This window comes from Rhinoderma darwinii, chromosome 3 (assembly GCF_050947455.1).
Source record: "Rhinoderma darwinii isolate aRhiDar2 chromosome 3, aRhiDar2.hap1, whole genome shotgun sequence".
Taxonomy (NCBI): Eukaryota; Metazoa; Chordata; class Amphibia; order Anura; family Rhinodermatidae; genus Rhinoderma; species Rhinoderma darwinii.
This window is the reverse complement of record NC_134689.1, coordinates 367,659,552-367,731,640: the sequence shown is the minus strand read 5'-3', so window position 1 is coordinate 367,731,640 and position 72,089 is coordinate 367,659,552. Positions and strand designations below refer to the sequence as shown.

Below are 72,089 nucleotides of genomic sequence, written 5' to 3'. Positions count from 1 at the left end.
CTGTACTCCTGAATATAATAGTACTATACACTGTACCCCTGAATATAATAGTACTATACACTGTGCTCCTGAATATAATAGTACTATACACTGTGCTCCTGAATATAATAGTACTATACACTGTACTCCTGAATATAATAGTACTATACACTGTACTCCTGAATATAATAGTACTATACACCTGAATATAATAGTACTATACACTGCACCCCTGAATATAATAGTACTATACACTGCGCCGCTGAATATAATAGTACTATACACTGTACTCCTGAATATAATAGTACTATACACTGTACTCCTGAATATAATAGTATCATACACTGTGCTTCTGAGACTGCAAGGACATTTACCAACTTAAAACCAACCTGCCATGTGCCTATTACCCCCTTTTATATTTCCTGTAAATAAAACCAAAGACACCTTGTATGGTAAAGTGGTAGTGGCCACAGATTTATTATTTAACACATAATTTAAAACTTGCTTGAAGGCTTATCCGTTTTCTCTTTTTCCAGACCTGATATGCAAAGAACCGCTGTTACCATGGGCATGTAGGTTGTTGTTTTGCCTTCATAGCCTTAAACCCCGCCAAGGAGGGTGACTGATATACCTAATCGGTCCCGCGACCACCCCCACTCAACAGCGCCAAACCATGCTCGGCCCCGCCGAGCAAATCCAGCAAGAAAATTCCATCCCTATATCGTTGAGATGGATGCTGTCAGGCGCCAATAAGTCCGCCGTCTCCCTCTCCAAGAAATGATGGCGCCCGATCCCCCCCATAGTTCGCACGAAGCACGATATCCTGATATTAATCAATCTGAGCACTCGTTCCAACGCAGACATGTCCATGGCTCCGCGCCAAGTCGTTCTGGCTACAATTTCCGACCATACCAATACGCATCTTGTGAACAACTGTCTGCAACGATCTATATCAGTCCTCATCAGCGACAGCAAGTCGGCCAATTTTACCTGGCCGATATCATTCCCTCCCGCATTAATTATAAGGACCACAGGGGCCGTAGTGTCCCGACTCAGTGACACAAGTTTTGGCAGTAATTGTACCCACCGTAGGCCCCTGAACCCATGCCAACGCACATCAGCTTGCGTCAGCCCCAAGTTGTTGCCCAACGGCCAATGTGCCGTACGAATGGCTGCTCAGTGCACGTACGAGTGGCCCACTTGAGGCCTGCATTTACCTGCCGAAAAAAGTACAATAACACCAATAAATGACGCTCCCCGAGAACCAAATAAAATCAGGAATGTAACTATACAGACATTAACAGGTATTGACGACCAAATCAGGATGAACGTAAGACTTAAAACTACCCGAACGCCATCTACCCAAGCGCATAATTGCGTTATCATCTAAGCCTAGCGCATTCGCCTCCGTCGCTGCCCCAATTCTAAAAGAGTGCATCCCAAATTCCGCGGTCGGCAAAGCTAACTTCCACAAACAGGACTTAAAAACAGCATTAAACTGAAAACGTGTAAGAGGTGCTGTTTTCGCATGCAACAAGAGTTGTGGCCCGCAACTCAACAAATTCAGCCACTAAGGACACTGGGAATTGTTGCACCCCTATCTTCCCAATATTCAACCAAGAACCCTTCCCCAATTGATCCGTCTTGTATTTACGCACACACACTCTCAATCCGTCCACACTTACAAATATATCAGAGATTAAAGGACCACCTGATCTGTTAGCGCTAGGCACCACTAACTCCCCAATGCGTAATGCTGCAAAAAAAGCTAAAGAAAAAGCAGCGCGAAAAAGAGCAACAACATACGCATCACGGCAAACACTCTCCACCATCGATAAAATTCTTCTCAACAACGCGAACGTCACCGGCCGTCTCATGTCCCTCGTGACCTTCTCTTTTTTCCAAATCTTGAGTGCCTGCCTAAACACAAAACTCTTCGCCACATCCGCAACCCCCATAACTTTACCATAAATGTGACTCCCGATAAATATCTACATACTGTCGCTGAACTGCTACCAATTTGTCGCAAATGCACCATGAAATCCAGCGTGACATCCAAATGCCAGCTGTCATCCACTGGGAATCTGTTGTTACTTGTTTTTAACCATAAAAGCCACGCCTTGCAGTCACTCTTCCACGTAGCAGGAACAACCGAACACATCAACAGACTTACAAGCAGGCTTCTACTACCTCCCATAAGTGATGGGGGAAGATGCAAGGCGTGGATGCAAGTCCCGAAACACCGCCATCTGTAAACGAGACAAAGCATCAGCCATCTTATTACAGACCCCTGGAACATGTTTAGCATGAAACCAGATATTAAAATGGAGACACTTCAAAACCAAATAACGCAACAACGCCAATACCGGCAATGAACTGGACGACAAGCCGTTCACTACGTGTACCACCGACATATTATCTGTCCAAAAACTAATTCTCCTATTGGCCATCTTGGGACCCCACAGGTCAACCGCAACGACTATCGGAAAAGGTTCCAACAAAGTAAAATTTTTGGTCAAACCCAGAGCAAACCAAAGAGACCTGCACCAGCTGCGACCCCAGATTGCACCAAAACCGTCACTACCAGCCGCATCTGTGCATAACTGCAACTCCCCATTGGAAACTTCCATCTCTTGACAAACCGCCCTGCCATTAAAAAATGACAAAAAAGACTGCCACACCAACAAATCCTTCCGCATGCTGGCTGTTACTCGAATAAAATGATCAGGCCGCTGTACTCCCCTGGTTGCCAGGGACAACTGCCTAGAAAAAGACACGCCCAGTGGGGATTACACGACAGGCAAATATCAACAATCCAAGTAATGATTGCAACTGATGCAATGTCACCTTCTTTGACCCAAGCACCTGGTCAATCAGCGATCTCAAGCACGCCAATTTTCCATCAGGCAGATGAAAAATCATGAGATTCGTATCAATTTCTATACCCAGAAATGACAAACCGTGACCGGGCCTTCCGTCTTCTCCTCCAATATCGGCACACCGAACCGCGCCATCATGCAACAAAAGACTTAACAAATAACTACATATTTCAGTATCTTTAGGACCCACAAAAAGAAAATCATCTAAATAATGAATCACGGAAGAATACCCAGACTCAAAACGTACAACCCATTCTAAAAAGGAACTGAACATCTCAAAATAACTACATGAAATCGAACAACCAATAGGCAAACACATGTCCACGTAAAAATTACCCTCCAGACAACAACCCAACAAGTGACAGTCAGGATCAACAGGGAAAAAGCGAAAAGCAGCCCCAATATCTGATTTTGCAAGCAACACACCCTGGCCTGCAACACGCACTAATTAAACTGCCACGTCAAAAGATGTGTAGGAAACCATCGCATCCTGCCTGGGGATCCCATCGTTGACTGATGCCCCTTGAGGAAAAGATAAATGATAAATGAGACGAAAGCTGCCTCGTTCTTTTTTGGGCACCAAGCCAAGGGGAGAGACCCTCAGGTTGCTATACGGGGGTTCCGCAAACGAACCTGCCATTCGTCCTAAATCAATCTCTTTTTGTATCTTTTGACGTGCCACGTCCATATTCTCCCTGACCGACTTCAAATTGTCGGACAACAACAATATGGATGAGAATTCAAAAGGTATGAGAAAACCAAAACCGTTAATGATTAACCCTGCTTCTTGTCTCCTGGGGTACTGCTCTAGCCACGGCCCCATCTCGAGGTCACTCACCGGCGTTCTCTGCTGGGCCGGAAGGAGGTGCCTTGAAGGGCTGCATACGAAAACATCTAAACGCCGAGTGAGCGCCCCCGCAAACGGAGCATTCATGCCTGAACTTGCAATTGGCCAAGAACCGGCAGTGACCTTCGTTATAGAGCCAACAGGATCCTGTAGACCGTGCGGCCGCGGCTCCGGGAGCAACTCCCGAAGACACGGCCGCTGGTGAAAGGGTGGGCGTGCAGGCTTCCCTGTCTGCGCAAGAACAAGCTGCAACCACACATCTGTTGCCTTTGACGCCCAACTGATGTCAGGCGTCAAGGCCAACCGCCGACTAAATTCTTCATCATAGTGCCACCGGGCCGCACCTCCGTGCAGCCTGTGGGCGCTAAATATAGTATCAAAATATACAAATAACTCCGCTCCTTTCTCCAGGAAGCGTTGACAAATAACGTGCGCCATGGTAGAATAACCCTGAAGCCAGTTATTAAAGGTTTTCGCTACTCTCACCTTTTTATCAGATCTGCTCTCAAAAATGCGCTCCTTATCGACCGTCACATGTTAACAGAAATCAAGGACCAAATCTCAACGAAATCATTCTTCCAAATCTTTTCCTTGATTTCTGATGCCAAGTGAGTCCCGAGAGGGGCAACGCCACAAAACAATGAATCTCTAAATTTTAAACTAGACATATCCGTCTCCCTCTCAGACGGAGGCTTGGCCCCACTGGCGGAACAGAGGCAGCAGACGCTCCCTCATTCGCGTTCAAAACAGCCACTACGGCTTTCAAAACAGTTACAAAATCTTTACTCTATATAACAGTATTGGTAAGCCATGCATTGTCGCATGTAGACTCACCCGGAGCAGAGGTAATCGTGTCTATAGAAGGTATTCCTTCCACTGAAGCTGTCGCTGGAACCGAAGACCGGCTCGCTCCCGTGGCGCAAGCTGTGGATGCAGTCTGGGACAGCGGAACTTGTTCAATAGGCAAGTCATGTGCCTCTCGACGACGACCGTGTCTCCACCTCCTTGACGCTTCTCCAGGCGACTCCCACGGGGACCACGAAGACGATGATGTAGAAGATGAGGGTACATCGCTAGCAGACGATGAAGGAGATACTCGACATCTGTGACGACCATGACGACGGTGCTTCCTCGAGCGACGTTTCCTCCCTCTTATTGCAGACTCCTCCGCTTGACCTGTGGAAGAAAAAATGGACAGAGCAGAGGAGATGCCACCAACAGAATAATCATCCCTGGGACTGACCACTCTCGCACTAGTCCTGTATAAACTCAAACCTCGGGAAAGCGTGCAGGGAGGCAAATCCCCTCGCAGGTCATCCCTGCGGGCACGTGGGCGAGCCCCCACCATAACTGCTAGCTGCTCCGACACCCCAGTTTTTTCAGCCTGCTCACCTTCCCCACGTGATGCACCGCCACTCCTGAACCAATGTCTGTTTCTCCTCATGTCGCCAGCCGCTCCTGTCTCCCTAACGGCTACAGCAGCGCTGGTCTCTGCAGTGGGAGTTGTCGACCACGCCGTCCCTGACCTCCCCAGCTCTTGTGTACAGATCGCATGGTAAGCGACCATTGCCGCCATGTCAGCGGCGGGAACAAGGGCATTTTTACGACCGGGGCCACTCTTTGAGCACTCCTCGGCCTCCTGTGCGGCTGTACGGCCGGGGAACATGCAGGGCGGGGAGGGAGGTACCACATCCCCCGCTGACATGTCCTCGGACGGACATCGCCGGCCTGCCTGCCTACTGGCATCGGCTGAGGGTGCAGCCTCCGCAGCACCAACACCATAGGGAGCAGTAGGGGCAGCTATACGGGCAGGGCGACAAGAAGTGGGACTAGGACTTGGGCTCAGGCGAGAAGGGGGACGCGTAATGCATTGCAGCCTACCTCTATTAGTCGCTTGACGCTGTTCCTGGGTCGGTGCAGTCACTCCCCTGTCTTGTTCTGCCAATAGTGTCTCAAGCCAGGCAGTCCAATGCGAGGCCACCCGCTGAACTACCATCTGCAGCAAGTCATCAGCCATCTCCCCAGCAGCGAAATTAAGAAGGATGAAGAAGAAAATGTCGCCTCAAGATCTTCACACTGGAACAGAAGGATGTTCCTCTCGCTGCCGGAGAAGGTAAGAGGGCGATCTGCCCATGAACCCTTCCTTTTATTAATCAAACCACTCCCCTCTTAACTCCCTGTAACCAATCTTTGCACATGGCATTTTATAATATTATTTTAACCTTTTCTCCTCCATTCCCTTGCAGTCCCTGGCACTTTCCTTATTCAGTTTAGTGCCTACAAATATAATAGTACTATACACTGTACTCCTGAATATAATAGTATCATACACCGTACTCCTGAATATAATAGTATTATACACTGTGCTCCTGAATATAATGGTACTATACACTGTGCTCCTGAATATAATAGTACTATACACTGTACTCCTGAATATAATAGTACTATACACTGTATTCCTGAATATAATAGTACTATACACTGTACTCCTGAATATAATAGTATCATACACTGTGCTCCTGAATATAATAGTACTATACACTGTGCTCCTGAATATAATAGTACTATACACTGTACCCCTGAATATAATAGTACTATACACTGCACCCCTGAATATAATAGTACTATACACTGTGCTCCTGAATATAATGGTACTATACACTGTGCTCCTGAATATAATAGTATCATACACTGTACTCCTGAATATAATACTACTATACACTGTACTCCTGAATATAATAGTACTATACACTGTACTCCTGAATATAATAGTACTATACACTGTACTCCTGAATATAATAGTACTATACACTGTGCTCCTGAATATAATGGTACTATACACTGTGCTCCTGAATATAATAGTACTATACACTGTACTCCTGAATATAATAGTACTATACACTGTACTGAATATAATAGTACTATACACTGTACTCCTGAATATAATAGTACTATATACTGCACCCCTGAATATAATAGTACTATACACTGTGCTCCTGAATATAATGGTACTATACACTGTACTCCTGAATATAATAGTATCATACACTGTACTCCTGAATATAATAGTACTATACACTGCACCCCTGAATATAATAGTACTATACATTGTGCTCCTGAATATAATGGTACTATACACTGTATTCCTGACTATAATAGTACTATACACTGTGCTCCTGAATATAATAGTACTATATGCTGTGCTCCTGAATATAATAGTACTATACACTGTGCTCCTGAATATAATAGTACTATACGCTGTGCTCCTGAATATAATAGTATTATACACTGTGCTCCTGAAATATAATAATAAAATAATATAATCCCTTCAAGATGTGCTGCTGACAACGATAATAGTTCACTTTTTTAAGACGATACGACCAGCAGATGATCGAGCATTTGCTCATTCATCTGCTGATTGCTGCCCTGTTTACACAGGGCAATTATCGGCAACAAGCGTTCTAAGAAAGCTGATCTGCCCGATAATCGCCCAGTGTAAAACCCCCTATAGTGTCTCTCATAGAGCCCCCTGTAGATAGTACTCCCTATAGTGTCCTCTGTAGATAGTAGCACTCTCTATAGTTAGTGCCCCTATATAGTCCTCCCCTGTAGTTATTGTCCCTATATAGTCCTCCCCTGTAGTTATTGTCCCCTGTATAGTCCTCCCCTGTAGTTATTGTCCCTATACATTCCTCCCCTGTAGTTATTGTCCCTATACAGTCCTCCCCTGTAGTTAGTCCCCTATATAGTCATCCCCTGTATTTATTGTCCCTATACAGTCCTCCCCTGTAGTTATTGTCTCCTATACAGTCCTCCCCTGTAGTTATTGTCCCCTATATAGTCCCCCCTATAGTTATTGTCCCCTATATAGTCCACCCCTGTAGTTATCATACTTATACAGTCCTCCCCTGTAGTTATTGTCCCCTATATAGTCCTCCCCTGTAGTTATTGTCCCATATATAGTCCTCCCATGTAGTTATTGTCACCTATAGTTAAGGCCCACAGCACTGCCCACAATAAAAGGAAAAAATATATAATATTCTTACCTGACCTGTTGTCGCTCCATCCTCCAGCCTGCCAGTTCTCCTCCAGCGGATGTCATCGCGCCGGCTGCATCATCACTAAAGCGCCGAATGGTGAGGCATCATGTGCTTCGCCAGGGCAGCGCTAGTGAAGTCAATTGTATCCGTGACCTAAGGATGCAAATACCATTGAGTGCAGGGGACCGGCTCCGGCTTCCCGCTTCACCGGATTCTGCGAACCGGCTGTAATTTTAACAACTGGTTCGGGGGAACCTGGGCGAACCGGTCGGATCCCACCCCTGAGTGCACTGATGTATGGGTGAATAAACCTTTTTTCACTGAATTAGAGTCTTGTGTAGTGCTGCCTATTCGTTTTGAAATAGATAGATAGATAGATAGATAGATAGATAGATAGATAGATAGATAGATAGATAGATAGATAGATAGATAGATAGATAGATAGATAGATAGATAGATAGATAGATAGATAAAGTCCAAATACAATGTCAGCCGCACAGCCTTGTAAATCGTAGGTGGGTGCCGACCTGCCCAGATCAGGGCTAACAGACCTGCTGTAGTAGAATCCAAAAATCAGGCAGCACTCCAAGGTATAAGCAAGGTAGAAAAAGGTGCTTTATTGGTCCATATACACGACAACGTTTCAGCTCAACACAGGAGCCTTGACAAAGGGCTCCTGTGTTGAGCTGAAACGTCGTGTGTATATGGACCAATAAAGCACCTTTTTCTACCTTGCTTATACCTTGGAGTGCTGGCTGATTTTTGGATTCTAGATAGATAGATAGATAGATAGATAGATAGATAGATAGATAGATAGATAGATAGATAGATAGATAGATAGATAGATAGATAGATAGATAGATAGATAGATAGATAGATAGATAGATAGATAGATAGATAGATAGATAGATAGTAGGATAGATAGATAGATAGATAGATAGATAGATAGATAGATAGATAGATAGATAGATAGATAGATAGATAGATAGATAGATAGATAGATAGATAGATAGATAGATAGATAGATAGATAGACAGATAGATAGATAGATAGATAGATAGATAGATAGATAGATAGATAGATAGATAGATAGATAGATAGATAGATAGCTTGAGAAAGGCTCAGGTTGTGTAAGCCGAAACGTCGTACTTTTGGGGTCAATAAAGAACCCTCTTTTTTCACTATAAGCTTTTGTGTTTGCTGCCCATTTACTGCTTTTTGTCTAGAGGGACAGCGGTCAGTTCCTTAAAGAGGCTCTGTCACCAGATTTTGCAACCCCTATCTGCTATTGCAGCAGATAGGCGCTGCAATGTAGATTACAGTAACGTTTTTATTTTTAAAAGACGAGCATTTTTGGCCAAGTTATGACCATTTTTGTAGTTATGCAAATGAGGCTTGCAAAAGTCCAAGTGGGTGTGTTTAAAAGTAAAAGTCCAAGTGGGCGTGTATTATGTGCGTACATCGGGGCGTTTTTAATACTTTCACTAGCTGGGCGCTCTGAAGAGAAGTTACATCCTCTTCTCTTCAGAACGCCCAGCTTCTGACAGTGCAGATCTGTGACGTCACTCACAGGTCCTGCATCGTGACGGCCACATCGGCACCAGAGGCTACAGTTGATTCTGCAGCAGCATCAGCGTTTGCAGGTAAGATCGACTTACCTGCAAACGCTGATGCTGCTGCAGAATCAACTGTAGCCTCTGGTGCCGATGTGGCCGTCACGATGCAGGACCTGTGAGTGACGTCACAGATCTGCACTGTCAGAAGCTGGGCGTTCTGAAGAGAAGAGGATGTAACTTCTCTTCAGAGCGCCCAGCTAGTGAAAGTATTAAAAACGCCCCGATGTACGCACATAATACACGCCCACTTGGACTTTTACTTTTAAACACACCCACTTGGACTTTTGCAAGCCTCATTTGCATAACTACAAAAATGGTCATAACTTGGCCAAAAATGCTCGTTTTTTAAAAATAAAAACGTTACTGTAATCTACATTGCAGCGCCTATCTGCTGCAATAGCAGATAGGGGTTGCAAAATCTGGTGACAGAGCCTCTTTAAGGCTTGCACCCCCTTTTCTTGTAAGCCTGTGCTGCTGGATTCTATTTTTGTATCTAGATATGAGATAGATAGATATGAGAGAGATAGATAGATAGATAGATAGATAGATAGATAGATAGATAGATAGATAGATAGATAGATAGATAGATAGATAGATAGATAGATAGATAGATAGATAGATAGATAGATAGATAGATAGATGGACTTGTTGTTCTTGCACTCGTCCCATTCTGCCCTGGGTGATTTTAATCAGTTCAATGCTGGATCCTACCATCCCCAGGTATATATGTAGGCTTAGTCCCAGTTCTGGGTGTATGTGCAGCGTAGGTTCCCACCTTACAGAGGTCGCCTTGTCGTGGCAGGTGGGCTAACACTTTTTGATCAAAATGTGCACTAAGAACCTCCCTATTTGTAAGTAGATTTAGCTTTAGTGCATATTTATTTATATTTAGTGGTTTAGGTGGCATTAGTGTCGCAGGGTGCTGTCACCATTCTATGTTTGCTGTATATCTGCAGTCATGGGTGTTCTTGCACCTGCATACATTTTGTATCATTTAGTTGGAATGTGCTGTTCAAATTTTCGTTGTGCTTATGGTATCCATATATGTGGGGTTAGTGACTGCCTCCACTTGTTGTTCTTGCACTCCTCCCATTCTGCCCTGGGTGATTTTAATCAGTTCAATGCTGGATCCTACCATCCCCAGGAATATATGTAGGCTTAGTCCCAGTTCTGGGTGTATGTGCAGCGTAGGTTCCCACCTTACAGAGGTCGCCTTGTCGTGGCAGGTGGGCTAACACTTTTTGATCAAAATGTGCACTAAGAACCTCCCTATTTGTAAGTAGATTTAGCTTTAGTGCATATTTATTTATATTTAGTGGTTTAGGTGGCATTAGTGTCGCAGGGTGCTGTCGCCATTCTATGTTTGCTGGATAAATAGATAGATAGATATGAGAGAGAGAGATAGACATATATGAGAGTGTCACGATCTGTGGGTTTGTGGACCCACTGGGCCGTACCGTCGCAGCGGGATAGCAGCTGGCCAAAGAGGGTACCACAACAAAGTCTATAGTCCGAGCACAAGGGTACCTGTGGTAGTTCAGACAGTAGTAACGGCTAGGCTCAGATGGGACCATGGCAGCAGACAACAGGTGTAACACAGCAGGTGTGGACGCAAGCAGCACACGACTCCAACTCTTCAAGGACACAAAACCAGGTGTAACATGGGATACAAGATACAAGTAGCAGGGCACAGGACCACTGGGAACAGGAAAACACTAAGGGACCATTTGCAAGACTAACACGGGTAAACACAACAATGCTCAGGCAATGAAAGAAAGGGCAGAACCCTTTTTATAGTGCAGGGGAATTATGGGTTAATTACAGATTTCTGACATGTGCGTGTACTGGCCCTTTAAGGCTGGGCGCGAGCGTGCGCGAGCGTGTGCGCGCACCCTATGGGAGCCAGTACAGTGAAGTGAAAGGAGGGAGATGCCGCTGAGCAGTCACTCGTCCATGGCTGCGGCCGTCGGGGGGTAAGTTAGAATGATGGTCCGCGGCTGGGGACGTTACAGTATCCCACTTCTTACGCCCCCTCTTCTTGGGGCCAGAGCGAGAGAGAAACTTCTTAATGAGGGTAGGAGCATTGAGATTATCTTTTGGCTCCCAGGACCTCTCTTCTGGACAAAACCCCTTCCTATCCACCAAATAAAAGACTTATCCTCTTGAAGTCCAAGATCTCCTTGACCTCGAATACCTCTGATGAACCACTGGGGGCAAATGCAGGACTAGGAGTCTTGGTCTAGCGGTTCAGGACCACAGGCTTCAGGAGGGAAACATGAATGGAGTTGGGGATCCTGAGGGTGGTGGGCAGCCGAAGCTTGTAGGAGACAGGGTTGATCTGTTGTAGGATCTCAAAGGAACCTGGGAGCAAACTTGTATGACGGCACCCTCAGCCGGATATTCCTAGAGGATAGCCAAACCTTGGTACCCGGAAGAAACTGAGGCGGCTCTCTTCTCCTTGTGTCTGCCTTTCACTTAATGCGGTCGACCGTCTGAAGAATAGAGGATCGTGTTTGTTGCCAGATCTGCAGGAAGTCCCTGAATGCAGAGTTAGCTGCGGGCACATGGGACGTAGCTGACACCGGAAGAGGAGTTAGTGGATGGTGGCCGTAAGCAATGAAGAATGGTGTGGCAGCAGTGGACTGATTTGTGTGGTTGTTATAAGAGAATTCGGCCCAAGGACGAAGCTGCACCCAGTCATCATGCTGCATGGAGATGAAGTGTCGTAGATAGTTCTCCATGATTTGGTTGATCCTCTCGACTTGACCATTGGACTGAGGATGGTAGGCTGAGGAAAAGTCCAACTTTACATCAAGGAGATTACAGAGGGCTCTCCAGAACTTTGAGGTAAACTGAACCCCCCGATCCGACACGATATGCAGGGGAAAGCCATGCAGGCGAAAGATGTGTTGGATGAAGAGTTTGGCCAGTCGAGAAGCAGAAGGTAGGCCGGTCAGAGGAAAAAAAATAGCCATTTTCGAGGATCGGTCCACCCCCACCCAGACCATACTGCATCCAACATAGGGAGGCAGGTCTGTGACAAAGTCCATTGCTATATGCTGCCAGGGAGCATTGGGCACAGGCAGTGGTTGGAGCAGACCAGCAGGCTTGGAGTGAGCAGCTTTGTTAGCAGTGCACACCGTGCAGGACGAGACAAAGTCCACGATGTCTTTGGGCAGCGTAGGCCACCAGAAATAATGGGCAATCAGATCTCGGGTTTTACGGGCACGTGCCCCACCAGTTTGGAGCTGTGTTCCCAGCGAAGAACTCTCCTTCTGTCTGCCAGGCGCACAAAAGTCCTCCCCGGAGGAATGTCTCTAACTTGCAGTGGATTTATAGAAATAATGCAGGATGAATCAATGATATTTTGCGGAGACTCCATGGTATCCTCTGTCTCGAACGACCTGGAGAGGGCATCAGTCCTCACATTTTTGTCGGCAGGGCAGTAGTGGAGCTCAAACTGGAACCGGACAAAGAACAGCGACCACCTGGCTTGACGGGGGTTCAGCCATTGGACCGACTGGAGATAGATGAGGTTCTTGTGGTTGGTAAATATCAGGATGGGGTGAGCTGTGCCCTCTAGTAGATGTCGCCACTCCTCCAGAGCCAATTTGATGGCCAGTAACTCTTGATCCCCAATCGAGTAATTGCGTTCTGCCGAAGAAAAACTATTAGAATAATAGCCACATACCACTGCCCTCCCTTTGGGACCTCTCTGGAACAGAAGTGCACCTGCACTAGCAGAGGAGGCATCCACCTCCAACGAAAACTGTAGAGATACATCAGGATGGTGAAGGGTTGAGGCTGACGTGAAGGCACTTTTAAGGCTATTAAATGCAGATTGTGCCTCTGGAGTCCGCACCTTGGCGTTCATGCCTTTTTTTAGTGAGGGTAGAGATGGGAGCTGTCAGTGAAGAGAAGTTTGGGATGAACTGCCGGTAGAAGTTGGCGAATCCCAAAAAACGCTGTATCGACCTTAAACCTTGAGGACGTGGCCACTTCTGGATGGGCTTCACCTTCTCAAGATCCATCTTGAGGCCTTGATCTGAGACGATGTAGCCCAGGAAGGGTAGAGCATTTTTCTCAAACACGCACTTCTCCAGCATGGCATACAGGCGATTCTTCCTTAATTGCAGCAGACATGTCCCTGATGAGTCATCAGATCTGGAGAAAAAATCAAGATGTCATCGAGATAGACCACGACGCAGACATAGAGGAGATCTTGGAAGATGTCAATGACGAACTCTTGGAAGACCGCGGGAGCGTTACACAAGCCGAAGGGCATTACCAGGTATTCATAGTGCCCGTCTCGGGTGTTGAATGCCGTCTTCCATTTGACATCCCGGCGGATCCGGATTAAGTTGTAAGCCCCACGCAGGTCTAGCTTGGAAAAAATCTTGGCTCCTCGTATGCGGTCAAACAGTTTGGAAATTAGCGGCAACGGATATCTGTTCTTGACCGTGATTTGATTGAGGCCCCGGTAGTCTATGCAAGGTCGAAGACATCCGTCTCTCTTTTTGACAAAGAAGAACCCAGCCGGGGAGGAGGATTTTTGTATGAAACCCCTCTCCAAATTCTTGCTGATGTAAGCAGACATACACTGAGTCTCTGGCAAGGTGTGGGGGCAGCGTCTCAGCCTCCTTCTTGCTGAAGACATCCGCAAAATATGAGTAGTGAGGAGGCAATCCTGCCAACGACTGAGGTAGAGGAGGCTGGGCCGGATGGATCTGCCAAGACAACGATTGACACACTTGGGGCCCCACTGGAGAACCTCACTGGAATTCCAGTCCAGAATTGGGGCATGTAGTGGAAGCCATGGCAGGTCCAGCAGCACAGCGTTGAGGGCTTTTGGCAGGACGAGGAAAGAAATTAGCTCCGAATGAAGGGCTCCAACCTGGAGCTTCAGCGGTGGACACCGATACGTCTGGATCGGGCAGAGGCAGTCCATTTACTGAGGCAACAGCCAAAGACGTCTCCAGGGGTATTGTGGGCAACTGGAGAAGATTCACTAGGTCTTTTTGGATAAAATTAGCTGCGGATCCAGAGTCCAGATAGGCAAAGACCCGGTGCGTCTTCTCGCCGGACACTATGGTGAGGAGGATGGATAGTTATGAGGAGAGTTTTATATCCAGTGCTGTATCGCCAGGGTTGTCTCCCCAACCAATTCTAGGCATCTGAGTTTTTTTGGCTTTTGAGGGCGCAAGCGCACAACATGGCCTCCGAGGCCGCAATATAGACATAGACACATTTCCTGGTTTGACAATTTGAGCCGGTCCACTTGCATAGGCTCCTCTGGTTGAACCACAGGGATTGCTGGAAAGTAGGAGCCAGTCTATGGAATCTTCTCTCCTGTCAAACCTCTTGGGATTGCTCCCGGATCCTCACGTCAATCCGGGTGGCTAAAATAATGAGGTCATCCAGGGTTGATTGCAGATCTCGAGCGGCAAGTTCGTCTTTGATCTCGGAAGACAGTCCCTGCCAGAATGTAGCCACCAGGGCCTCGTTGTTCCAAGACAGCTCTCCTGCCAGTGTGTGGAACTGAATGGTGTATTCACCCACGCAGGTGTCTCTCTGGTGAAGGGCCAACAAGGAGGCAGCTGCTGACAAGACTCGTCCAAGCTCCTCAAATACTGTGCGAAATGTCAGTAGGAAACGCTGGAAGTCACGGGTCTCTGGTCCCTGACGTTCCCAGATAGGATTTGCTCATGCTAGGGCCTTGCCAGTAAGCAGAGAGATAATGAAAGCGATCCTTGCGCCATCAGAAGGGAACACTCTGGCATGAAGTGGATCTGGCACTGGTTTAGAAATCCCCTGCAGGTACTTGCGTCTCCTTCGTAACGAGGCGGTAGTGGCAGTGAGAATCAGGGATCATCACTGCTAGGAGGTGTAGCAGGAGGAACAGGAGCTGTGGAGACTGCAGCTTGCGCATCTAGCTAATGTGCAATGGCGTTCACTGCCAGGAGGAGTTGATCCTGTCGTGACCGAAGGTTTCGCAGATCCGCTTGCATGGCTTGCGACGTCATCAGGGTCTTGGGTTGAGAACAATTAAAATGAACTAAAAACAATACACATTTTGATGTGTAAGAGGACCTAAAGAGAGGCACTGCTGTTAATGAAGATAATGATGATGACAAGTGGTTAGCAAATGAATAACTAGTTTAAATAGAGATAAGCAGGCAACGCGTTTCAACGTTGGACTAACGTCTTCATCAGCCCAATAGAAGTAAGACACAGTAACACCTCTATTTATAGAGACTTAAACATAAAAACACAGAAAAAAGGGCGCAAAAACAGTGAGGTCAAGGCTCACCCATGACGTCACAGTGACACATGAAATTACAAATAGTAAAACGTCAATGCAATAAAACATACAGCAAGTGTTAATAAAATTAAAAAAAGTCGTATCCTAATAGAGGGAGACATTGTAAATGAATAATAAAAGAGACGGCTTTAAGTTTTTCAGAGTTGTGAGGGTCTTGGGTTGACCAGCGGGGTCCATGGCCTGAGCGTACTGTCATGATCTGTGAGTTTGTGGACCCAATGGGCCGTACCGCCGTTACGGGATAGCAGCTGGCCAAACAGCGTACAAAATCTATAGTCCGAACACAAGGGTACCTGTGGAGGTTCAAACGGTAGTAACGGCTAAGCTCAGTTGGGACCTTGGCAGCAGACACCTGGCGCGGTGTAACACAGCAGGCGTGGATGCAAGCAGCACACGACTCCAACTCTTCAAGGATAGGAAACCAGGTATAGCACGGGATACAGGATATAGGTAGCAGGGCACAGGAACACTGGGACTAACACGGGTAAAAACAACAACGCTCAGGCAATGAGTGAAAGGGCAGAGGCCTTTTTATAGTGCAGGGGAATTATGGGTTAATTACAGATTTCTGACATGTGCGTGTACTGGCCCTTTAAAGGACCAGTGTCACGAAAAAAAATATTTTTTTAGATCAATTTGATTTTAGTGTTTTATTAAACATTTTTTTATTTATTTGTGTGTTTGTGTTTTACTTTTTTTTATTTTTTCACTTTTTCTTCCCCATGGGGGCTGCCATTTTTTTTTCCATCTCTGTATGTGTCGATTAACGACACATACAGACATGGAATACGGCACATACAGTCCCATAGTGAATGCGAACGGGGCCCGTTCCATCCACTATGCTGTACGCCGTCTGTGTGGGAACGGCGCATGCGCCGCTCCCACACAGTCCAAGTTGAACTGTGCGACGTCCGGTGCCATTTTCCTGTGGACCGGAAGTCGCGGCCGGACAGTAAGATTACTACTTCCGGTCGCAGCTTCCGGACTTGTGCACTTGGAGCGGCGGTAGCAGACGGAGTGGACGGACCAGAGGGAGCGGCGGCGGCAGGAGCAGGTAAGTTATTTCTATGTATGTTCGTGTTTTAGTGTGTGTTTACTACTGTATGTTAACCTACTACACTGTGTGTTAGCTCAAAAAATGGCGACACACAGTGTAGGAGGTTTGACCGTTCAATCCCCTCGTTTCTCCCGGCACTAGCCAGGATAAAGGAGGGGAGATTCTGAGAGCTCACTAGAGCGAGTGAGTTTTCTCAAATGCAGCATAAAGCAATGTGGTTGCTTTACCACATGCAATGCTGCAATTTTGGGAATTGCTCCATCTAGTGACCAGCGCTGGGAAATATTATAAATTAGAATCTAATTTATAATATTTCCTGACTCGTGAAAAAAATGTAAAAAATTAGAACAATGTTTAATCACCTATACACTAATTGTTTAACTAAAAAAAATAATACATTTTTTTCTAGCGACACTTTCCCTTTAAGGCCGGGCACGAGCGTGCGCGCGCACCCTACGGGAGCCAGTACAGTGATGCGGAAGTGAGTGCCGGCGTCTCTCAGGAGGGAGATGCCGCCAAGCACTCACTTGTCCATGGCCCCGGACGTCGATAGATAGATAGATAGATAGATAGACAGAATGTCCACCATCCAGCAGCACCAGTCAGGAATATAGGTGGGTGCACGTCCCAGGAGCCCGATCACTGCTCCCAGATCCTCAATATTCGTCCAATAAGAGACAGCACTCCAATTTGTGAAAGGCTCCATGTAAAGAGCCGAAACGTCGCACAGGGGCTAATAAAAAGCCGTTTTTTTATCACAAATTGGAGTGCTGTCTCTTATTGGACGAATAGATAGATAGATAGATAGATAGATAGATAGATAGATAGATAGATAGATAGATAGATAGATAGATAGATAGATAGATAGATAGATACATGGATGACTAGATAGATAGATACATGGATAGATAGATAAATGGATAGATGGATCGATAGATAGATAGATAGATAGATAGATAGATAGATAGATAGATAGATAGATAGATAGATAGATAGATAGATAGATAGATATCAAGGACTTTGAATGTAGGTTCCCAAGAAAGCCAAAAAAGAGGGGGCGTAAAGGGGGGGTACTGTAACGGCTGCCGCGCTGTTCCCCGCTGCTTCCATGGCCTCTGTTCTGGTTCCTGTACCCTCCATTCCCACATGCTCGTCCCGAGTTCCACTCACCCGGTTTTTCTTTGTTGGGAAAAATGATGGCTCCCTGCGTCCTTGCATTGATTACCGTGGGTTGAATAATATGACGTTAAAAAACAAGTACCTGTTACAGTTGATCTCTGAACACTTTAACCTCTTACAGGGGGCGAGAATTTTCACCAAACTAGACATTTGTGGAGATTATAACCTGATTCGTATCCGTGAAGGAGACGAATGGAAAACCGCGTTCAACACTCGTGGTGGGCATTTCGAATACGTCGTCATGCTCTTTGGACTCAGTAATGCTCCTGCGGTTTTCCAGGCATTTGTTAATTACATTTTTTCGAGATCTATTGTACAGCTGTGTGGTGGTATACCTAGATAACATTTTAATCTTTTCTCCCAATATTCAGACTCATTGTGCGCATGTGCGCCAAGTTTTACAGCGTCTGCGAGAGAACTCCCTGTTTGCTAAACTGGAGAAATGCCTCTTTGAGAAAACCAGCCTGCCTTTCCAGGGGTATGTAATTTCCGACCAGGGGCTTCAATGGATCCAGTCATGATGTCCTCAATTCTCAACTGGCCTCGTCCACAAGGACTCGAAGCGGTTCAACACCTGCTGGGATTCGCAAATTATTACGGCCAGTTTATTCCTCACTTCTCCTCTATGACAGCTCCTATTTCTGCACTGACCAAAGAGGGGGTTAATGCCAAAGACTGGACCACGGAGGCCGAAGCCGCATTCCAAGCTCTTAAAATTGCCTTCTCTTCTGCTTCAGTCCTACATAGACCGTATTCCACCAAACCCTTTGTTCTGAAGGTCGATGCTTCATCTGTGGGAGTCGGAGCTATTCTTTCACAAAAGAGTTGTAGAGGGAAACATGCGGCCTGTGGCTTTTTCTCCAAATCATTTACACCTGCAGAGAAAAATTACGGTATTGGAGATAAATAACTTTTGGCTATTAAATTGGCCCTGAAGGAGTGGAAACATTCGCTAGAGATGCCGCGCAGCATCCTATCATCATCTACACAAACCATAAAAACCTCCTTCACCTGCAATCTGCTCAGCGCCTGAATCCTCGCCAAGCACGGTGGGCATTATTCTTCTCCAGATTTGATTTCCATCTTCACTACAAACCCGCTCGAAAGAATACCAAGGCTGACGCCTTATCTCACTCTTTTGACCCTACAGCCCAGTCCCCAGTTCATTATAGATCCAAAACGCATTATGATCGCTGCCCCGACTGAAGTGGTACACATTCCCCGAGGGAAGACCTACGTACCTCCTAAACAAAGGGATTGTGTTCTTTGCTGGGGTCATGCCTCAAGAGTTTCTGGGCACCCTGGCATCAAAAAGACTTTCAATTTGATTAGCCGTCAGTACTGGTGGCCTTCCATGTTCCAAGATACTAAAGACTTTGTTTCAGCCTGCTCCACCTGCTCTCAGAATAACGTCTCCCATTTAAGACCTGCCGGCCTTTTGCATCCTCTACCCGTGCCTGACTCTCCCTGGTCACACATTGCCATTGACTTCATTACTGATCTGCCAAGTTCTGTTGGGTGTACTGTGATCTCGGTAGTCGTGGATCGCTTTTCGAAAATGGCACATTTTGTACCCCTTTCAGGACTTCCGTCATCTTCCCGACTGGCAACGCTGTTTATCAAGCACATCTTTCGCCTTCATGGTCTTCCTAAACATATTGTTACTGACAGAGGAGTATAGTTCACATCCAAATTCTGCAGAGCCTTGTGCACACTGCTGGATGTCAAACCTGACTTCTCCTCTGCTTACCACCCTCAATCCAAAGGTCAAGTAGAGCGGATAAATCAATTACTTGAAAGTTTCCTCAGGAATTTTGTGTCTCCACGACAGGATGACTGGGCAAGTCTACTTCCATGGGCCGAATTTGCCTACAACAACCATATGGGGGAATCTACCCGCTCTTCTCCTTTCTTCTTGGTGTATGGACAGCACACAGGAATACCTCTACCAGTTTCTGTACCTTCTGAGGTTCCAGCTGCTAACATGGTCCACTGTGACTTTGTACATATATTACAGGAGGCCAAGGACTCCATCCACAAAGCCGTAGCCAGGTTCAAGGGAATCGCAGATAAAAAACGCAGGATACCGCCGCAGCTCTTTCCTGGGGATAAAGTCTGGCTACCCACCCAGTACATACGACTGAAGATCCTTTGTTACAAACTGGCTCCTCGTTTTCTGGGTCCTTATGAGATAACAGAACAAATTAATCCAGTAATTTTCAGACTTCACCTTCTTCAGTCTCTGAAAATCTCTAATTCTTTCCACATTTCTCTGCTGGAACCTTCAATATTCAACCGATTTTCCCAAAAAGTCCCTGTCCATCCTGCTCCTGCGGCTAATGCTGAGTTTAAAATTAAAGAGATCCTTGATGTCAAAAGAACACAGGAGAGATTTTTGTACCTGGTGGACTGGAAGGATTATGGTCCTGAGGAGAGATCATTGGAGCCCGTGGAGAATGTCAACGCCCCAGCTCTCATCAAGGACTTTGAACGGAGGTTCCCAAGCAAGCCAAAAAAGAGGGGGCGTAAAGGGTGGGTACTGTAACGGCTGTCGCGCCGTTCCCCTCTGCTTCGGTTTCTGCACCCTCCATTCTCTCATGCTCGTCCCGAGCTCCACCCACCCGATCCGGACCCTCTGCTGGCTCTGGGCGTCGTCAGGTAACTGCATCTCTCACCTCCCTCCACGGCCATCATCCACGATGTGCGGCTGCAGCCACTAGAGGGCGCACGCGCTGACTCTTCCCTTCTTAAAGGGCCAGCACATGCCAAAACCCTAAGACTTCCTATTTAAGGATCCTCCCCCCTCAGATCCTTGCTTGTTCAACCAAGTTATCCCTGTGAGCTTCTCTGTACCCAGTTTCCTGTTACCTTGCCTTCTGCCTTTGTCTGGATTTCCCGTTGTGACCTCTGCCTGAACTTGTACTATCCTTGCGTGCCGCCTGCCTTGACCTATTGCTATCCATACCTATTACGACATCTGCTGCCTGTCCTGACTTCTGGCCTATTCATCTGGCTGCCTCTAATCCCGCTGTGCCAAGCGTTGCCCTGGGTTACAAGCACCATCCCCCAGACGACACAGAGGATCCACAAACAAACCGGTGAGAACCGTTATAGATAGATAGATTAAAAAAAAGGGTTTTATTATTACTATTACTTTTCTCCCTCTCCTGACAGCCTTCCAGGAGAGGGAGAAGTTACATCAGGTCGGCGCGGCGGGGGAGGGGTAGCCCACGACTATGGGGAGCCCGTGAGGGGGGGGGGGGTGCCACCAGTCCGACGGGCCCCTTTTTCTCAGTCATGCGGCCGGGCCCCTGACGGCAGAACCACTAGTACTGCCCTGATGGTGGCCCTGATGCAATTTCAATCTGCTGCTTCTAAGGCCAGCAAGATATTGTTGTGTATTAAAAGAGGTATGGACTCACGGGACAGGGATATAATATTACCACTTTACAAAGCATTAGTGCGGCCTCATCTAGAATATGCAGTTCAGTTCTGTTCTCCAATTCAAAGAAAGGATGCCCTGGAGTTGAAAAAAGTACAAGGGAAAGCAACTAAACTAATATGGGGCATGGAGATTCTAAGTGTCACGATCCGTGGGTATATGGACCCACTGGGCCATACCACCGCAGCGGGATAGCAGCTGGCCAAGCAGTGTACCAAGTCCATGTATATATAGTCCAAGCACAAGGGTACCTGTAGTAGTTCAGACAGTAGCAACGGCTAGGCTCAGATGGGACCTTGGCAGCAGACACTAGGCGTGGTGTAACACTGCAGGCATGACCGGTGGCACAACGCGACTCCAACTTTCTAAGGCACAGGAACAAGGTATCACGGGATACAGGATACAGGTAGCAGGTACAGGAACACTGGGAACAGGATAACACTAAGGGACCATTTGCAAGTCTAACACGGGTAAACACAACAACGCTCAGGCAAGGAGTAAAGGGGCAGTGCCTTTCTTATAGTCCAGGGCTATGGGACTTAGCAGAAGGGAGCAGATGCGGGCTAGCGCTCACAGATCCATGGTTGCGGCTGTCGGGGGGTGAGTAATCCTGACGGGCCATGGCCGTGGGCACTACCGTATCCCCCCTCTTATGCCCCATTTTCCTGGGACCAGAGCAAGAGAGGAACTTTTTAATGAGGGTAGGAGCATTGAGGTTCTCTTCTGGCTCCCAGGACCTCTCCTCTGGACCAAACCCCTTCCAATCCACCAAATAAAAAGTTCTTCCTACTTTTTTGAAGTCCAGGATCTCCTTAACCTCGAACACATTGGCAGAACCGCTGGAAGCAACTGCAGGGCTATGCGTTTTTGTGTAGCAGTTCAGAACCACAGGCTTCAGGAGGGACACATGAAAGGAGTTGGGATCTTGAGGGTAGGAGGCAGCTGAAGCTTGTAAGAGACAGGATTGATTTGCTGTAGGATCTCAAAAGGGCAGAGGAACGTGGGAGCAAACTTGTACGAAGGCACCTTTAGATGGATATTCCTTGAGGACAGACAGACTTTGGTACCCGGAAGATGATGAGACGGCTCTCTTCTCCTTGAATCCGCCTTTCGCTTCATGCGATCGACTGCTAGCAGAATAGAGGACCGGGAATGCTGCCACATCTGTAAAAAAGTCCCCGAATGCAGAGTCAGCTGCAGGCACCTGGGACGTAGCTGAAACAGGAAGAGGATTTTGTGGATGTTGGCCACAGACAATGAAGAACAGTGTAGAAGCAGTGGACTCACTTGTGTGTTTGTTGTATGACAACTCGGCCCAAGGAAGAAGCTGTACCCAGTCATCATGCCTGCATGGAGATGAAATGCTGTAGATAATTCTGCATGATTTGGTTAATCCTCTCGACTTGGCAATTGGACTGGGAATGGTGGCTGAGGAAAAGCCCAACTTCACATCTAGAAGTTTACAGAGGGCTCTCCAGAATTTCGAGGTAAACTGAAACCCCCATCAGACATGATATGAAGGGGCAGGCCATCTAAATAGGAGATGTTCAGGATGAAGAGCTTTGCCAGTTGAGGAGCAGAAGGTAGGCCGGTCAGCAGGACAAAATATGCCATCTTCGAGAACTGGTCCACCACCACCCAGATCTTATTGCATCCTGCTGAGGAAGGAAGGTCTGTGACAAAGTCCATTGTTATATGCTGCCAGGGAGTGTTTGGTACAGGCAGAGGCTGGAGCGGGCCGGCAGGCTTGGAGTGAGCAACTTTGTTGGAAGCACACATAGTGCAGGATGCGACGAAGTCCACAACATCTTTGGGCAGTGTGGGCCACCAGAAATGACGAGCAATCAGATCTCGCGTCTTACGAACCCCCCGCATGCCCAGCCAGTTTGGAGCTGTATCCCCACTGAAGGATTCTCCTTCTGTCTGCCAACCGCACAAACGTCCTCCCAGGAGGGATGTCTTTAACTTGAAGAGGGTTAGCAGAAATAATGCAGGACGGGTCTATGATACATTGAGGTGGCTCCGCAGTGTCCTCTGTTTCAAATTACCTAGACAGGACATCGGCCCTCACATTTTTGTCAGCGGGACGGTAGTGAAGCACAAATTGGAACCGGGTGAAGAACAGCGACCACCTGGCTTGACAGGGTTCAGTCGTTGAGCCGACTTGAGATATGTAAGGTTCTTGTGGTCGGTATATATCAGGATGGAGTGGGCTGCACCCTGTAGCAGATGTCTCCACTCCTCCAGAGCCAATTTAATGGCCAGTAACTCCCGATCCCCAATAGAGTAATTGCGCTCTGCGGAGGAAAATAGTCTCGAGTAATAGCCACATACTACTGCCTTTCCTTTGAGGCCTCTCTGGAACAGAAGTGCACCTGCACCAACAGAAGAAGCGTCCACCTCCAACGAGAACTGTTGAGAGATATCAGGATGATGGAGGATTGAGGCTTAGGTAAAGGCATTCTTGAGGCTATTAAATGCAGATTCTGTCTCTGGAGTCCAAACCTTGGCATTCACACCCTTCTTGGTAAGGGTAGAGATGGGAGCCGTCAGTGATGAGAAGTTTGGGATAACCTGCCGGTAGAAGTTGGCGAATCCCATAAAACGCTGTATGGACCGCAGGCCCTGAGGACGTAGCCATTCCAGGACGGACTTTACTTTCTCAGGATTCATCTTGAGACCTTGATCCAAGATGATGTAGCACAGGAAGGGCAGAGAGTTTCTTTTAAAGACACACTTCTCCAGCTTGGCATACAGATGATTCTCCCTTAAACGCATCAGAACTTGACGAACATGCCTCCGATGAGTCGTCGGATCTGGAGAGAAAATCAGAATATCATCAAGATAGACCACAACACAGACATAGAAAAGATCTCAGAAGATATCATTGACGAATTCCTGGAAGACCGCGGGCGCATTACACAGACCGAAGGGCATCAACAGGTATTCATAGTGCCCGTCTCGAGTGTTAAACGCCGTCTTACACTCGTCACCTTGACAGATTCGGATAAAATTGTAGGCTCCACGAGAGTACGGTAGTCAATGCAAGGCCAAAGAGATCCGTCTTTTTTTTTGACAAAGAAGAACTTGTTCCGGGCCGGGAAGGAGGATTTTTGTATGAAACCCCTCTCCAAATTCTCCTTGATCATAGACTGAGTCTCTGGCAGAGAGAGAGGGCCCACGTGGAGGGGACACATTTGGAACCAGTTCATTGGGGCAGTCATAAGCCTGGTGTGGGGGAAGCGTCTCAGCCTCCTTCTTGCTGAAGACATGAGAGAAATGAGAGAAATGAGAGAAATGAGGGGGTAATCCTGCCAATGACTGAGGCAGAGGAGGCTGGACAGGATGGATCTGTAACAGACAGCGGCTGCCACATTTTCAGCCCCATTGGAGAACCTCTCTGGAATTCCAGTCCTGGACTGGGGCATGTAGTCGGAGCCAAGGCAGGCCCAGTAGGACAGGATTGACGACTTTAGGCAAAACAAGAAACGAGATTAGTTCAAAATGAATTGACTCAGCTATTTTATATGTTCCCTTGCCAAATGCCAGCACTATGTTCATAAGCCGTCCCATGGGGACTTTATACTGGTACTTGATTTGGGTGCAAATATAATAATCTCATTCCATTTTTTAGTTTTATTTTTCCTATTATTTTTCAATGTCAGGAACTATATTGTTTATTTTGCATATTGCACTCACACTTCAATCATACAGAGATCACATCCTATTATAAACCTTTGTTTCTCTTCTCACTTTATAACTCCTTATTCCCTTTCACACATTCACACTGACATGCTGTTACATATTTGCTTTTCACTATATCGTGCGCTCTACATCTCATAATTTATTATTCTTACATTAATCTATTTATTTTCTCACTTTCAACTACTATTGTGTTGTTATCCCGCCCTATTCTAACATAATTTAGTCTTTCAGCAGGGACGCAGCATCATTTAACGTTAATGTACATTTGCATTCTTTCCATAATTGTCTAGAGGCATCGGTTTCTCGTTGATATGTACATTCCCTCAGGCTTTTCGCCGATAATTTCCACTTACCATTCCGTTCTCCGCCTTGGATTTTCTAAAAGTAGTGACATGCACAGTCCCTGCCTTTCTACACTTAGCTTTGTTTCTCTGCTGCACCTCAGCACTTACCACGCAGGTGCGTGCCTCTTCGGCTGGATTGGTGCAGCCTTTTGAGAGCTGTGATTGGCCCACAGACCTGCCCATCTTTCACATGACGGCCAGACTGTGTGACCTCTTTCGATTGGATCCTAGTAGTTCGACGCCCACTGTCATGGCGGCCCGAGGGCTTAAAAGGGACGGACTCTTCATGCGCCGTTAGTTACCCCATTTGAACCCGAGGACGTTGCAGATGCAGCGAAACATGTCGGGGGGGCTTCTCTTCACTTTTTAATTCAAATGTCTCACTGACTGCTAGATATTGACACTACTGATCCGTGTGTCGCGGTGTTCTGCAGACGCTGCGAGACACAAAAACAAAAATAGACTCCACTGTGTTTATTGATTGCATCTGTCTGATGCAAAATATATTCCTGTCAGTGAGCTTTGGCAAATTTTTAAACATTGTTCCTTTTTGTTTAGTTACCCATGTATTTAACCATAATTAATAAAAGTTATATTTTAACATATTGCATATTTTCATAGCCGGCTGGGAATAAAGGCACTCCCCTTTTTTTGCTTAACCGCAAATTAGTATTCTCTTGTGATAGTTCAAAATGAAGGGCTCCACTTCAGATATGATCGGATCGGGCAGAGGCAGTCCATTCACCGAGGCAACAGCCAAAGACGTCTCCAGAGGGACTGTGGGCAACTAGAGAAGATCCACTAGGTCTTTTGGTCTCCAACCAATCCTAGGCATTGGAGTTTTTTAGACTTCTGATGGCACAAATGTACAACATGGCCTCCGAGGCCGCAATACAGACAAAGTCCCGAAGTGCATCTGCAGACAGTTTGAGCCGGTCCACCTGCATGGGCTCCTCTGGTGGAACAACTGGAGAGGACAACAGGGATTGCTGGAAGGTAGGAGCCAGCTTAGGGAATCTTCTCTCCCGACGAACCTCTTGGGATCGATCCCGGATCCTCATGTCAATCCGGGTGGCTAGAAGAATAAGGTTACCCAGGGTAGGTGGCAGATCACGAGCGGGAAGCTCATCCTTCATTTTAGACAACAGTCCCTGCCAGCATGTATTCACCAAAGCCTCGTTATTCCAAGACAGCTCTGCCGCCAGGGTGCGGAACTGAATGGCATACTCGCCCACGGAGGTGTCCTCCTGGCAATGGATCAGAAGAGATGCAGCTGCTGAGGAGACTCGTCAAGGTTCCTCAAATACCGTGCGAAAAGGCTGTATGAAACACTGAAAGTCACGGGTATCCGGTACCTGACGTTGCCAGATAGGATTCGCCCATGCTAGGGCCTTGCCAGTATGGAGTGAGACTATAAATGCGATCCTTGCACCATCAGAAGAAAATGTTCTGGCATGTAAACTGAAGTGGATCTGCTTCAGAAATCCCCTGCAGGTCCTCGCGTCTCCATCGTAGCGAGGAGGTAGTGGCAGCGAGAATCGAGAGTCAGCACTGGTACTGACAGGAGGTGCAACAGGAGGAACAGCCGGAGCAACAGGAACGGGTGCTGTGATGACTGCAGCTTGCACATCCAGGCGATGTGTAATTCACCGCCTGGAGGAGTTGGTCCTGTTGTAATTGGCAGACTAGCATATCTGCCTCCATAAATTGTGATGTCGTCAAGGTCTTCGGTTGACCAGTGGGGTCCATTGCCTGAGCGCACTGTCACTGTCTGTGGGTATGTGGTCCCACTGGGCCGTACCGCTGTAGCGGGATAGCAGCTGGCCAAACAGTGTACCATGTCAATGTATGTATAGTCCAAGCACAAGGCTTCTTGTAGTAGTTCAGACAGTAGCAACGGCTAGGCTCAGATGGGACCTTGGCAGCAGGCACCAGGTGTGGTGTAACACAGCAGGCGTGACAGGTAACACAACACATCTCCAACTTTCTAAGGCACAGGAACAACGTAGCACGGGATATAGGATACAGGTAGCAGGTACGGGAACACTGGGAACAGGATAACACTAAGGGACCATTTGCAAGACTAACACGGGTAAACACAACAACGCTCAGGCAAGGAGTAAAGGGGCAGGGCCCTATTTATAGACCAGGGGGATCATGGTCTTATTGATGATTATTTTCATGTGCGCGCGCTGGCCCTTTAAGGCCAGGCACGAGCGTGCCCTATGGGACACCGCAGAACGGAGCGGAAGTGAGTGCTGGTGTCTCCTAGGGAGGAGATGCGGGCCGGAGCTCACAGATCCATGGCTGCGGCCATCGGTGGTGAGTAATCCCGACGTTCTGCGGCCGTGGACGCTACACTAAATTATGAGGAAAGATTAAAATAATTAAACCTATTTAGCCTTGAAAAGAGACGACTAAGGGGGGACATGATTAACTTTATTAAATATATTGATGGCGCATACAAGAAATATAGTGAAAACCTGCTCCATGTAAAACCCCAACAATAAACAAGGGGGCACTCCCTCCGTCTGGAGAAAAAAAGGTTCAATCTCCAGAGGCGACAAGCCTTCTTTACTGTGAGAACTGTGAATCTATGGAATAGTCACCGCAGGAGCTGTCACAGCAGGGACAGTAGATGGCTTTAAAAAAGGCTTAGATAATTTCCTAGAACAAAAATTATTAGCTCCTATGTGATGTGTAGAATTTTTGTTTCATCCCTTCCCTTTTTCCCATCCCTTGGTTGAACTTGATGGACATGTATCTTTTTTCAACGGTACTAACTATGTAACTATGTAATAGCCCCATAGATATGGATTGATTTTAATGCAGACGTGTTTCGGCCGTTCAAAAAAAAAAAAAAACGCTGTCACCCGGCCAGTTATCCTTGTCATGTGAATAAGGCCTATGAGTCCAGGGTTTACTGAGTAGGCAAATGCTAAAAGCAGATGACAGACAGGTTTCTGTCAGAACGGGACCCTGAGCAGACACAAACTGACACCGACAGAAACAAGAGGTTTCCATTTCCATCACCATTGATTTTAATGGTGACGGAGCCAGTGCCTGTGGTTTCCGTTTGTTTCTTTTGTGCACCAGACCCGTCGTTTTGGTTTCTGTCTGCGTCAGTTTGTGTTTGCTCAGTGTCCCGTTCTGACGGAAACCTCAGACGGAACATCAGAACGGGACCCCAACGCAGATGTGAACGAAGCCTAAGATTAAAGTCTACATCTGGAGTAATCTTGTCCTATTAACACTTTTCCTACCTCACATTATAGAACCACTGCTTTTGTCCTAGTTTGCATAGTCATTATTTACTCATTATATGATTTATTTTTTATATGTTATGCTATATCAATATGAGTGGTAGCTGCAGGGAGTTCCAGTGACATCATCACACCCTAAATATCAAGTTCACTTGGCTCAGCCAAACGTGCGTGTTTATGGGGAAGTCTGTATGGGCAGTTCTCACGAAATGTCACCAATGTGTGATCGGTTGGGTCATGACCAGAGGGACCCTCACAGATCACTAGAATGAAGGGGTAGCAGTGTTGCAGTAAGCATCAAGCCCCCTTCAATGTTCATCTAGACACAGAGGTTCATCTGTACATGCGGCTGTGCTTGGTACTGCAGCTTAACCCCATCAGTGAGGATCCCATGGGTAAGATCCCCACCGATCACACAATTATGGCCTATCCAGAGGATAGTATAGTGTGCACTATTCTGCCTAGTAAAAAAAATAAAAAATCTGATGGAAACATGACGTACCCGCCATAATTTAATGGGATCTGTAGGAAATAAAAAAAGATTGTCATATCCATATCCATCATGAATCTTGTAAAGACAGAACCAACGAGACCAGGGTGAGCTGAGTTATATTTTGCCACTTGTAATTGTTAATATTTCATGAGTTAGTATTGCCCCATCATCTGAACTTCATCTGCTGGACGTATGTACGTTGCCATTTAAAGGGGTTATAAGAAAATCCTGGCAGCTTTCTTCTAGAAACAGCACCACTCCTGTTCATGGGTTGTGTCTGGTATTGCAGCTCAGCTCCATTGAAGGAAATGGGACTGAGATACAATACATCACACAACCTGTTTGATAACATTCAATTTACTGTTAAAGGGGTAAAAAACAAAACCACAATCTAACCAAACAGAGAAAAACCACATAAAACTATTTTAAAACACAAAGTAAAACCTTTTCCATACCAGACATTCTTGCAAAGTAGGTACAGTATAAGTGACCTTTAGTTGAAACCTTCACAGTTGCCCTGTTAAAGGTCAGTGCCAGCTGTCACTGTTGGGCGAGACTATTTTAAGCCTCATCCCCCTTTCCACTTGTGCCATTGGACACCTGTTTCTGCGTAGTGATTGGACACCATGAGAAGTAACACTCGGTATATAAGCCCGATGACCTGCGTGTAACTGGGGGGACATTTCAGGGACCAGGACATTCATCTGACTACTTCACAGCTTTGTTTCCCCACTTACAGGCCACAGTTAATATTCAGAGGCCATCAGCCCAAGACATATTAGTCACCGCTATAGTTACTACATACATTTAGTAGTCATCATGCCTCACCGTTTGGTAATTGTACGTCATGGTGAAAGCTCATGGAACCAGGAAAATCGGTTCTGCGGCTGGTTCGATGCTGACCTCAGTGAGAAGGGTAGAGATGAGGCTCAGAGGGGTGCTCAAGCCATTAAAGATGCAAAGATGGAGTTTGACATCTGCTACACATCTGTTCTGAAGAGGGCAGTGCGCACACTGTGGTATATACTGGAGGGTACAGACCAGATGTGGCTGCCAGTGCACAGGTCTTGGAGGCTGAATGAGCGTCATTATGGAGGGTTGACTGGTCTCAACAAGGCAGAAACAGCTGAGAAACATGGAGAGGAGCAAGTGAAGATCTGGAGAAGGTCTTTTGACATCCCTCCACCACCCATGGGAGAAGATCATTCCTACTACAAGCTCATCACCAAGGTAAGAAACCATTCAACAGATGACTTCTTATGTCTTTATGTCAATAAAATAGTGCTTCAAAGTTTGGTGTCAAAGGTATATACAGGGTGGGGATAAGATCAGAGTAGATACGTTTGTACAGAGCTGAAGAAAATAGTCATGCTGGAATGGATATAAATAGAAATGTATAATTGGTGATGTATGACATCACACCATGCTAATTATACACCAATTCCCCGACCTGAACATGAACCAGTGGGGTAAGTTACTTTCCACTTCATAGATCCTAGGATGTAGAGCATTTAGGTACAGATTTGCGGGTAATTTTGAAGCCAAAACCAGAATTAGATCCAGGAGGGCCACCCCACATAAGGCCTTCCTTTATATATTTCTTCTGTTTAGATTCTGTTCCTAGTTTTTGCTTAAAAAACTACATGCAAATTCTGCTGCAAATTTGCACTATGTCAACAAGGACTAAAGGGATTTTCCCACTTAGGCTGGATTCACACGGGACATAGCGTGTCTGCAGCATTTCTGCAGCAAGATCTGCATGTTTTATGTACATATTTTGCTGCAGATGTCACTTCTTCTACATTGAAAAGGCTGAAATCCGCATTGGACATCCAGAACACAATGAGCATGCTACGGATCTGAAAATCTGCAGCATGCTCTGATTTCCATCCGGATAATGTTCAGCAGCCTGTGGATGAGATTTGTTCAAATCTCATCAACATGGCTTGTATTGTAATCCACTGCGAATTTTCCCCAAGGAAACTCTGCACCGAAAATCTTCAGCATTTCTGTCCCATGTGAATCCAGCCTAAGAACATTTATCACCTATCCTATCCACAGAGCGCTGCACTCGTCAGTCTCCGTAGGCCCCATAGATATTGAATGGAGGGGCATGGCACATGCTCGACCGCCACTCCATTCAAAATCCTCAATGAGATCGTGCAGTGAGAAGGATTGGGTCCCAGTGGTGGAGCCCCCAGCAATCATACATTTATCATTCAGCCTGTGCATAGGTAATAAATGTTCTTAGTGGCAAAATTCCTTCAAGGGTAAATTCACACACGACAGATTTATTGCAGAAATTTTAGAGACTGAAAATGTAAATGGGGTTACCTTTGCAACATGTACATGTATTTCTGCAATGAATAGGACAATTGCAAAAAATTACGCAACAAATCGGTCGTGTGTATATGCCCTAAAGTAGCTCTCTGCTTCTAGGTCATACGGTATATGGATAGGGGTTGTCTAATGCAGACAACTCCTTTCACTTCAGAGCAAATCCCGTCATGAAATGCTCAGGCTGGCTCCAAAATGACAACTGCAATTGTTTGTTTTTTTGTACCACTTTTCTTGCCCCTCACAATAACCCTGACAGAAATACCCTCCCCCATGCAAATTTTTACTTTAATATAGTGCATTCCCACATACAATGGCTCTTGACAGTCACTATTGCACTGGTTCTTCCCAGCACGTGTCATACTTTTTTTTTTTTTTTTTTTTTTTTTAATTGCACTGAAAAAACAAGTAAATTTTTATCTCGGTTTGCTGGAAAACCACTGCAAATCGAAGTAAAAACACATGCGTTTTTGCTGTATGCGTTTTCGGCCACGTGGCAAAAAAAAACACAGCAAAACTGCACCGTGAGAATACATCCTAAGGGTTGTCTGGATTGGACAACATTTAAACAATTTAGTGCATTAACACAGCAGTATTTTGGTCAGTATTTTCCTTGACTAGCCTAAGTAGAGTCATGTGCTGATTAAACACTTTACCTTTATTCCCCTTCTTTCGCCTTCCCAATAAAGACACGTGACAACCGAGGTTGGATGTGAAATGGCCACAGCAGCCGTTTATTTATTTAACATAAATTAAATGCAATTTAATCTGAAACATTTGGATAACTCTTTTAGGAATTCGACCAGAGAATTCCTACTATAATTCACATGTCCCAACGTGGGTCAATTAACACTAAACAGAGCAGGGGAAGTCCTTGAAGCCATTTTACCGATTTCCTTTAAATTAGCCATCTGCACACCACCACCAACTATTTACCTCCAGCCGTAAACCAGCTCGGAAGCAACGCTCACCCCTGCAGATGGCTCCAACCACCAGAAGACCACTTCAAAGGGATAACACCCTATGAAGTCTTCAAATGATCTACCATTTTTCGGGGGACGCATACCCCCGATACGACCCCCCCCACCATTTTGTACTGACCAACCTCAAGGACTCCCCCCGCCACAGCAAAACAGGCCTTGACCACCTCAAGCCTGTGAGTCCCTCCAAACCACCACCGCCCTCTCAATTCCTTCTGCTAAAGCCAGGCTCCACATATCGATTCCAACCTCGGTCAAATGTACCCCATCACTCCTCCAATAATTACCGACTCCTGACTCCACATCCTTGTGTCGAACACAAATGCCCCCGGTTCTATCAACAAAACGTGACACCGCCCGGTTTACCTTAATACGGGCTTTATTAACCCTCTCGACCGATCTTGCCAAACGCCAAAACTTCCTCGGAACGATGTCCGACCACACAATCACCAGGTGAGGATAAGCTGCCCATAGACACAATATATCATGTTTAATATCCCGCACTAACTCGCGAAACGGGCGCACCCCCAGATCATTCCCCCCCCGCGTGTAACACCAGAACCTCCGGAACCCTGTCTAACTGAGAGTATGTCTGAAACTCAGCAAGTACCCGGCTCCACAACATACCTCGGAAGCCCAGCCAGTGTACAACCGCATCGTGCCGCGGAATGCGAAGCTGGCGGCCATCTGTGCGAACGTCCGCCCGCAATGCCCCCCAGTGCACAAAATAATGTCCTAAAATCCACACTAAGCAAGGGTGATGATCTGAAAAGAAAAACAAAACCGCACATGTCAAACAATCAAAGCCACTTTACCGACTCACAACAAATGAGGGCGCACGTAAGTCCGAAACCTATTGGACTCCCACCGGCCGATCCGCCGCGCACCCTCGTCGTCCAACCCCCAACGCCCCGCTTCAGTAGCAGTGCCTATCCTGAAAGAGTGAGGCGATTCATACCCCTGCCCCACGCCAACCGCAGCCAAGCATTTTTTAAACACCGCACCAAATTGATACCTGGACAGAAACGAGCCATTCTCATGACGGAGCAATGGCGACTCAGGCCCCCCAACAAGTGGCTTAAAAGCCACCATACAAGCAACTGGACACATCGCCGACCCTGGGAGGGCAAACAACACTATCCGCTTACCCCGGCCCGCCTGATCCGTCTTGGACCGCCGCAAAAACAACTCTAGTCTGTCCTCATATAGACCCACGTCAGCCTGCCGCAATCCCCCAGCCCTAGCCGCACTAGGAGAAACCAACTCCCCAATTCTGAGTGCTCCGAAAAACGCGGGGGAAAAAGCCAAACGTAACAACACTACCTCCTCAGGCGAATTACAAACAGCCCCCAGCGATGCACCCAACGACCCGAGTAGGGAAAAAGAAACGGGTCGCCTCCGGTCTGCTACCGCCCTGCCCCGACGCAGACCTTTTAGAGCTTGCCGTACTAAAAAATGTTTGGACACATCCTGAAAACCCCGTAATGTGAATCCAAACGCCAAACCTGCAATGAAACGATTCACTTTTGCCGGGGAAAACCCCGCCTCCCAAGCATCAGTACAATAACGCCACCAACCTGTCTTTCGCCGTGCTGACGTTACCCAACACTCTTACCCACTCCTCCCACTGCTGCCAACACGCCGAATAAGCGCTCCACGTCGCACTCGCCAACGACCTTTCAATCAACCGTTCCACGGACCGAAATCAGACCCCAGAGATGTTCCGGGCATGCCAAACCGACCAGCTCCGCTCCCGGTGCCATTTGACTAAAACGATCCCACTGCGAGCGAGAAAGAGCATCAGCAATACAATTGGAAACCCCAGGTACATGCACCGCAACCACCCACGTGTTTAACGACAAGCACACCAAAACTAGATGACGCAACAACTGAACCACCGGTGGAGAAGATGCTGATAAGTTGTTAATTGCTAACACCACCCCCATGTTATCGCAGTGGACACGAACCTTTTTATCCCTGAGCCTGTCCCCCCAAATGGTCACCGCCACCACGATGGGGAACAGCTCGAGCAGGGCCAGATTTCGCGTAAGACCACCAGTCACCCAGCTGTCCGGCCAGTTCCCCGCACATCTCCTGTACCTGCGACATCCACAATGATCTACAATTATACTGCCCGAGGAACTCGTCCCATACCTGCAGATCCGCCCTGTGCTCCCCACCAATCCTCACAAAATGATGGGGCGCCCGGATACCCGCCGTCGCCGCCGCCAACCTCCTACTAAAAATTCTCCCCGTTGGCATAATTCGACAGGCAAAGTTCAACTTTCCAAGCAGCGACTGAAGATCGCGCAAAGTGATCTTCTTCAATTGGCAAGCCCGCCTGACCTCCTGTCGCAATGGCAATAATTTATCCTCAGAAAGCCTGCAATCCATTGCCACCGAATCAATTTGGATCCCCAAAAAACAGATGGTGGATACCGGGCCCTCCGTTTTCCCAGGCGCCAAAGGGATTCCAAAATCCGTCGCAACCTTCTGCAAGGAATACAACAAATTACCGCAAACCGGGGATCCGCTGGGGCCTACGCACAAAAAATCATACAGATAATGTATTAAGGAATCGACCCCTGCTAAACCCTTCGTCACGCATTCCACGAAACTACTAAACGCCTCAAAGTATGCGCAAGAAAGGGAGCACCCCATTGGCAGACACCTATCAACGTAAAACCCCCCGCTCCAGAAGCAACCCAACAGCCGTTGGCTTTCTGGATGTACCGGCAGCAAGCGAAAGGCCGCCTCAATGTCAGTCTTTGCCAACAACGCACCGGGCCCCGCCTCCCGCACTAACGTCACCGCTTTGTCAAATGAAGTGTAAACAACCGAACATAAGTCGTGATCTACCCCATCGTTCACCGACGCTCCCTGGGAAACGACAAATGCTGGATCAAACGGAATTTGTGAGGCTCCCGCTTTGGCACAACTCCCAAGGGTGATACCACTAAATTCTCAATCGGTGGCTCGGCAAAAGGACCGGACATCCGACCCAAAGACACTTCTTTCAAAAGTTTTTCCGAAACGACCGCCGCGTGCAGATAAGCCGACTTAAGGTTGCGCCGTGTAACCGGAACCTCATATGGAGGGGGGGGGGGGGGAATAACAAAACCAAACGAAAACCCCTCATAAATTAACTTGGCCGCAACCCTATCCGGATATTCACTTAGATACGGGGCCATCCTTTCCACCCTCACCGGCGACAGCCCCTTGACCAACTGAAGCGGACTGAGGGCCTGACCGCCTACCTTTCCGCATACATTTTGAGGCCCCATGCGAGGAGCCATTGCACTCCGAACAGACATGCTTAAATTTACAGGTGGCCCCGAACTTACACTGGCCATCGTTGAATTGCCAGCAGAAACCCAGTTTTGACCCGGAACCTTGCCCGGGTTGACTAGACTGGCCCCCTTGGCCAACGTTCCTGGGAAAGGACTGCTTAACCGGCGCCGTAACCCGCAACCACAACGCAATATCCTTTTGATCGCACCGGATCGCCGTCCGGACCGCCTTCCGCTGGCGAAATTGCTCGTCGTACCGCAACCACGCCTGGCCCCCGTACGTCCGATAGGCCTCCCCGATGGCATCAAAATAACAAAACAACGCCGAGCAATTTTCCGGCGCCTTTTCCCCGATCACGCTTGCCAAAATAGCAAAAGCTTGCGACCAGTTGGCGAACGTCTGTGGGATAAGCCTATACCGCCGACGTTCTTCCTCCTCTTTCTTACTTTCATCCCGCTTGCCCTTATCCAAATTGAACTTTGCAAGCGGCAGAAGAGAAAACATCTCCACGTATTCATCCTTGCAAATCCGTTCCCGTACCTCTTGCTTAAAATGAGCCCCTAAAGGGCCCTCGAAACAGACGTACACCTCGCCCCGAGCGCAATCATCAAGCCGAATCCTATCCCCATCCTTCTGCGCCTCGGTTTGGACAGACACTGCTACCGCTTCTTTTGCCACCCCCGGGACCTCCCCAACCATGGACCGCGACTGTACATCACAAAGACCTTCCCAAACCACCACCGGAGACCCCGCCGGCACTACAGGCGCCGCTGCCCTATCTAAGCGCCCGACTAGCTCGCGCAAACAACCCACTAAATCTGTTAAGCCATCGCGCCCGGCAATGCCACTACCGCCAGTCGCTACCCCGCTCGCTAACCCACCCCCAATACCCAACATGAAAATTGCTGGATACGGTAACGTAGGAGTTACACACTCACCAGGCTGCCCAGGCGCTGTATTCCCGCCAGCCGGAAAATCCTGACCGCGTTGCGACTCATCCAGCTCCCCATCTTCCAAATCCTCTCTCGCCGCCGACTGGTACTCGCACCGATATCTACGACACGGGGATCCCGGCACGCTGACAGATGGGCCGACAACCTGCCGCCCGACCACAGGGACCCAGACTTCCGACCGGACCTGTTGCCTCGTCGTCATCGCTGATCTTGGCGTCCTCACCGATGCTCTCGAGGAAGCCTGCCCCCTGGCCGGAACATCACCATGCGGGGCGGCCGTATACTGCCCTCCAAACACAGCGTCTGAAGGCGGGGGTGTGACAGGGAGCCCGGCCTGCGACTCCCTGTTGACCACCGAGCCCCGTCGCGGCTGGGGATTCCTTCCAGGACGCAGGCCCTGGGAGGAGGCGCCCGTCCCAGCAGCCTGGCCTGCAGCGTCCCTAGAGGGGCTCCCCCTGCGACGCCGGGCCTGCGGGGCCACGTCTAGACTAAGACGCTCTGGTGTGCGAGTCCTACGGGAGCGGCGGGGTGACCTAGCCTGGGCAACCGCTGCTCCCGCCGAAGCCCTCTGCTTTTTTACAGCAGGGGCAGACATTAACAGTTCTCCTCCCACCGCCATATCCCCAACGTCTGAGAGGGGGGCGGGGGAGGGGAGCGCATCAGCGCGGGCTGCCGACCCAGACGACGGGCCCGCCTGAGGGATCCGGGCCAGCGACGCTACAGCCTCCTCCAGCCAGCCCGGATCGTGATAAGCAGCTGCTGCCTGCAGCTGCACGAGAAGCAAGACCGGGGACGCCATTGCGGTAAGCAGACCTCTCTAACCTGACCGCAGCTAAGATTTGCCTGTCTCTCCTCCCTCTGCTTCCGGCTCAATGCCGAAAACAGCGGGAAGAGCAGTTACCACACCCCAGCTCCTCCCATCTCTCCCTCCTCCCTCACCTACCTGTCCTTCCTATTGGCTTAACCCTCCCTCCTACGGCAGTCATGGAGGCTTCCCGTTAAGCCCTCCGTGCTGCCGTCCAGCCTCTGCTTTAGTATTTATAAGCCAAAACCAGAAGCGGAACCTACATATCGAAAAGTATAATGGATTTTTTTTTCCCTCTTCCGTGTTTTGGACCCACTCCTGACTTTAGCTTATAAATACTGACCAAAATACTGACCTAAATATGCAGGTACGAGAAAGTGGCCTAAAATTAACGTTTGCGTGCATCTTCATGCCCTCATGGAGTCTTACAGGGCCTCTTGGCTTTTGCTAAATAAATAGGTCTTAAACAGGTAGGGGAAGATTTAGCAAAAATGTTGCAAGGTAAAAGTGGAGCAGTCCCTCATAGCAACCAGACACATTCCACCTCTCATTTTTCAGATGTCGTGGTTAAAATGAAAGCAGCAACCTGATTGGTTACTATTGGTAACTACACTACTTTTCCTTTGCATCAATTTTGATAAATCTCCCCCAACTTGGCTATGTACTTTCTATAAACCCTTTTTTAATGTTGATTTGAACGCAGTGTTTGTGTGGGTTCATGACCATGGGATTCCAGAGCTCGTCCAGTCAATATGTTTTATATCCTATTACTATAACTATAGACCCCTTTGTGACCCCAACTTACCCCACCAATAAAATACACCGTGATAAATTCGGCCACATCAGCCATTTATTAACAAAAACATAGTATATTTACCCCCAGACATTTCCCCACAGGCTCATGAGCACAGTTATAAACCACAGTTGGCTTGTAATGAGTATAAACCACTCCACGGGACACCACCCAGCAGGAGCCCAAAATAAGCCAGACTACTAAACAATTGTATAATTTGGGAGGGACCATACCCACGATGAATCCCCCCACACCAATTTACCACTAACTCCAAGGACCCCCGATCCGCCACCAAAGCCACCATGACTCCTCCTTAAAAACACCCACAGTCATGCACCTGTGAAAAAAGAGAAAAGAAAGAGCAAAACCATACTAATAAAATGCATCCTAAAAATTAGGGAGGGAGGGAGGGCGGGACAAATTTCTAAGCTATCTTCCTGTTAATGGCGCTCAATTCCCTCGCTCACCCTATATATCCTCTGACCTCGCCCCTTAAAGCCACCCCCTCACCCTCCTACTCCTCCCTCTTAAAATTAACCCTTTCCTCCCTGTCCCCCTGGTCATGCCGGCCTCCCCTGACGCTTTCAGCCTGTGCCCGGCCATTACGTGACCATGGGATTCCAGAGCTCGTCCAGTCAATATGTTTTATATCCTATAACTATGGCCCCGTTTGTGAACCCAGCTTACCCCACCAATAAAATACACCGAGACATTAGGTTGGATAAATTTAGCCACAGCAGCCACAGTCGAAGACACCGCCAGTCTTAACTACAAAACTCGGGAGGGACAATTTCGGACCACACTACTATCGTACTTTATATCCCTAATCAATTCCCGGAAGGGTCGTGTCCCCAGGTCATTAGCCCCGACATGTAGAACCAATACATCCGGCGCCCTGTCTAGCTGGGCATAACGATGGAAGTCAGGGAGAACCCGATTCCAAACCATACCTAAAGAGCCCAGCCAATGAATTATGGCAGCAGACCTCAGAAAACCCAAGTGTCACCTATTTGGGCGGACATCAGCCCGCAGAGTCCCCCGATCATCCTCATCCTTCATGTCATCAGCTTCACCCGGACCAGCCTGGCCCAAATAGGCGTCTTACACCCGACATCCGCGACCCTTGGCAGCGACATCACGGACCTCCACTGCAGAGCAGGGCCTTCCCACCCGTCCTCCAGGAGGCACCAACTCACCAGCAAAGCGCCGACCACCGCCACAACACTGCGTCACCGCCGTTTGCGGCCTACGCGCAGTTCCAGGGACATCCTCCAGACCACCGGTGGGCCGTCCGACTGTAGAATCGCCAGACTGGCCTGCCGCAGCTCCATGAGTGGGTCAATGGGAGACAGAGGGCGGTCCCAGAGGCAAGGGAGCCGGTCCCCCATCTCCACAGGGCCAGGCCAGTTCCTAGGATTCCTCTCAGACCGGACCCCGTGACCCCGGGCGTCGGGACCGGGAGCCTGGCCTGGAGGGTCCAGAGAGGGGCTACTAAACCTGCGCCTGACCCGCGGCTGCACCTCAGGAAGTAGACGCTCGGGCGGACGAGCCCGACGAGAACGCCACCGGATGGGAGATGACGTCTCCCTGGCGGAGCGCAGATCAGAGCAGGAGTGTGTCGAGGAGGGAGCAGAAGGCCCTGGCACATTCACAGACCCAGCAGCCGAAGACCCCTCAGACGACCTCTCACCGGGACTGGTCCTTCCCAGTTCCTCCTTCAGCTATGCTATCCCCCACTCAGCGACGGCAGCCCGAAGCTGCACCATCAGCGCCTCCATGAGGTAATATAAAATAGCAAACATGGAGAGTACACATTTCTAAGCTGTCTTCCTGTTAATGGCGCTCAATTCCCTCTCTCACCCTATATATCCTCTGACCTCGCCCCTTAAAGCCACCCCCTAACTCATACTCCTACTACTCCCTCTTAAAATTAACCCTTTCCTCCCTGTCCACGTGGTCATGCCGGCCTCCCCTGAGGCTTTCAGCCTGTGTCTGGCCATTACTTTATTTATATATATCTATAAACAATAGTGATGGACATAGAAAGAATTTTGCCCCACTATGGAGCCTCAGCACAAAACCCGGGCAATAGAAAGTCTCAGTATCAGTTTAGGCATGTATGCGACAGGAGAATGAGGATGTGCAGACGTCTATAAAAGAATAAAAGAAGCTAAAGCCTGATCGCACAAGCACCCCGGCCCCTTCAGAAAGCTGATCAGCAGGGGGTGCCAATCTTTGGACTACCACTGAACTAATATTGATGGTCTATCCTCATTTTTTAAATCCTGGATTACGCCTTTTAAAGCACGTCCATGTCTGAACTGTAGTTCGATTATCCCAAAACATTGCTGGTAGGTTTCTATGAGCTACTACAATTGGAAACTGCTGCCTGTTACAGCCTGTAAGCAAAATCCATTCACTATAGCAGGGCAGCATGATTAAGAAATAAATATCCCTAAAAGAAAAGTACATGGCGGAAGAAAGTGTCAGTGACATCAGTCTACCGACAGCTATAGACATGGTGGAGAGAAGTGGCTGCTATCAGGGGTTCAAGGGGTTGTCTCATGAAAAGAGCCCCTGTCTATATGCCTGGTATTGTACATGGACCTCATAGACGAGGGACCCCCGCTAGGGTCTCCCCTCTATTAGCCAGAACTTTGTACATTCTCTGGCTCATAGAGGGATAGCTTGTGTTTGCCAGCTCTCTATGAGTGGCTCCCGCTCTGGCAAACACAAGCTGTCCATGTATTACACATGGACGGTTATGCAATTCAATGCACAGCCGCTACGGATGTGTGCGGCGCTGTGCCTAGTAAACACTGAAGAGGTGATGGACTCTGCGGCCCCTTCAGTCAGCTGATTGGCGGGAGTGAAGGGAGTCGGACGCCCACTAATCTGATATTAAACCTGACCAAACCATTTGATTTATTTTATGTCTTTGTTTGTATAGTACCAACACAGTCCGCAGTGATGTAAAGGCTGTAAATACTTTCATTGCCAGAGGGGTTCACAATCTCATTTCTCTGTGTCACATGTAGGGCCAATTTGGCAGAGAATCACTTGACCTCAGTGTAGGAGAAAACCTCACAGCATGGGACATACCCACCCAAATAAGTGGAGAATATACAAACTCTTTGTAGACGTTGCCCCCAGTTCCAGCCCCTACATAGCAACAAGGCCCATCAGAGAACCGCCATGATGTCCTACCTAATTTATTGACTTTACACAGTACAGCAACAAAAATAGGCAAATGTACAAACATGTTTCTTCCTCTTTAGACCCAGGCTCCATGGTGATTATACGCAATAAGATTATCGCACTGTGCGATCACGGTAGATAGCCATGGAGTATCGTGCAGTGTATTATGGCCATGGAGTCCGAACCTTATAGCAGTTCTCAACCATATCACTATCCTTGTTTATACGCGGCCGTATTCTGATGACTACTATTCTAGCATAACATTTATACACTCATACATGAAATGGCTGACATGTCATTCCTTGTCTACTTCTTGCTCTACAGGATCGGCGCTACGCATCTCTGACGGCATCTGAGCTGCCTTCATGTGAGAGTCTGAAGGACACCATTGCCCGTGCACTTCCATACTGGAATGAAGTCATCGCCCCACAGATCCTTGCCGGCAAGAGGGTGCTAATTGCAGCACACGGGAACAGCTTAAGGGGTATTGTCAAACATCTGGAAGGTAAGGAGTGTGTTAAATCCTGTACTGACATGTTATACCAGTCTGCTTAATATAAGGCCCAAATTTATCAATGTGTTTACTCTGATTTTGGTGTAAAGTTGCACATTTTTAAATGTTGCATCAAATTTGTGCAAATTTTTGGTATTTTTTTTCTTCTCCTAACTCACCAAATTTGAAAAGTAATGAGAAAAGTTAGCGTGGTCGAGCAGAAGACATAGTTTAAGCAAAAGTTATTCAAGTGAATCTGTCCTCAGACTATGCTGCCCTATGTAAGGCTGAAAGGAAAGTGAACCTGTCTGAATCTCTATAGGGCAGCGTAATCTAATGACAGATTTGCTTTAACTGGAGTGAGGAGAAATGGTGCAAAATGATGGCGCAAATCCATGTCTGCTCATAGCAGGTGTAAAAAGATTGCAAGAGTGAAAATGCGCCAAATGAATTAAGAGGCGTGTGCCTTTTAATGAATTTAGTGCCAATCTTGCCAATTACCCTCTTTACTTTGACTTAAAATATGCCATTATTAGTAAGTATGAGCCTTTGTGTCTCATAATTATTAAAAGGTTATTCCCATCTTATACATTTAACCCCAGAGTTAGCAGGGATTTATATGACTAAGGCTTAGTTCACATCTGCGTCGGGACTCCATTAATGGGTTCAGTCGAACCTTTCCATTAGGGGAACCCATGAACGGAATCCAAACTGAAACTGTAATGACGGGGTAGGGAGACAGACAGGTGAGCCCTAATCTACCCGCCACTCAGTCCCTGCCTACTTGCACGGCCCGTCCTAGGCAACGGCGTACAACTGGGCGACGGTCCCTACACTCAATATGTGCACGACAGACTAACAGACAAGGGTACACAGAAGCTAATGGAAATGGGGCAGTTGTCCATGGCAAGACCGTGAGCAACAAGAGTAGTGAACGAGCCGAGTCAAACCAGGAGTGTACGAGGTACCAAACGCAGAGCAGGAGCGTAGTCAGTAAAGCCAGGGTCAAAATGAAGCAAGGTCAATAATGATAGCAGGAGCAGCAGAGCCAGGAAACAGGAAGGAATCACAGGCAGAAACAAGCCGGAAATGAAGGTATAAATAGACCGAGGGCGGGAGCTAGAACCGTCTGGCCAGGCTGTGATAGGTTCTCCCACTCCCGAGCCTACCAGCCTGAGTGGTAGCAGATCGAGTCACTCTATCAGACTTAGGAGCAGGTGCAGACTTATTAACCACGGGCGTCGACACAGAAACTGTGTCTGGCACATCCTTTACAGTACCCCCCCCCCCCTTTTATGAGGGGCCACTGGACCCTTTCTAGGTGGACCTGGCTTATTGGGGAACCGAAGATGTAACCTCCTGAGCAATACCTCAGCGTGAACATCCTGGGCGGGTACACAAGTCATCTCCTCAGGACCGTATCCTCTCCAATGGACCAGGTACTAGAGGGAGTCTTGGACCATCCTGCTGTCCACAATCTTGGCCACCTCGAATTCTACCCCTTCAGGGGTGAGAACAGGGATCGGATGTTTCCTCGAGGTAGCCAAGGACGGGGAGCAGCGTTTCAAGAGGGAGGCATGAAACACGTCGTGTATTCGAAAAGACGGGGGTAACTCCAGTCAGAAGGAGACAGGGTTAAGGACCTCAATGACCTTGTATGGCCCTATATACCGGGGAGCAAATTTTGTGGACGGGACTTTAAGGCGCAAATTTTTTGAAGACAGCCACACCAGATCCCCGACCACAAACAAGGGGTTAGCAGAACGTCTTCTATCTGCCTGAGTCTTTTGTATGCTCTGGGACGCCTCTAGATCCTTCTGAACCTGGGCCCAGACTGTGCACAGTTCCCGATGAACGACATCTACCTCGGGATTGTTGGAACCACCAGGTGAAACGGAGGAGAACCGTGGATTAAACCCAAAATTACAGGAAAAGGGGGAGACCCCTGACGAGTTACTGACCCGGTTATTAAGGGAAAATTCGGCGAGGGAAATGAAGGAGACCCAATCATATTGACAGTCAGAGTTAAAACACCTTAAATATTGTTCTAGAGACTGATTAGTCCTCTCGGTTTGGCCATTAGTTTTAGGATGGAAGGCAGAGGAGAAGGACAGATCAATCTCCAACTTTTTACAGAAAGCTCTCCAAAACAATTAAACAAATTGTACCCCTCTGTCAGAAACTATATTGACAGGAACCCCATGGAGACGCAGGATGTGTTTGACAAACAAGGTAGCAAATGTCTTAGCATTGGGTAGTTTCCTGAGGGGCACAAAGTGGCACATCTTACTGAAGCGGTCTACTACAACCCACACCACCGATTTGCCTTGAGATGGAGGCAGATCGGTGATAAAATCCATGGAGATATGGGTCCAAGGTCTCTGGGGAATGGGCAAAGAACATAGTAAGCCCGCTGGTCGTGACCTGGGAGTCTTGGACCTAGCACAAATTTCACAAGCGGCGACGTAGGCCTTAACGTCTTTAGGCAACCCAGGCCACCAATAGTTTCTGGTAATGAGGTGCTTGGTACCCAGGATGCCTGGATGGCCAGATAGTGCAGAGTCATGATTTTCCCTGAGTACCCTTAGCCGGAATTGCAGGGGAACAAACAGCTTGTTCTCAGGAAGGTTCCCGGGAGCTGAACCTTGATCAGCTGCAATTTCGGAGTCAGAATCAACAGAGGAAATGATTATACCTGGGGGCAAAACACAAGCAGGATCTTTCTCCGAAGGAGGGCTGGCCATGAAGCTACGCGACAGTGCATCAGCTTTAATATTTTTAGACCCAGCCCTATAGGTGACCAAAAAGTTGAATCTAGTAAAAAACAACGCCCATCGAGCTTGCCTCGGGTTTAGCCTCCGGGCAGATTCTAGGAAAACCAGATTCTTGTGGTCGGTAAGGACCGTTACCTGGTGCCTAGCCCCCTACAGGAAGTGGTGCCACTCTTCAAATGCCCATTTAATGGCTAAGAGTTCGCAGTTGCCAATGTCATAGTTACTCTCAGTGGGCGAGAACTTTCTGGAGAAGTAGGCACAGGGACGGAGATGGGTGAGGAACCTGGTACCCTGGGACAAGACAGCACCCACTCCCACCTCGGAGGCGTCAACCTCTACGATGAATGGCTCCATTTGGTTAGGCTGAATCAGCACTGGGGCCGAGATAAAGCACTTCGTAAGGACCTCAAAAGCCTGGACCGCCTCTGGAGGCCAGTGGAGGAGATCAGCACCTTTGCGAGTAAGATCCGAAAGAGGCTTAGCGATGACCGAGAAGTTAGCAATAAATCTCCTGTAATGATTAGCAAACCCCAGAAAACACTGTAATGCCTTCAGGGAAGCATTTTGGACCCATTCAGCCACAGCCTGAACCTTGGCAGGGTCCATGAGACCCTGGAATTCATGAGGAGTGAGGATTTGACCCAAAAAAAGGTATCTCCTTCACCCCAAACACACATTTTTCGGTTTTAGCAAAGAGTTTGTTTTCCCGAAGGGCCTGGAGCACCTTCCTGACATGCTCAATGTGGGAGGACCAGTCCTTGGAAAACACAAGTATGTCATCAAGGTACACTACAAGAAATACCCCCAGGTAGTCTCTTAAAATCTCATTTATGGAAGACCGCGGGAGCATTACACAACCCAAAGGGCATGACGAGGTATTCGAAATGACCTTCGGGCGTGTTAAATGCAGTCTTCCACTCATCCCCCTCTCTGATGTGAATAAGGTTATAAGCCCCCCGAAGATCAAACTTAGAGAACCATTGGGCCCCCTGAACCTGATTGAAGAGATCAGGAATCAAAGGAAGGGGATATTGGTTCATTACAGTGACCATATTCAAGTTTCGGTAATCGATGCACGGCCTAAGACCACCATCCTTCTTCCCTACGAAGAAGAAGCCACCACCTACCGGAGAAGTAGAGGGGCGAATGTAACCCTTGGCCAGGCATTCCTGGATATACTCTCTCATGGCTTCACGTTCGAGACAAGAGAGTTTAAATATCCTACCCTTAGGGAGCTTAGCTCCTGGTACCAAATCGATTGCGCAATCGTATTCTCTATGAGGAGGTAACACTTTGGAGGCCTTTTTAGAAAAGACATCAGCAAAGTCCTGAATAAACTCAGGTAGAGTGTTCACCTCCTCAGGGAGAGAAATAAAATTAACAGAAAAACATGACGTCATGCATTCATTACCCCATTTGGTAAGATCCACAGTATTCCAGTTAAACGTGGGATTATGCATCTGCAACCAGGGAAGGCCTAAAACCAAATCGGACGATAATCCCTGCATCACCAGTACAGAGCACTGCTCCAAATGCATGGAGCAAACAAGGAGTTCAAAAACAGGGGTATGCTGTGTAAAATAACCATTAGCAAGTGGAGTGGAGTCGATACCCACTACCAGGACAGGTTTAGGCAAATCAATCAATGGCATAGCTAGAGACATAGCAAATTCCACAGACATAATATTAGCAGAAGACCCTAAATCCACGAAGGCACTGCCGGTAGCAGACCTACCCTCAAAAGAGACCTGAAAGGGAAGCAAGATCTTATTAGGTTTCATATTTACGGGAAATACCTGTGCGCCCGAGTGACCTCCCCGATGGTCACTTAGGCGCGGAAGTTCTTCCGGCTGCTTATTCTTACACCTAGGACAGTTGTTCACTTGATGCTTGTCATCCCCACAGTAGAAGCAGAGACCATTCTTCCTGCGGAGCTCTCTACGTTGTTGGGGGAGACACAGAGGCCCCGAGTTACATTGGTTCATCCGAGTTTTCCGTGGAAGAACGAAGCAACGGAACCTCGGGAGCCATCATGGGGGATCCAGAGGAGAAAGCACAAAAACTTTCAAGTTGTCGTTCCCTGAGACGTCGGTCAAGACGTACCGCTAAAGCCATAACCTGATCTAGAGAGTCAGAATAGGGATAGCTAACTAACAGGTCTTTCAGGGTGTTCGAAAGACCCAATCTAAACTGGCACCTCAAGGCAGGGTCATTCCACCGAGAAGCTACACACCACTTCCTAAAGTCAGAACAGTACTCCTCAACGGGTCTCTTACCCTGACGTAAGGTCACCAGCTGACTCTCGGCAAAGGCAGTCTTGTCAGTCTCGTCATATATGCGCCCGAGAGCAGAAAAAAAAAAATCAACAGAGGAAAGTTCAGGGGCATCAGGAGCCAAGGAGAAGGCCCATTCTTGGGGCCTATCCTGGAGCCGGGACATAATTATACCCACTCATTGGCTCTCAGAACCTGAGGAGTGGGGCCTTAGACGGAAATAGAGCCTACAACTCTCCCGAAAGGAGAAAAAAGTCTTCCAGTCCCCTGAGAACCGGTGAGGCAACTTGAGGTGGGGTTCAAGAGGTGAGGTGAAGGGCACTACCAGGGTAGCATAACGCTGGTTGCCCCTCTGAGCCAGGGCTTGGACCTGTAGGGAGAGGCCCTGCATTTGCTGAGCCAGGGTCTCAAGGGGGTCCATAGTTGTGTCAGGGACCAGGGTAGAAAAGGTATATGGGCCTGTGATTATGTAATGACGGCGTAGGGAGACAGACAGGTGAGCCCTAATCTACCCGCCACTCAGTCCCTGCCTACTTGCACGGCCCGTCCTAGGCGACGGCGTACAACTGGGCGACGGTCCCTACGCTCAATATGTGCACGACAGACAAACAGACAAGGGTACACAGAAGCTAAGGGAAATGGGGCAGTTGTCCACGGCAAGACCGTGAGCAACAAGAGTAGTGAACGAGCTGAGTCAAACCAGGAGTGTACGAGGTACCAAACGCAGAGCAGGAGCGTAGTCAGTAAAGCCAGGGTCAAAATGAAGCAAGGTCAATAATGATAGCAGGAGCAGCAGAGCCAGGAAACAGGAAGGAATCACAGGCAGAGACAAGCAGGAAATGAAGGTATAAATAGACCGAGGGTGGGAGCTAGAACCGTCTGGCCAGGCTGTGATAGGTTCTCCCACATCTGAGCCTACCAGCCTGAATGGTAGCAGATCGAGTCACTCTATCAGACTTAGGAGCAGGTGCAGACTGATTAACCACGGGCGTCGACACAGAAGCTGTGTCTGGCAGATCCTTTACAGAAACAAACGGAAACCATAGGATCCGGTAAAAATGGTTTCCGTTTGTCCCCATTGTGTAAAGGTTCCGTCGTTTTGATGGAATGAATAGCGTTGTCAACTACAGTATTGATTCTGTCAAAACGACGGAACCCTTGCACAATGGTGACAAACGGAAACCATTTGCACCGGATCCGTCACCATTGAAATCAATGGTGATGCAAACGTGATGGTTTCCGTTTGTTTCAGTTTGGATTCCGTTCATGGGTTCTCTTGACAAAAAGCTCTGACGGTACCCATGAATGGAGTCCCGACGCAGATGTGAACGAAGCTTATATTTTTTTGCACAAAGCTGTGTCAATCTGCTCAGCTCCTTATTCTCTCTAACATGCTGCCCGCAGATTGGCCAGCATGTTCAACGTGACAGGTTCCCTTTAAAGATGACCTGTCAGCTCTCCTGACAGGTCTGCTTTAGGAAATTCTTGCATTCCCCATGAAATAACGATTCTGGAGCATCTTTTTCCATTCCTCTTGGAAATATATGAATAAACTGACAACTGGCGTTGCCGTTCCCTACACACTCTTAAACTGTACTAGGCTGTTTCCGTCATTCCAGTAGACTTTAAATGGAGCGGCAGCGCACAAGCTTGACCTCCGCTTCATTCAATAGCCTTTTCACTGCAGTCGAGCACTGAGGAAGATCTGGGGGTTTGGGATCCCTGCTTTTGCGATCAGTGGGGCCTCCAGCGATAATACAGTTATTACCTATTCTGATGATAGGTGCTAATTGTCGATATTGGGAATACCCCTTTAAGTATTTGGCCTGGTTGCTTCCTCACCCCTGTCGCCTTACATCATATGGCTGGTTTAGTTACTCTGACCTTTTCCAGTTGACCTTATAATGGCATTTCCTAAAATGACCTTACACCGTTCCTGCTTCAGAGGTTAGCATGACATATGTCTAATCTTCTACCCTATAAGAACACTATTATAACTACTGTATAAATTCACTGCCGGCACAATCGCACCATAAAGCCTCATAACTATTTCTCATTCCCAAACTTCCATCTCTCCAAAGTACTTCTGCCTGCCCTCTATATAAACCTTCATCTTCTTCCTTTCATTCTCAAGGTCTCCCTGTTACTATTCTTGATGTCACCAATTCTAGAAGCCATGTATAAATATCTGCAGCTGCTGCAACTCATTTTGTCCTTTCATAATGCCACCTTGTGGTGTATAGTGGTAATGCATCCGAACCGGCAATATGATAATATATATGAGCCGTGAAATGCATGTGATGACAGACATTTCAATACTGTGTTTTAGCTACACGTTTAACGTGTGCGATGGGAAAGCTCCCATTATACTGATGGAGGCCAAAAGAGTATTCTTTTGTCTTCTGTTTGGCAGTATACATCGATAGATACATTTTTTGCTGGATAGAATAGCCTAGTGGGCCATGCTATTTTACTTAGAGGCATCCAGCAAAAAAATGTATACTGCATGGTATACTATTTCAACATAGGAGCCTATGGGTGACGTATTCCACTGTATTCCAAAAGTGATAGGCACCCATCTGATGGTCATCATACATTGTTGACTTTTAAATACATTTTCATGACGTATACGGTAAACTCAGGACCGCCTCCAGGTTTACGCTGGCCCTTGGGCGACACAGACTTAGTAGGCCCCTTTGCGGGGGAACTCACGGCGGCAGTAAAATGGCAGAAAACGTCACTTTGTGCCCCCATATAGACGTTAGCCCATGTTTAGGCCCCCAGTTTGTACCCCCATAAATTTAGTGCCCTCTGCAGATAGTGCTACATAGCCCACCTCCCAGGTTGTGCCACACAGCCCCCCTCCCTGGTAGTGCAATACAGCTCCCCCAGGTAGTGCCACACAGCTCACCCTCCAAGGTAGTGCAACACAGCCCCCACCTCCCAGGTAGTGCCACACAGCCCCCTCCTCCCAGGTAATGCCACACAGCCAACTCATCCCAGGTAGTGCCACACAGCCCCCCTCCCTGGTAGTGCCACAAAGCCCCCCTCGCTGGTAGTGCCCTATATGGACAGTGATGTCAGGGGCTTCCACAGAGACAGAGTCCCGGAGCAGAGCCGCTTGTAGCGCTCTGCCTTGGACTCCTTCTCACATCACTGTTCATATATGGACAGTGATGTCTGGGGCTTCCCCAGAGACAGAGTCCCAGAGCAGAGCCGCTAGTGCTCTGCCTGGGACTCCTTCTCTCCTCCTGACATCACTGTACATATATGAACAGTGATGTTAGGGGCTTCTCCAGAGACGGAGTTCCGGAGAAGAACAGCTTGTAGTGCTCTGCCTGGGACTCCTTCTCTCCCTCTGACATCACTGTCCATATATGGACAATGATGTCAGGGGCTTCCTCAGAGATGGAGTCCCGGAGCAGAGCCGCTAGCGCTCTGCCTGGGACTCCCTCTCTCCTCCTGACATCACTGTCCATATATGGACAGTGATGTCAGGGGCTTCCCCAGAGACCGATACCCGGAGCAGAGCCACTTGTAGCGCTCTGCCTGGGACTCCTTCTCTCTCTGACATCACTGTCCAAATATGGACAGTGATGTCAGGGGCTTCCCCAGAGACGGAGTCCCGGAACAGAGCCGCTAGCGCTCTGCCTGGGACTCCTTCTCGCCTCCTGACATCACTGTCCAAAAATGGACAGTGATGTCATGACGACGGCAGCGACTGCACCCGGCGGCCAAGTGGGCCCCCCCAAGGGTAGTGGGCCCCAAGACTTTCCAGGGTTCGCCAGGTGCAGACGCTGGCCCTAGGTAAATTGATGCCATTATAGCTTATGGGTGATTAATGCATTAAAAGGGTGCCTAAGGGTATGTTCACACGAGCCGAAAAACGGCTGAAAAATCGGAAGCAGAACGACTACAAACATTTGCCCATTGATTTCAATGGGAAATACAGCGTTCTGTTCCGACGGGGCATTTAAACGGCGCGTAAAACACGCACCCTTAAAAAGAAGTGCATGTCACTTCTGGAGCCATTTTGGGAACCGTTTTTCATTGGCTCAAAAGAAAAACAGCTCCAAAAACGGCTGTAAAAAATGCAGCAAAAAATACTAGTTTCTTAAAAAACGGCTGAAAATCAGGAGCTGTTTTCCCTTGAAAACCGCTCCGTATTTTCAGAAGTTTTTGGTTAAGCGTGTGAACATAACCTAAGAGTATGTGCACACACCTCCGACACAACCCCTCAACTGAAAGCCAACGCTGATGTAAACAGGCCCTTACAATCCCTTTGTATCTGTTTTACATTTACACCAATGTTAAAAATAAGGGCTTGTTCACATCAGTGTTGCTCTTCCGTTGAGGGGTTCAGTTGGAGGTTTTCGCAGTCGACTGCGCTATTGATTCCGTCAAAACAACGCTACCCGTTCACAATGGTGACAAACGGAAACCATTAGCAAATCTGCGGGTGAATTGCGGCCCCATCCATTTCAATGGGCCCATGCACACGATCGTGGCTTCCACGGTCCGAGCATTGCTCGGGAGACTGGACTGCAAAAAGAATGGACATGTCTTATTAAGACCGCATTTCGTGGTCAAGGCTCGTTGAAATGAATGCACACGGTAATGTGCACGGCATGTGATTTGCGGGCGGCCGCGGGTGACACACCGCGGCCGTCCGAGCCGCAAATCACGACCCATGCACATCACTACGGTCGTGTGCATGAGGCCTAACTGATCAGTTACACATCCGTTTTTTTAGATGGAGAAAAAAAGTCATGCACTCTGCATTTTTATATCCTTAAAAAAAACGGCTGACTAACATAACGGAAGCAAATGGATGCTAGTGGATGGTGATTTCAATGGGATTTTTAACGGATCAGTTTTTATCAGTTATTTTAATATAAAAATGGATCAGAGTAACGGATTATACAACGCAAGTGTGAACATACCTATAGACTATAATGGTAGCCATTTAATGGACAAGTCATGTATTCGTAAAATGGATACCATTATTTCCTATGATGACAGATATCACTGTAAAACATCATCACAGCCACCATTTAACGGATACGTTGGGAACTTTCCCGGCGTATAAGTCAAACGGAGACTATAAAACGCAGTGTAAAGTGGGCCTGCAGTTGTCTCAACACAATAACCCCATTCTATACTGAAGTCGGCCCGGTAATCAGCTGATCGCCTCGGGTCCAGCTTTAGAAACCTGATCGCCACAGGGTGCTTCCAGCCAGCCAAACATTAAAGCTGCAGTGGAAATATAGTATTACATGGCAGCCATTCAGGCAAGTAGCCGTCCACGTCATACATGGATGGGCCAAGTCCTCCTGAGTGAGAGCCGATGTTTGCAGCAGATCTCCGCTTTGGCTCATAAAGTGGGATCCCCTGCACAAATCCCCCCCTATGACATCCATATGTCCTAATAGGTCTTATTTAGAAAACCTCCTTATTAGTACGGGAAACGCTACTGCATGTGGATATCCTCTTATCCGCTCTAGAAATCGTTTTCTGTTCAGATAGTAATGCTACTCACGATTTCACCAGTGATATTAGGAGCAGCAATTCCGCTCTTTAGTCCTGATAGGACAACCCCTTTGATGAAGCTGCTCCCCCAAATGGTGAGATGATAGTCAGGGGTCTGGCTGCTGAAGTCCCCCGAAATCAAATGTAACATTAGGGATAGCGAAATGTAGTCCTTTCGATGTCATCGTTACTTTTACAGTGTTTTGCTTTGCAGGGGTCATCCCAATCCAAACTCACCGGCGGCTTTTACTGTAACATCTATTATGTCTGATCCATTTGCATTTCTTGTCCTTGATACAGGAATGTCTGATGCAGCCATTATGGAGCTAAACCTTCCCACTGGAATTCCTATTGTGTATGAGCTAGATGACAATTTAAAGCCAATGAAGCCCATGTCGTTCTTGGGAGATGAGGAGACTGTGAAGAAGGCTATGGAGGCAGTGGCTGCTCAGGGCAAGGTGAAGAAATAACGGGAAGAAAAGACACTTAGAGAAAGTGAAACGGACTATTGGAATAAATCCTACTCTCATACAATTTTCTCATTATTATACAAATCATCTAATTTTTATTCTAATGCGTCCTGAATTAGTCCATTTTATGTTGACCTTCTTCAGTCTTATCATCGCCGCCTTACTCTGACATTACAAAATGGAGATGACTTTGAACTCATCTCAAGGGTGTTTGTAAGCCCAAGCAGCTGCTATGAGATCCACAGGGTTGGACCTATCCCCCTTCCCTATGGACATGTGATCCTGTGCAGGTACCACAGCATTACCGAACAAATATATATATATATATATATATATATATACTTCCCTGTATCTAACCAATAGGCAGAATATATCACACAATAATGTGCACTCTTGGTCATCCAAACCCTATAATTCTGGACATAAATACATGGAGTCATTTCAGAAATTGGATGTGATCGTGTATTCTGTCACATTAACAGACCCATGCACTTCATTGTGGTCATACTGGTAATGGCGCCCATCCCATGTACATACAGCCTTACTAAACATACATGATCATGCTTTTCACCCATACACCATTCTCAATGAAACGTGTTTCAGAATTAGGTGATTTTCCCATCACAGCATTCGTAATATGTCTTTTTACAAACATGTTGCAGATTTCATGCACGTCTTGATATCCGTGAAAAGATGGCAGTTGTGTTCTTGTATCTGAATAAATTAACAATATGCCCCGTTCAACACATTCAACAATTTGAGAGTTTGTTTGCTTTGTCATTGCTCAGAACACCATGCTCTATACAAATATATCATACTAGCGAACCTGAACATTTCTATCTAGCTTAGATAACACTTGTTAAAACCCCCCATTAGGACATTCTGGCCAACATTCATTAAAAGTTGCATCATGTTAGCAAATGGGAACCTGTCATCAGTTTTCACGACCCTACAGCTGCTATATGGGGGCTAAAGAGACATTTTTAGAACATATCCATGTTTAGCAGCAGTAATAAAGCGTACCTTAGGCTGGGTTCACATCTGTGCTGCTATTTCCGTTGTTCAGCTCCATCGTAGGAGCAGAACAATAAAAATAATGGCTGTGATGGATCCGTTGCATGACAGACACCAACACTATTTTTTACATCTCTTTCCAGGGAACAGTGGATTATGCACAGGAGTTGCTAAAACTTATTTTCTAAGCAATGCTTTATTACTGTAGCTATACATGGATAGTTGTGAAATGTCTCTCTAGCCCCTATGCAGCCGTCAGTAACTACAGCTGTAGCAGCCATATCGGCTGCTACGGGGCCCGCGGCATGATGGGCCCGTGATACCCGCTGACACGGCCCCCCATGCCCGGTGGCGCCGCTAGCAGCCGCTATGGTTGCTACAGGGGTAGCGACGCCACATTCAATAGTATCTGCATCCTTAGGACGCAGATAATATTGAACACTATGACAGAGAAGGGAGATATCTCCCTGCTCTGCCATTTACTAGGCTACAGGCCACGTTCGGTCTGCAGCCTATCAGGCGCAGGAACGGGATCCCTGCGCAGGCTGGCGTGATGATATCACTGGATCACACCGGCCTACACAAGGATCCTGTCGGTGTTGATGCTTTGGAGCAGCTCCGTTCCTCGTGTGAACGGGCCTAGGTGAGTATAACATTTTTTTATTTTATTTGTTTGGGGGGCAATATCTACAAGAGGGACTGCATGGCACTATCTACAAGGGGGATGTATGGCACTATCTACAGGGGTTCTTTATAGCGCTATCTACAGGGGGGCTGTATGGTGCTATCTACAGGGAGGGGCTGTATGGCGCTATCTACAAGTGGGAGATGGGGGGCACTATGGCACTATCTACAACCGGGAGGTGGGGGGTCACTATCTACAGGGGGGGGCAGTATGACACTATCTACAAGGGGGAGGTGAGGGGCGCTATCTACATGGGGGCCGTATGGCACTATCTACAAGGAGGAGGTGGGGCGTGGGGGACGCTATCTACAAGGGGGCTGTATGGCACTATTTACAAGGGAGAGGTGGGGGGGCACTATCTATAGAGGGGCTGTATGGCACTATCTACAAGGGGGAGGTAGGGGCACTATCTACAATGGGGGCTGTATGGCACAATCTACAGGGGGGAACAATCTGCAAGGGGGGCTGTGTGTGGCACCCAAGGGAGAGGGGGACCCAGTCAAAACTTTGCTATGAGGCCCAGTCTTTCCTAGTTACGCCCCTGGTAGCGGTTATAGCGGTTTAGGGTTGTCAAAACTAACTATAGGTTCCCATTAAAGCTAGGCTAATTTATTGGCCTATGTTGTGACACATTTATGTCTGCATGTGCCCTATATGATTCATTTGTCACAACATACATCACTGCCATTAACTTTCACACTGGCTGAAGTGGCAGAACTTTTTCTACACCAGGGTCTGGGTGGAGTAAAGATGCAAGTATTTGCTCATTCGTGACTTTTTTTTGCGACTTTTTAAAAAAGTCACATTTCAAAAATTAATCTGAATCCTGGCCAAGCAGTAAGCCACATCCACTTTTCGCCCCACTTTTACAACTGACGTTAATGCCGCAAATGGCACTGAATTCAAGTGCAAATTGTTAATAAATATGTTACACAGCAGACAAGACATTGTTTTGGAGTAAAATGCTCCAAAAAAAATAAATATCACAAATTACCAAAAAAACACGAAGATATATTGTGGACCTCTGAGTTTATAGGCAGGGGTCCCTAGTCCAGGACTTTCGTCAATTAGCCAGAACAGAGAGTGGCTACAGAATCTCTAGCCCACATTTACTAAGTCTGGCATTTTCTATGCCAGTGTAAGTGAAGTAGGTATTTAAAGTGATCTGTACCAAATGTATTAAAAGGTGCACACCTCATAAAGGGGCTTTCCAAGTTATTTAAAATATTGGCCAAGATAGGAGGGACGCAAAAAAAGAGCCATTACTCACCTCACAGATCCCCGTCGTTCCAGTGCAGCCTCTCCGTTTCTCCCCGCCGCTGTTTGTTGACATAGCTGCAGCGATGATGTATCTATATACCCACGTGATGCCTGCAGCCAAGTACTGGCCTCAGCGATCCTGTGCCGTATACCCACTGAGACCAGTGATTGGCTGCAGGCGATCATGTGGGTATACAGGCACATCATTGTTGCAGTTATGTCAATACACAGTGGCGGGGAAGATCAGAACCGCTGAAACGACAGGAATCCGTAAGGTGAGCAGTAGCTTTTGGTTTTCATCCCTCCTACCGTGGCCAATTTAAAAAAAGGAAATGTATGCCTGCAAGAGCACACGCGGACTTACGCCAAAATTTGTACCATTTCTATCTATTCTACTTAAAAAATCTGGCCTGAACTAGATCCCCTTGGAGACCAGGCTTACTTTCCTAATCATTTTCTAAATTTGGCGAGCAACAAGAAAAGTCACAAAGTTTGCTGCTAAAATTTTGCATGTCATCATTTGCGACATTTTAACAGCGCAATTTATGCCAAATACTGGCGTGAATTTCTTTGTAAATGTGGGCCTCTCCCGGAGAATTTTTTCTACAGATTCTGGGATGGTTCATGACAGCGATGCCCCATTTGTTTTCAGGTAAGACTCTGCACCAGCTGGATCTCCGCAAGGAGAACCATTACCTTCTAAGATCTGCTCAGTTGCAGATGCAAGGTCCTTTATTCTATATGTACATAACATTGCATGTCCTTGGCTGACTTTGCAGTCAAATGAGCAACTAATGAAAAGTTGAGGTAATGTAGTCATAAAACTGCGCAACCTTTAGTTATTTTCTGACATATCAGTGCTCACAAATTCCCACTGTTTGTTAGAATGAAGGAGCTCCCCTAACGCACCCGTTAAGCATCGGTTGAAGACGTTAACTTGGACTCTCCAAGACTGTGTTTGAACTTGTCAGAAGAGCATGCGGCGATGACAGCAGAGTTCTTTAGCAACTCCTAAGAATTGTTTTCATACATGAGCCCACTCCTTTCAGACAAGAGCATGGCAGAAGATAGGCTGAGAAAAAAATATTATTACTATACTGGAAGGAAAACTTGATTTAGCAGCATTGTCAGATCTCAGGTTTTAATCCCTAGTAATGATTTGGTTCTTTATCTGGAGGAAAATACGAACGTACCACATGGGGTACAAATACAATACGGAAATACAACGCCGCTGCTATAATCTTCCTCAATTGCCTATAAAGGCCGGGTAGGTAATTATGTCGGCTAGATTTAAGAGGAATAAAATGACTACACGTCTGATAGAAACACTTTGAAAAACAGTAAAATATTCTATATGCGCAATTTCAGAATTTATCCATAAGTTTGGAAATTAAGTAATTGACTTAAAGGCTATGTATAGCTTTGAAAACATTTTTTTATTATTATTAATAATAATAAAAATGTGTATCAGTGTGTTTTGTGTAACTTTCTAAATACATTAAAAATAATTTTTACTTTTTGAGATACAGCTGCTTTGTATCTTGTATACAGAGCAGCTGTATCTTGCACTGAGACCTGAATTCGTCAGTTCAGTGTCAGTGGGTCCTTCGTGGCTCTGACATGGGGGATCCACCTGTTATCGATCACATCTGAGGCCTCATGCACACGGCCGTACCCTTAATCACGGGCCGCAAGGTATGGGAGCACGGCCTGTAAAATACAAAAAGTAGGACATGCTCCATAATTCACAGCACAGTTCTACGCCACGGACACCCCTCCGTAGTGATACGGAAAGGTGTCTGCGGCCAATAGAACTGAACGGGTCCAGAATTGTGGACCGTATTGCGGTCCGCAATTACGGAGATTTTTTACGGTCGTGTGCATGGGGCCTAAGTAATGAACTCAGATCTGATCGGTAACAGCTCGATCCTGCATGTCAGAGACACCCAGGACCCGCTGACACTGAATACGTCAGTTACGCTGACCTGACGGTTCCAGGTCTCAGCGCAAGGTACAGTTACTCTGTATACAGGATACAAAGTAGCTGTTTCTCAAAAATATATATGTATTTTTAATAAAAAGTAATTAGAAAGTTGCACCTACACACTAATAGATTTTTTAAAATTAATTTTATTAATAAAAATGTTTTAATGGTACATAGCTTTTAATGGTCATACACATGTATCTGTGTATTAATATATTTGCAGTCAGCACAACACACAAAATGTAATTTAATTACCCATTAGAACAAATTCAATACAAATCAGATTGGGTATAGATATTATCGAAGCCAAAGAGAGGACCCACCCGCTGGAGACATATGCCACCCACACATGCAAGACAGACCTGTGACAAACCATACTGCTCAACTGCACAGTGTGTTAATATCTACTCAACAGTAAACATTATTTTTTCTCATGCACTTGAATATATAACCAACATCAAGTGCCCTAATTCTCATCTTATAACAAAGCTGCCAATACTGATTACGATTCCAAAGCATCTTAAAAGGTTTCCAAGCTTTGAAACTGAAGCTTTTCAAACTACATTTCAAGTCTACATAGTATAAATAGTTTTTCAGCTTTTAGTAGAACAAAGATTTTCAGTGGGGGTATATATGACCGTAGAACTAGGGGCCCCAAATCCCAATTCTTGGCTGGATAGCAGGATGAGCATGTGCTGCCCCTCTCCATAGTGATGAGTATTGGAAACAGCCAAGTGAACTTATTTGGCTATTTCGAGTGTCCCATTTATCACTATAGAGAATGGAAGCGAATGTTCGTTGTGTTCTCCGGTCGAGAATGGGAATTTGGGCCCATTCGTTCTTGGCAATGGTGGGGTCATAGCGGTCAGACCCTCACCTAACTTAGGCCTTATTTACACGAGCGTAATTCATGTCCGTGATATGCGCGTGAAAATCAAGCGCGTCACACGGACCTATGTAAGGCAATGGGGCCATTCAGACATTCCGTATTTTTCACGCAGCATGTGTCTGCTGCATGAAACTCACGACATGTCCTATACTTGAGCAGAAATAATAGTGGAAATGATAAAAAAACAACAACATTAATTTGCTCATTGATTTTTGATGGAAGCTGTGTAATGCTTTATTTCCCCAGTGATGGTGTTGCAGGGAAATTGAACACTTGCTGTCAGGTTTCTCCATAGATTACAGTTCATCATTGTTGGTAGAAGTAGCGGATCATCCTGTGATCAGCTTATTGTTGAGGAATCCTTCTAACAAAAAGAGATTGTCTAAAGCACACAACCCAGGTGCCGATGTAATGGCACACAAAGTCCTTACAGGACTGAATTATGGACCTGAAGGCAATATCTATCTATAGAAGACAACCTCTGTTCATATGCCCTATTAGAGCATCTGGATTTCGAAGTGTAAAAGACGGAATAGCAGATGAGGCAGAACACAATAAATAACTAAATAAATAACAAAAGAGAACAGAGCAACACAAACACAGTTCAGATCCAGACCCATCAGATAAAATTCTGAGCAATATTTTCATGGAAATGAATACAGAAAAACAATTTAATCAAGATTACAGGAAATTACCTTTTACCAGCAGTATGCGACACATTAGGATGATCAAAACAATCTCGGCTTATTTTGGTATTGTAAATTTCAGCTTTGCTGCTTCATAACTTTTGCCAATAAAGTGTATAAATGGTTTAATGAAAGACTGGGTGACAGAGATAACAGAAGGACAGATACAAAGGAGAACAGAGCCAGGGAAGCAGTATGGAGGATATATAGAGAGAGAGAGGAAAGTGAATGCAGAAGTTCAGAAGACAACCCGTTTGTAGAGAAATGTCATTGACTTTTGGTGTTATCATTAAACTCTGAAACTCTGTTCAGAAAAACAAAGCTCTAACCCCATAAAGATATATTAAAAAATTAAACAACACACAAGCAGCAAAAACAATCATCCCTCACTGTTAGGCCGGGTTGAAGCGTAGCGTAAATATTGCAGATTTTCCGTAAGAGATATCGTTTTGGAAAATTCGCAGCATATTACAGTATCAGCAAAGTGGATACGATTTGAACAAATATCATCCACACGCTGCATAAATGACAAGCTTAAAATCCGCTCAGAAATTGACCTGCAGTGCGGTTTTTTAATCCGCAGCATGTCCATTGTATTTGCAGAATCGCTGCTTTTCTGTTGCGGGTTTTCCCCATTTAATTAGATGGGGAGTTAAAACCTGCACCAAATAGTGGATGTTGCGATTCTGCTGCAAAAATTGCAACTCAGAAAAAAAAACACCTTATACTTACCCATACTTCCCCGTCCAGGCCGGCCTCCTGGGGTGATGTTTCATCCCATGTGACCGCTGAAGCCAATCACAATTCCCTGCGGCGTCCAGGGGGATACGCTGTGTGCTTTTACGCAGCGTAACCACCCTGTCTGAACATACAGATGTAGCCGTCTTTATCTTGACTTTTAATGCATTAAATACACAGTGGCAAGATCCTTTATCTTGACTTTTTCCAATGACATTTCAAAGGCTTTTGTTGTGTGATATCACGCTGCAGCAAGTTACCAGAGTCAAGATAAAGATGGCTACATCCATACCCTTAGAGCACTGTCAACCCCCCAATCCTGAAGGATTTGTACAGGGAGGTAGCCCAGACTCCATTGCAATCTACCTTATTGCAATGGAGACTGGACATTTCTCATCTTGGACATTTATGGCATACTCATAAATGTCTGATAGATGCGGGTCCACCTCTGGGACCCACACCAATTTCTAGAACGGGACCCCTTGACTCCCATCATACCTTCTCTTGCTCTTGCTGTTCAACGGCCACTAACTCACAAGATAACTTTTGAGTTCCAGAAACAACGTAGCTCGCCATGTTTCCATAACTCCCATTCAATTCTATGAGAGTTATGGAAACAGCGCAGGTCAGCAAGCTCGGCTGTTTCTGTACTCCCGACCACCTTGTCAGTGAATGGCCAGAGAGCAGCAAGAGAAGGTAGGAATGGGTTCAGGGGGCCATGTTCTAGAGATAGTTGCGGGTCCTACAGCTGGCACCAGCATCTATTGGACATTTATGGCATATCCTGTAGATATGCCATACATGTCCAAGATGGGAAAAACCCTTTCATTCCAATTCTCTTCCACATACTGCACCCTTTTAGAGTGAGTGTACCCCCTCACTCATTTTTAACGGTGGTCTCTGAAGTGGCCGTCATCTGTTTTCACTTCTGATATCTTCACGATTCATTGGACCTTGAGCTGTCTCCCTTGGCAGCCTGCGCTTCCTCCACGGTCTTCTTCCTCCCTGTCCCACCTCCCTTCTCTTTCTTCAACCCCCCCCCCCTCTTGTAGATAATGCCACACAGCCAACCTCTTGTAGATAGCACCACACTGCCCCTTGTGGATAACGCCACACAGCCCCCATCTTGTATATAACTCCACACACAGCCAACCTTGTAGCTAGCGCCACACACAACCTCCCTTGTAGATAGCACCACGCACAGCCCCCCTTGTAGATGGTGCCACAACCCCCCTTTTTGCATGGTGCCACACAGCCACCCCCTTGTAGATGGTGCCACACAGCCACCCGCTTGTAGATGGTGCCACACAGCCACCCCATTGTAAATGTTGCCACACAGCCACTCCATTGTAAATGTTGCCACACAGCCCCCCCTTGTAGTTGGTGCCACACAGCCCATCCTTGTAGTTGGTGCCACACAGCCCCACTTGTAAATGGTGCGACACAGTCCACCGTATAGATGGTGCCACACAGTCCCCCCTATAGATGGTGCCACACAGTTCCACCTTGTAGTTGTAGAGCGGCTCACTCTGTCAGGTCCGTATTTCACACCGAATAACCACCTCTGTAAATTGAAAGCTGAAGGCATGCCTGGAGAGAAGTACACCACACAAATGTCTGAGGTACAGCTTCAATGTCAGCCAGGAGGAACTGAACTTTATTCAGAACAAAGAAACACACACAGAGAAGACACATGCCCCTCCCTATAGATGTGTGACTTGCTTAAATTCTATTCGCTCCCCAGCTGTAACTTTTCCTATACATTCTTCTGCACACTCCTCTTTGCATTCCAGGGGGCGGTGTCTTCCATAGGTGTGTCCGACATGAACAAAGAACTTGTTATATATATCAGTATATTACACAAAGAACTGAAATGTATATACATATATGTGAGGATAATATTTTTCAGACAATATACATAGTAATGATCCCTGACAGTCCCCCCTAAAAATATTATTACTCTATCCCTGAGTCTTGCCTAGCAACCTACCACTGACCACTCGAACCAGGCGGGTAGGGGTTTTGGATTTCTTCGCCAGCTTGAGACGAGCTACTCCTGATGAGTAACCCCCCTTTGTACCTGGACTTCCAAGGTGTCGGAGTGGTCCTAACTTTCCCTATTCTCCTCTGGATACAGGATGGTTGTCTTGATATAATCTACAGACCACTGCTGGTTGTAATATATATATATATTAATCCGGTCTACATTTTTATTAACAGTAATAATTGTCGCACTGTCACTTACTGTCCTAATGGGACTTTACCCCTGCAGATATGACAGGTCATGGGCAGCACAGTGACCTTCACCTCACACCTTCACATAAAACTCCTCAGATTGTAATTTGCAGCACCGTGGCATATTTACACACATTATAATTATAAACTTCAGACATTATAAACAATAGGGCCTCAGCTAATAACATAATGCTATCACCAATCTCATGCTATCACCCTCAGGTCTCGGGTCCCATCAGTTCATTGCCAGTCCTGTACACCATCGTCTTCCTCTTCTCCTGTCTTCTGCTCTTCACTGACTGTCACCCTCAGGGTAACCCACACAATTGTGGAGTCAGACTACGTTGGTGTCCAGTGGGGGAGTTATTATTACCCCCTCCTGGTCACTTACTTATCAAAACACTTGATCCTGCTGACGGATTCACTCAGGTCTTTACTTTGCTGATGTCATCAGGACTTGGTTTGGTCCTTCTCATCTGTCCGACACCGTCTCCTTTAGTTTACGTCATCAGGCTGTACATAGCACCTCATGTTGTGAGCCTGGGGTGAGATCCCACGTAGGCGGATTAGTGGAGTTGTATTATGACTATCAAACCCTCCGCATCTGTACTCTTCCTCTGGCAAGTTACTTGTCTGCACGGCTGCTTAGAATTGTGACACTGCCGTCAGTTCATGATAAACGCGTTGTACTGGCTCAGGCTGTGCCTGCCGCATCTCAGTGATGGAGTTCATCGTGTTAAAAGTCTTTTAGTTCATATTTACTGGCACTTGCTGGGGACCCCCAACTCTTGCAATTGTTAAAATAAATACTAATCTGGTGATAACATCATCCTCATACATTATAAATGTTGTCCTAAGTACATACAATAATGTCAGGCCCTTAAACAACATCAAACACCTTTATATATATATATATATATATATATATATATATGGAAAAACTTCTCTGTTACAATGGACAGGGCACCTAGAAGATGTGTGATTACTGGGTACATTTCATTTGCACTTGGTGATACTCTTTCAGCAGGATTTGTACCTTGATCTCAGCTGATCGCCTGGAACATCTCCACCTCACAGAAAGATACACAGATTCCACATGTTTATCTGACAAGCGTCTTAAACCTATTTTTCTTACTCTAATCTGGTTCGTTCTACCTGGGAAGGCCTCTCAAGGTCGGTTCTCTTCGTGGGAGGCGGGTATGATAAGGTTGGCACCGGTCTGCCAGGACTGTTCTGTAGGCAAATCAAACAGCTCTAACAGAATTTAGCAGCAACAGCTGTAAGGCCTGGGACATACCAATTAGATCTTACCAAATCGATCCTTGCAGTCTTGGGGCATATGTGAGGTCATACACCATCAATGCAAAAGCCATCAAGAGTGCCTTGGGTGGTACCGGTTTACCTTCCTTTATCCATCCACATTCTGTCAGAATCTGGTTCTCACGCCTTCCGCTCCCAGTTGGACTCTTCCTGTGGAGAACAAGCTTTTTCATTGTATAAACATTAATTGATCTTAATCAAATAATTAATTTGAAGAAAAACATTAACAAATAGCATCTTTACATCAAACGTTCACACTGGTCAGTAACTAAAACTTACAAATTGATTCTTCTTCTTTATATACATATCTATACATACACGTATACACTGCACAGAATTCTCTGCTCTAAAATTTCCCTTTCACAACAAAAATAAAAAATAAACAAATAAAAATGTTTTCTAATGGGAATATTCCACTTCTGTACCTTTTATCTGACGCATGACTCTAATAGTCCAGTGCTAAGGCTGGTCCAGAACTTTACATAAAACAACCTCAGTATTTAATATTCCCACAACCCTTCTTAAATACAGTTATTAAACAAACTAACCTTGGGACAATGTCTAGAGAACTGCTGACATCTTATCATTGTACAAACACCAGTTCAATACTTGGGATAACATTGTTCCCCCCGTCACTTACACTCAAGGTCTGCAGTGGGAAAAATACAGGCCGGGCTTCAGCCCCCCGAGAACAGGTCTACACACATGAGCACTTTGTCATACACTTCTACCTCGGGTAGTTGTATGTTCTGCAGTCGCTGGGACGGGTAATCTGGCCGGGCTGCACTTTTCACAGGTACCTTTGCAGTTTCACCTATGTCATGCCGTGCGCACATCATGCCGGCTGCTACAAACCTAGTGGTGGCATTATTGTATTCAGGGACAAGCCAATTTACTGACACCTGGCCGCACATACTCTTGTTGTCAGGTCTGTCTTCTCTCGCTCTCTCAATTGGCTTACCCGATGATCCAATAAAGTTCCTACTACCAATGGGCCCATAATTGTGGGCGATGCCAAAAGCGTACCTAGAGTCAGTGTAAATGTCGGCCGTCTTACCTTCTGCCAGGTTACAAGCCTCAGCGAGCACCTCCAGCTCCGCTCCTTGAGATGAACAAGAAGGTGAGAGTGGTTTCTGGGTAATTTACCTGGTGCCTCGTATCCTGTCTTGTACATATTGTATAATAAAATATCTCTTTATTACAAATTTACATTAAAAACCCATGTCACATATAGATAGAACATCTCAAAGGGGTGGAGTCTTCATTCTCTAAAATAAAACCAAATGTTATACACTTCTCCACACTCATCTGATAATCACGAGCACTTTGAGAATCTCACTTTTATCAGGTTCTGCAAATACTTGATTAATACAAAAACAAATAAAAAGAAAACATTCCTAAAAACTTTACATCAAATTAACAATGTCCAGACAATTTTTGTTTTGCCTTCTCCCTCATCTAAATCCATAAAGACTCGTGTGAGTGACGTCACCTCTGCCTCCTGTGTAAATTTGCTGGAGGGGGATGGTCTCTTACACAACCATCTACACAAACCTCAAAATGTAGGTTACTCTCATACACATTTAATCTGGATTACTCATTGGGGTCTCTTACACATTTTTAGATCTTCTGAAACCAAATTAATTAACTCAAAACAAACCAAAATTGTACCTGATCAAACCAAAATTGTACCTGATCAGTTCCTTCACCCTTCCCCCCTTTGTGGACTCTGCGAAAGTAATGTAGCAGAGTTCAAAACTACATCTCAACATAACAAAGTCTGGCACTCTATCTGTGCGGCACTAGTTTAACCCCCTGTAATGTGCAACAGCCTGAAACAAAAATGACTTTTTCCTGACGAAAATACATTTGATCTTTACAATGACATAATTTATGTGTGAAATCAAAAATAAAACAATTGTAGTTAGTTATTCAATAAAACAAAAAATATTATCTCTGATAACATTAATTACTGCAAACCAATAAACTGTATATATAAATAGGGAACGGTGGGGGCACATACATTTTCAAAACCCCGTGTCTCACAGTATCTGTAGTTTAATACATCTGAATTTACATCAAAACACATGAAATCTGATCACATCAGAACACATAAATATCGTAACTTTTATAAACAACAGCGCATGCGCAAAAGAGAAGAAATTTATTTAGGTTTGTAGACATTACTGATATATATATATATATATCTCAGCAGTGCATATTGAAATCCCTTTGTCTCATCAGCCCTGCAGACTGCACCCAGTCAGCCCCCCTCCTCCTCCCAAACACAGCACACTACAGGGGTGAGGGAGGGGGGTCACACACTCATTTCTCACAACTTCTAGTCTCACAATCTTAACACTTTCAATGCCGGCAAAACAACATACGTATCTGCAATCATTCATCACACCATTGTATAGGAATTATCTACGTTCAAAACAAACATATAATTTGTAACCGTACAATCTGTCGGCCACCATCTCTATATTATGATGACGTGTTGCTTCATCAGTGAACTAGACTGGAACTTCTGTAAATAGAAAAAACACTACAAATGACAAAATTAACAAGGTGATTATTTCATACTGATTTGGTTGGGCCGGGCGTGGCCACATCAGGGGCAGGGGGGGGCAGCCTCTCCCATTGGAAACACAGTGCGCAGCTGTGAAGGGGGGGTGGTTTCCCACCAACAATGAGGACACACTCAACATGAGGTACGGAAGCCATTACCGGGCGTCGGCTGGTCCGGTTTTCTAATACATACAATACCTTTCTTATTCCTAACTTCCTCTTCTCTTCGCTTCATTAAATCATATGCCTAACAGTCTATATTATACACGTAATTTATATAACAATTTTCGGTCAACGACTCCCAGGCCTCGCAGGAAATATTAAAATTCCTCAGTCTACAGCCCCCGGTCCGCCGAAATATAATTTTATTTTAGACTCTCCGGCTACGCTGGAAATATAAAAATTTCACAGTCAATAACTCTCCGGTCGCTTATATAATCTTTATTTCGATTCTCCGGCTACGCTGGGAATATAAAAATTTCACAGTCGATAACTCTCCGATCGCTTATATAATCTTTATTTCGATTCTCCGGCTACGCTGGAAATATAAAAATTTCACAGTCGATAACTCTCCGATCGCTTATATAATCTTTATTTCGATTCTCCGGCTACGCTGGAAATATAAAAATGTCACAGTCGATAACTCTCCGATCGCTTATATAATCTTTATTTCGTCCCTAAATACCCAGAGGATGGTTAGTCGGGCGCGACTAAGGTCTCACAGGTTTTTTTTACCCTCACAGCGGAAAATATCACCTCTGTCGCCTGAGATAATCCAGGAAATCAACAAAAGGGTTCTACAGATCGCTACAAGACTGCCCACTAACACAGATAAGACGAAGATTTATAAAATCAATTCGCTTACCATGTTATTGCGGAGGTGATCAAATTCCTTCAGTGGGCAACTTTGAGTCCTCTGTTTCACCCTGTGATTGTCGACTGTCCGGATTTAGATTTTTCCTCGAGTGAGATCCGGGTTTCGGCACCAAATGTCAGGTCCGTATTTCACACCGAATAACCACCTCTGTAAATTGAAAGCTGAAGGCATGCCTGGAGAGAAGTACACCACACAAATGTCTGAGGTACAGCTTCAATGTCAGCCAGGAGGAACTGAACTTTATTCAGAACAAAGAAACACACACAGAGAAGACACATGCCCCTCCCTATAGATGTGTGACTTGCTTAAATTCTATTCGCTCCCCAGCTGTAACTTTTCCTATACATTCTTCTGCACACTCCTCTTTGCATTCCAGGGGGCGGTGTCTTCCATAGGTGTGTCCGACATGAACAAAGAACTTGTTATATATATCAGTATATTACACAAAGAACTGAAATGTATATACATATATGTGAGGATAATATTTTTCAGACAATATACATAGTAATGATCCCTGACAACTCCAGCGGTCAGCCGCCATACAAATGCGCCATCAAACAGGATCCAGCATTGACAAAGTGCCTGGGGAAGGTCACGATATAGACCGAAACGTCGCACTGTCTATAAATAAATTATGTATTTGGGAAAGAATTTCCCTTCCGGTGTGCATATTACTTTCTCTCTACCTTGTAGATTGTGTCACACAGCCCCCCCCCCCCCTCTATTTATGTAGTCTTTTTATGTTTTACTGCTTTTACAAAATAAAAAAAATTCTTAAAGAAATTGTATTTTGTGTCGCTATATTCTGAGCCCACAACTTTTGGATTTTTCTGTCGATAGAGCTATGTGAGGGCTTGTTTTTGCAGGGCGAACTGTAGTTTTAATTGGTACATTTTGGAGTATTTATGACTTTTTGATCATTTGTTACTCCATTTTTTGGGGGGAGGCGAGGTGACGTATACAGCAATTCTGTCGTTTTTGTTGCAAAAATCTCTTTTTATTAAACAAAAAAGCAGGACAAATATTTAACAAAGGACAGTAATGCATACCATAATAAAATAAACATGCATTATACATTGAGCAAAATCACAATAAATCACACAGTCGGCGTTACTTAGGTTATAACTACCCATCAAAAACAGGCGGTACCCAAATAAAAAGAACACCAGCTACATCTTGAGCTGCAAGGTATGACAGAAGAAACATTACGGATTGCAATTATAATAAGACAACAAAAGCACACAAAAAAGGACTTCTTTCGGTACTTCATTGCATATATGCGTATGCCTCATGGTAAAACATCCCGTTATAATAGTCATAGGAACAAATGTGATGGTTCACAAACTTAATTAAGTAATCAATCTTATCCCAGGAAGGGGAAGAAAAATTCCAACCCAGAAATAATATTGATTACACTTAACATGACAATATTACATAAACCTTAGCTACAACAAATATACATATTATAATGCCATATCAAGAGTTACTGAGTGTACCATCTCCATGAGCTAGCCATGAGCCCCACACCCTCAAATATATATCTCTAGAATGGTTCACCCAAGCTGCCAGTTCTTCAAGCCTACAAATTTGCTTCAACTTATCTAACCAAAGTTCCACCGTGGGTGGGTCATTTTGTCTCGAGAGTAGGGATGAGCAGTTTAGCTGCAGAGATCATCAGAGTTGGAAGATTATTCAATGAAGGAGTGAAGCCCGGTTGGGGCAGCCAAATCAGTATCAGCCCAGCAGTCAGCTGTATATTTGTAGAACAAATAGTGTTGATATACCTTTCAACCCCCCTCCAAAATCTAAGAATTTTGGAGCAGGACCACCAGATATGTAAATAGGAACCCGTTCCTTCTCGGCATCTCCAGCAAGACCTGTCAGAAACCAGACCTATGGAATAAAGGAATTCTGGAGTTTGATACCAACGTGTGACAAGCTTATAGGAATTTTCCTGTATACGCACACATTTGGAAAAACCATGGGCAGACTTCAGTACAAATTCTAATTCAAATTGTGAAAATGATCTCCCTAGGTCATTCTCCCAACTCCTCATATAATGGGTTTTTTGTGATGACATCCCCAAGAGAAGTCTTTTATAAAGTTTAGACTGAATCTTATCAGGGGTGGCCGGTAATAAGATGTCGTTTTCTAGCAAAGATGGGTCGACTGGAGGGGACGGGGAAATAACCCTAAAAGCAGTGGTAGTAGCTTTAAAATCTGCCAACTGTAAAGCATTTGGCTGACCCAAACCCAACTCCCGAAAAACAGATGAAAGATTAGGTGGACCCGTTGGTCACAAAGGAACCGATATCAGCACAGAGCCCAACATCCTCCAAAAATCTGCCGTTGTCTACCAAGAAAGGAGGGCCAAGCACTCAATCGAGCTAGTGGAGAAATTGAATTCCTAGACATATTAAGAGCTAATGTGTTCTGACAAACCTTATTCATACCTCTGGTAAGAGGACTATAACCCACACTTTTAGGTTGCAATGCAGTACGTACCCAGAGCAGACTATGCATATCAGGTCCCAAAAGGGCCCATTCCATACAAACAGAGAAAGTGGTATTGTTTGTATCTGCCAATTGCGTCCATCTGGATTAGTGATTGGCTATATAATACGTTTCCAAGTCAGGTAGAGAGATACCCCCCTGCTCTCTTTTCTGTATAAGAGAAGAGTATGCCAATCTAGAGCGCTTGGAATTCCAAAGAAAAGAGACAAACAAGATCTTGAATTTCCGAAAGTAACTTTTCGGGACATCAATCGGCAATGCAATCAACATATACATAATCTGCGGAGGTATATAAGTAGCCAGTAGGTTTTTCCTACCGAACCACGAGAGAAACGGCAATCGAATGGACAATAAATGTGTTTGAATTTTGGTAAATAGGGGTTTATAATTAAGTGCAAATAAGTCACCAGGGTAAGCTGGGATCATTATCCCAAGAAATTTAAGCGCCTTAGGTGGCCATTTAAAAGGGGTACAACTTTGCAGTTGGGTAGCTATATGAGGTATATTGACATTCAACGCTTCAGATTTTCCAAGGTTTATTTTAAAATTGGAAATATAGCCAAATGTGTCAAATAAAGTAAGTACATTAGGTATAGCTTTCAACGGATTTGTAATGAGAAAGAGGATGTCAAAGGGGGCCGACAATAAGCCGTTTACTCTAATTTTGGCTGAAGGTTGAGAATATAATGTAAGTATAACTTTTATAAAGGGCAGGGGAAATTTAAATTTTTCTAAGGCAGACCAAATATAATCCCTGCTGACCCTGTCAAAGGCCTTTTTCGGCATCAGTTCCCAAAAGGACAAGAGGTATCCCTCTCCTTCTAGCAAAATATATAGCATGTATTACTCTAGAAATGTTACTTTTGCCCTCCCTCCTCGGGACAAAACCAACCTGCTCCTCAGCAATTAATGACGGCAAGAACTTTGCTATTCTTCTAGCGAAGAGTTTAGCCCAACACTTCACATCAGTATTTAACAATGAAATAGGTCTATAACTTGCTCAATCTTCAGGGCTCTTCCCCTCTTTAGATATCAGAGTAATGTAGGATTCCAGAGCCTGTTTTGGAAGGGAAGACCCCAAAAGGAGCAAATTCCAAACATCAAGAAATTGTGGAAGAAGTGTGCGAGCAAACATTTTGTAGTAAGTAATGGGTAAGCCATCTGGCCCTGGACAATTCCCAGACGGAATGGATTTAAGACAAGCCTTTAATTCATCTAAAGTAAGGGGAGCTAAAAGGGAGGCACTTTCGCTATCTGACAATTTAGGGAAAACCAGCTTATCTAGAAAAGTCTGCACTGCAGAAGTCCGGTCCCTGGGATTGGCCAAGTGTGTGTCAGACAACCTAAGGGAGTCTCAATCATATAAGTTAGAGTAAAATTGCCGAAACGCCTCCGCAACCTGTGGAAAGGTAGAAACCTTATGACCTGCTGCATTTCAAACAGAAGAAACAAATGACTTCTCTGACTGTGTCTTAAAGAGGCTCTGTCACCACATTATAAGTGCCCTGTCTCCTACATAAGGAGATCGGCGCTATAATGTAGGTGACAGCAGTGCTTTTTATTTAGAAAAACTATCTATTTTTACCACTTTATTAGCGATTTTAGATTTATGCTAATGAGTTGCTTAATGCCCAAGTGGGCGTATTTTTACTGTAGACCAAGTGGGCGTTGTACAGGGGAGTGTATGACGCTGACCAATCAGCATCATGCACTCCTCTCCATTCATTTATTCAGCGCATAGGGATCCTGCTAGATCCTTATGTGCTGTCTTGTACTAACACATTAACAATACTGAAGTGTTTAGACAGTGAATAGACATTCCTCGGGATGTCTATTCACAATCCCTGCACTTCGTTACTCTGTCTGTGGTAGTTACAGCAGAGGAAGCGTGATCTCGCTGTAAATGACAGGTTACAACGAGATCACACTTCCTCTTCTGTAACGACCATAGAAACAGTAACGAAGTGTAGATTGTGAATAGACATCCCGTGGAATGTCTATTCACTGTCTAAACACTTCAGTATTGTTAATGTGTTAGTATAAGACAGCACATAAGGATCTAGCAGGATCCCTATGCGCTGAGTAAATGAATGGAGAGGACGAATGAATGAACGAATGAACAAGGGCCTCAGTGTGTAGCATGAAACAACTGGATCAGAGCAGCCATTGATCACCACTATTTGCATCTTACTAAAACACACTAAACCTCTAAATTAAAGGTGACAAATGCAGATATGTATCAACAGCTACATCA

The 72,089-nt window shown here is 46.2% G+C and overlaps 1 protein-coding gene and 1 long non-coding RNA gene across 6 annotated transcripts in view; one reads left to right on the top strand and one right to left on the bottom strand.

Moving 5' to 3' along the window:
* Window positions 1-29,900: 29,900 nt before the first annotated feature.
* On the top strand, window positions 29,901-53,794 carry PGAM2 (phosphoglycerate mutase 2). The gene is made up of 3 exons (XM_075858645.1): window positions 29,901-30,396; window positions 41,848-42,028; window positions 52,893-53,794. Exons 1-3 carry the CDS (start codon window positions 29,986-29,988, stop codon window positions 53,060-53,062), a joined length of 762 nt encoding a protein of 253 aa, XP_075714760.1. The 5' UTR covers window positions 29,901-29,985; the 3' UTR covers window positions 53,063-53,794.
* Window positions 53,795-71,909: 18,115 nt separating this feature from the next.
* The window catches only part of LOC142749975 (uncharacterized), a 14,579-nt gene continuing 14,399 nt past the window's right edge, over window positions 71,910-72,089 (bottom strand). For all 5 annotated transcript variants that reach the window (XR_012882530.1, XR_012882528.1, XR_012882529.1 and 2 more), the window contains one exon: window positions 71,910-72,089. This exon is cut by the window's right edge and continues 1,634 nt beyond it. This is a non-coding gene — a long non-coding RNA (uncharacterized LOC142749975).

What these genes read in the sequence shown, in the direction of transcription:
- PGAM2 (XM_075858645.1), top strand. Translation starts at nt 29,986, where the DNA reads ATGCCTCACCGTTTGGTAATTGTACGTCATGGTGAAAGCTCATGGAAC. An exon ending in ACTACAAGCTCATCACCAAG is followed by an intron (nt 30,397 to 41,847) that starts GTAAGAAACCAT and finishes CTTGCTCTACAG; the next exon opens with GATCGGCGCTACGCATCTCT. An exon ending in TATTGTCAAACATCTGGAAG is followed by an intron (nt 42,029 to 52,892) that starts GTAAGGAGTGTG and finishes TCCTTGATACAG; the next exon opens with GAATGTCTGATGCAGCCATT.